The sequence below is a fragment of the Mytilus edulis genome, chromosome 13 (genome assembly GCF_963676685.1).
Source record: "Mytilus edulis chromosome 13, xbMytEdul2.2, whole genome shotgun sequence".
Lineage (NCBI taxonomy): Eukaryota > Metazoa > Mollusca > Bivalvia > Mytilida > Mytilidae > Mytilus > Mytilus edulis.
In genome coordinates, this window is record NC_092356.1 from 3,367,654 (window position 1) to 3,439,742 (window position 72,089).

Genomic DNA, 72,089 nt, shown 5'->3' on the forward strand with positions numbered 1-72,089 from the left:
GGAAAAATTCTTTTCCTTGTTCAAAGAGAAGTTATGAAAGGCTCAAGTTAACAACTTTCTGTTATAATAAAAAAAAAACATTTTGACATTTCAAATTGAGTTATTTTCCTTAGTCCATAATGTTACCTTAAAATCTCTTCTGTGTAAACATGCCAACCAGGCTGTAAATCAGTAATAAATCGAAAAGAATAATGTATTCCACTTGAAATTGAATTAAATTAATTTTGTTAAATTATCAGAGTTCTGATAAGAGTGATTTTATGGCTACTGGTAATCTGTACTGCAATAGTGTGCATAAAACTACAAAATAACTAACAAAGAACATTTTAACTGTCAATAACAATTTCAGAAATTATACAAAATACAAAAGCCTTGAAAAAAATCTAATGTTCAACAATGGAAACTTCTGAATTACCAGTCATCAATTTTGTGCATCAATGACAATTGTGCCAACTTTTCCCTCCAATGCTCGTAACAATTTAACACCATTTTCTGCAACTAACTGTCCCTCAGGGTGTGTCAGAATGATACTGGCACTAAGTGATTCCTGTATGACTATATTATATACATAGATAAGTAATTTGTTCAGTTTGAGAAGTAAGGGCTTGACCTCAAAGGGATTCGATCCCATGCATCACGCAACCCTTCAATGAACATCAATGCCAATATACATTTAAAAATGAAGATAAAGGCACCAATATGAGGAGAATCTTTTTCACTTTTGAGTATTTAATATTTCTTAAATAATACAGTAATAAATGTGAAAACTTTCTTAGTTTCTCAGACAGTTGATTTGTCATTAATCAAGTTAATGTTTCATTTCGGCAGAAAAAGATAAACCTCAATTATAATAAAGAGGTCTTTCCCATACTGAACTTATTACAGAAAATAAACTCAAATTATTAAAGTTATTTTAACATTCACATTCAGAATTGCTAATAATGAAAACATTATAAAATAATTCCTTCTTATTCAGAATCAGGTATTGTTTAGAAACAAATGCAAAAAAGTATATGTTGCCTTCTTGGTGTTATTGTTTTATGCTACATTTTGTATACTGTTTGGTTGCTATTCATCATGTACATATTGATAATACCATGAATACATACCATTTTCACAGCTGTCTTTGTTGTTCTCAATGATCTGGCACTTCTGCACTTATCAATATCATTGACAAATGGTTGCAAGAAATGAATGATGGTAATTTAAATCTAGCAATTTTATTAGATTTTAAAAAAGCTTTTGATTTGGTAGATCATGATATTCTTTGTTTAAAGCTTGAAATTTATGGATTTAGTGAGGCTACTGTTAGTTTTTTTAAGTCATACCTCAATAACAGAAAACAGCAGGTAAACATTTGTAATGTTTATTCTGAACAACAACATATAAAATTTGGTGTCCCCCAAGGTTCTATACTTGGTCCCCTATTGTTTGTACTATTTATAAACGACCTTCCCTTATGTATTGAAAATTGTGAAACAGACCTATATGCTGATGACACCACTCTTCATAAATCTGGGAAAAACATAGAAAACATACATGATGATGTTCAAGAAGATTTATACAGGGTTGAAGAGTGGTGTAAAATGAACAACATGTTCATTAATGCAAATAAAACAAAATGTTTGGTTACTGGAACAAAACAGAAACTATCAATTCAGACTTATCAACCAAACTTGATAATAAATTCAAAAGTCTTACAAAATTCTTCATGTGAAAAATTATTAGGTGTTAAAATTGACAGCACACTTAACTGGAAAAATCAAATTGACCAAGTTTGTGCTAATATATCATCCAGAATATACCTTCTTTCTAAAATAAAGAAGTTTTTAGATATAAATGCAAGGAAAACATATTACAATGGGTATATTCTTCCCTTAATTGACTACTGCTGTATTATTTGGGGTGAATGTAAAAATGAAGGGAAAACAAGAATTTTAAAACTCCAAAAAAGAGCAGCAAGATTAATTCTAGATGCAGATCCTTTATCCCCCTCAGCCCCCTTATTTAAAAAACTTGGGTGGATGACAGTTGACAATAGAATAAATTACCACAAATATTTACTTCTATATAAATGTATGCGTATGGAAGCACCAATGTACCTAGTTCAAAAGTTTAAACTGAAATCAGATAATAATCCTTACTCCTTAAGAGGTGTCACTCAAGGTAATCTGATAGTTCCTAAGCCAAAAGCTGAACTATTTAAGAAATCCTTTGCTTATTCTGGATCAGTATTATGGAATGGACTACCACACAAAATGCGTAAGGCTCAAAACACTTTTACTTTTAAGCAAAGTATCAAGAAGTACCTAACACAATCCTGATAAGAAATATTTGCTACAATCATGACAATGCATTTGTAATGTATATTTTTTTTTATTTTCATTTGATTTTTTTGACTACATGTATACTTCTTAAACAGCATTATATCTTATGTTAATAACAATACATTGAACTACATGACTGTAAATTAACTATTGTGTAAATATCTGTTTTGATTGTATTGTAATTTGTATGTGAGGGCCTCAGGGAAGATTAGTTGATTGTAACTGACTGAGTTTACCCTCTTTAAATAAAGAATTTATTATTATTATTATATTACTTCTGGCTAAGCTGAACAACCTTAACATTAATCTTGTTCAATTTTTTACACAGAACACCAGTCTAACAAAAACTGGGTGATCTAAGGTGCCCAGGAAAGGTAAGCAAATCCTGCTCCACAAATGGCATCCAATGTGGTTATACTTGGATACAAACAAAAATATGGAAACAATTATTCAGTATATCTATCAAATCGTGTTACAGGAAGCACTCTTACAGTTAGGTGTGTACATGTATTTTCCCATTTTGGCACCTGTGGATTTTTGAAATAAGAGAGCAAGTGTGCAATAAAATTCTTGTTTGGATAGCTGAGGATTAATTTATATGAACATCAAGATTATGTAATGTATGTATTAAATAGAGGCTGTTTTCTGTATGTCAGTCAGTATTTGATATATCCATACCAAACATTGGTCCAGCATATATTGTAACGTTCTTTTCAATTTTTTGGGGGGAACAAACCTTGTGATTATACATGTATATTAAGAAAAAAAAAGTAGGCGAAATAGACCCATTTTTTATTTGATCATGTCATAAGGTAGATTACTGTCAACAGTTTCTGATAAGGAAACACTCAAAGGCATTGAAATTCTAGTTCATTTTAAAATTGAAATTTATATGGGGGATATGTGACATTTTCACCCCCTTTTCGCAATATTCCATGGTAAATAAATGCAGAATGTTGCCATGAATACACATAGAGGAATTATTTTTCACCATTTTAACTTTTGAAAATCTATGGAAGATACTCATTACATACATATGCACATGTATAAGCTTTCGGGTCGATCCGGCCCCAAGTCAATCCGTCCCATGTCGATCTGGCCCCCCCCGTCGATCCGGCCTCTCAAAAAAAAATTTTATAAGGATAAGGAATAAAAATAAAGATATAAATTAATTGTAATTCATAAATGTTTATGATTTTTATTATATACAACCCCCAGGATTTGATTGAATTAAGTGATTACGAGTGGCATTACCTTAGTTCACAATCATCAGACAATTGTTGAATAAACAGACCAATTATAGACTAATGATTTCGTTTATATATACTGTTCAAATTTGTCACAAATTCCTCCATATAGTGAATATAGTTTATTCATATTTTATTTTGGGGCCGGATCGACGTAGGCTGGATCGACTTGGGCCGGATCGACTTTGGGCCAGATTGACTTGAGACCGGATTGGTTTGGGGTTGGAACGACCGGATACCCATGTATAACACAAACAGCTAGGTTAATGTATTAGAAAGCCAGGAATAGAGAATGATAAAACATTTTGTGGTTCAATTTTAATTTTATTTTCTTACGGTGAATTGTGGAGTGCTACCATTATATAACTAAACCACAAATCAAAAACAAAGTTAGGAACAACCCTTCATATATATACTTCTTATATCTAGGGGTACATTTCAATTTTGTTGTAAAAACCCATTTTTGTTACAAAAGGGCACACGTCTGTATTTTTGAAGATAAAATAGCCTTGCCAGACCTCACAATTATTTGAACTCATCTACAAATGATCTACAATGAATGTTTCCACATTTAAGTTATGTTTTTCTTTTTAATATATTATAAATGATCACTTGCAGACTTGGCCCTTGTCTGAGCCCAGGGACAGTTACTGATTTCAGGCCTGAGTGATTCTTTTTGTTAGGTGGTGTTCCGAACCCAATTTAGGAGTGGACAAATATTTAAAAGAGCCGTCAAGATCGAATTATAATAAAAGTTAGAGTGTACAAAAATATATATTTTTACGATGTTTCATGTTTTGATTAGTTGATGGAATTAATATACTCACTGGGCAGTGGGCAACAAATGGAATATTATATTATATTATACTCTTTCCAAACCCAACAGGCAGATTTACTATAATATTATTTCCCTGGAGAATGTTTTCTATGGAGGAAATTTGTTCATGTTTCAGTGTCAACTGTGGATACAGCTGACACTGTATGTTCCGTATCGTCTCTGTAACATCCATGTTGGATTTGACAAGGGCAAATGAGAAGGGTCAAATAAGTATACATACACCAAAATATATCTCCAGTTTAAAATATCATTTTCTAAAAATTACCGGTAGCTTATATTGTAGTCTTTAAAACCTGTATTCATTTATTAATATAATAGCCACTAGATTGACAACAACACTTAAGTTATCTGCAATTTTTATTAAGTCGACATGTTTCACCGATTAGATCGGCGTCATCAGGACATAGTATACATAAAAATAAGCTCTGAAGTACTAAAATGCGGCATCAAATATTGACGTCATAGTGTTCTATTATTGTCCATGTTGTTATTGGTTACATGTATTGAATGTATTTAGTGAAAGAGAATGAAATATGTTAATAAAGTCATACAGTTTTTGAGAATAAAATAAAATAAAATATAATAAAATGTTTTAAAATTTGAAATGTTCTTATCTAATGTTTGTCACTGGTAAAAATGTTGTATATTCCTCCCCCGGCGAGAAGAAATTCATGACTTCATGAACTATCATGAATGGTTCGTGAATGTTCATGAATGGTACATGAAAATTCATAAATGATTCATAAATGAAGGTTCATGAATTTAATTCATGAACTGTTCATTAAAAGTATTTTATGAATGTTCATGAAGTTTTGATGAATCACTAGCTGCTCATAAAAATTCATGAAATGTTCATTAAAAGTATTTATGAATGTTCATGAAGTTTTGATGAATCACTAGCTGCTCATAAAAATTCATGAAATGTTCATTAAAAGTATTTATGAATGTTCATGAAGTTTTGATGAATCACTAGGTGTAACATTTATAACTGATACATCACACGTATAAATGAGTATCATAGGTACCGTTTCGACTGTTTAGAGTAGAACATTTTACCTAATTATTCGTGAAATATCATAAATGTATGGTGTTTTTATTTTTTTATTCCTGCAAAATAAAAAAATAAAATAAGATGAAATAGAAGTTGTAGCTGTATTTTAAGATAGATATTATATACAAAACTAAAATTTTTAAAGGAAAACGTATATTTTAATGAAAGTGAAATACATTTTCAAAACATTCTCAAACACCCATATTAAGGGGAAGTAACTCTTGTGATTTTAAATTTCTACAAACCGGTAAACCCCGCAAATCGGCTGTTTCCGTAGTCCAACGGTCGACCGATTTTGAGAAGTTCACTGAAATACCATAACAGGGACGAATCAACTTCGGGCCGATATTATATGGGACGAGATTGACACCTTGACTTAAACGCACTTGCAAATATGACGTAATATGATTACGCTGGATAACAAAAATGGAGAATCCAAACGCAGATGTTTTCAGATAAGTATTTGATTTAACATATAATGATTATGAAATACAATTTGTTGAGGCAATATAAAACATTTAGGATTTTAATCTGAGCAAAACATCAGAAAGTTTAGGCAGACAATAAATTAATGAAGAATGATAAATTGATATATTGTTGTCACATTCATAACAGACATATCGTAATCTGACATGTAAATGGTACATGGGTATATATGATAATCTGATATGTAGAAATTAAATTGTGTGAATAATATTCATCGTAAATTAACTTGGTGAAACGTTAATAATAATTTAAGTCGCCAGTTTCATCTTCAAGGGTTAAAGAGGGGGGGGGTACTAAATTTGAGTTTAACTTAAACTTCCAATGCAATTTAAGATGCATAATGCTGTTTCTATTGAATGTATTGCTTCATACAATCATTACCTCTTGAACAATTGATTCTTTGTGGATATTTTTGTACTTTTAGGGGATTAAATATGAGCTGCCAGCAATGATATGAAACAGATTTTATGCAGACTCCATTTTAATACCTTTATTCAGCAATTATTGTTGGAAATACAGAGACAGCAAGTTTTGAATTACAGAAAGGAAGAGAAGTTTATATATCACACATAATTTTTATATTAGTTAATCAGTTTGTGGATTTACCAGTGATAATTCCAGTGGAATCTACTGGAACAATTCATGAACAAGAAAGGTTCATGAACATTTAAGTGTTCATGAACTTCAATGTTCATGAACAATTTATGAACAAAGTTCATGAACAATTCATGAACAAGAAAGGGTTCATGATCATTGTTGTTCATGAACATTTAAATGCTCATGAACCTTTCTTGTTCATGAATTGTTCATGAACATTAAAGTTCATGAACATTACTGTCGATTTTCAGTTCATGAATTGCTCATCAAATGTTCATGAAGATATGATGAACTGTTCATGAAATCTGTTCATGAACAGTTCATGAAATGTTCATGCATATTCATGAATTATTCATTATCATCTCACAGGGGACGGACTTTCACTTGGTTCATCCAGTTGTTTTCTGTGGGTTCATCATTACATACAGTTTGTTGGCTTGAACTCTGAGTTGGTCCCTTGTATGTTTTGTAACAATTTGTACTTTGGTAAGTTGGTATTTCTTCAACTAGATATCTAACATATTTCATTCTCTTTCACTAAATACATTCAATACATGTAACCAATAACAACATGGACAATAATAGAACACTATGACGTCAAATATTTGATGCCGCATTTTAGTACTTCAGAGCTTATTTTTATGTATACTATGTCCTGATGACGCCGATCTAATCGGTGAAACATGTCGACTTAATAAAAATTGCAGATAACTTAAGTGTTGTTGTCAATCTAGTGGCTATTAGATTTTTTCTTTCTTTTGACAACCCTGCATACCGTCGGTATCCACTTAAGGAATCTCTACCTTCACGAAACTTCAGAGGCGTTGGTTCAGCAATCCGCTATTCACCCTTGATATCCTGAACCCCTGCATCTACGGATCCGCCTATACCACACTGCGCCAACAATATGGCCAACCCTACACAGAACGAAAACGAAGAATTCCAAGAAGCCAGCAATGTACCCATTCCGTCAATTTCCGCCGAAACACAATCAAATAAAAGAAAAAGAATACACGAAGGAGAAAAAGGAGATGAACCCACGCACACGGATGAACCACAAAGGATTCAAGAAAAGAATGTACCGTCGTTCCGTGCCTTCAGAAAATTAAACGTAAAATTAGTTAGGTGCCAACAACATCATATGTATTTAAATAAATGTAAGAATAAAGATACCATCCCCAAAACCTTAAGAGTAAACATTAAACCACAAGTACCAGATACCACACCAAGATTTTTAATAAAATGGGAAACGGCACATATAGAATTCAGCCGTACATTAATAGGATTATTACAGGAATACTGGAAAGAACGATGCGAAAACATAAAAACCCAAATTTCGGATATGGCAGAAGACTTAAATACAAACACCGAACCAGCAGAAATGGAACTCATTACTAACCTCATCGAAAGAACTAAAATATCAGTACAAGAGGAAATACAAAATCCGAAAAGGAACACCTAAACCACAGCCTCAAGAACAACGACAAACCCACCACATACATAAACCACCTAAAAACAATACAAAACCAAAACAGTATACTCACCATGCCGCTATTTAGTACTTCAGGGAAAGAAAAATCAACAAACTTAAGTTATGATGACTAGAAACAGAAAATTCATCAAACGCAAGATATACAGAAAAATTAAGAAAAACTCCGCTAATTTAAATGAATCAAAACACGCCATCGTCAACCTGTCAAACAAAGTTCTCAATACAAACCATATTGCACTGTTAAGTAAAGGTTTAAATTTCAGCCCTACACGCGAGTCTCAAAACGAAATTGAACAATTAAGGGATGTTCTCCTATTTTCCCGGAGAATTAGATTAAAACATCATTACGAAAATAAAAATAAGGATAATGATGAAACCACACCAAACGTAGAGTATACCCCGAACCCTTTCAAACTGTCTTCGGGGTGGACACCACCACCCGGAAGGAATAAAGATTTGGACTCTTTCATCAACTGTATAGTGGAAGATATTTGCCAGGAACCGCAAAAACGCAAAAAGTATAGTAACCTCTCAAGAAACGAACTTGTGGCATTAAGGGAATTAAAAAATGACGAAGATATTATAATAAAGCCAGCAGACAAAGGAGGAGCAATCGTATTAATGAACCGGGCAGATTACATAAATGAAGCAAACAGACAATTAAATAATCAAATGTTTTACGAACAAGTACGATCCAACCAAAATGAAAAAATATCAAAGAAAATTAAAGAGTTTGTCAATTCAGTAAAACACCTACTGCCGGTAAATCTAGCACAATACCTACTACAAAAACATTGGCGCACTCCGATATTTTACACTCTACCGAAAATACACAAACCAGGTAACCCAGGTAGACCAATCATTTCTCAAATCGAGTCCCCAACAGCAAAAATGTCAAAAGTAGTAGACGTTTACCTAAAACCATTCATATTAAAGATACCCTCGTATCTAAAAGATACCACAGACTTCCTACAGAAATTGAAAGCTCTAAACAAAGTACCACCACAAAGTATACTAGTCACAGCAGATGTCACCTCACTATATACCAATATACCGCATCGAGAAGGAATACTTGCATCAAAAGAAATGTTAGACAAAAGAGAAAATAAGAACCCGCCCACTTGGATTTTACTCCGATTTATTCACTTCATCCTTACAGAGAACTGTTTTAAATTTAATGACAAATATTATATGCAAAAAATGGGTACCTCTATGGGGACTATCATGGCGCCGGAATATGCCATCATCTTTATGGACAAAATTGAAAGGGAATTCTTGAATACACAACACAAAAAACCATTAGTATGGTGGAGATTTATAGATGACATTTTTATAATATGGCCCCACTCGAGCGAGGAACTAAAATCCTTCACTACGGCCCTAAACGATTATCACCATACCATTAAATTCACACGGGGGGGTCTCAACATGGGATTTTGGGTACAGGTGTGCAGCTGGGATTTTAAAAACACCCCCCATTCATATATTGAATAATTGTGAAATCCCTACCTATACATATATTTCACAGCGAAATCATAACCCATTCATATATTTATCAGCTCAAATAGTACCTATATGCACATACTGATATATCACAATCGGTCAATTACTACCTATTGATATATTTCCTTGGTAAAATTGCACCCCATTGATATATTTGACGGATCAAAAAAGGGACCCATTCCAGCGGCACATATGTATATACCTTTATATAGGAAGAGACCCCCCTGTGTAAATTCACCTTCACCATAAACAAGAGGAGTGTAAACTTTTTAGACACAATTGTAAATTTGGATGACAACGGAAACCTAACAACTACCCTTTATAAAAAACCTACGGATGCAAATCTTTACCTACACTATTCATCCCACCACCCAAAACACCAAAAAGATAGTATACCGTATAGCCAAGCCTTACGAATAAGACGAATCTGCAGCAAGAAGGAAGAATTTACGGCACATGCGGAAAATTTACAAAGGAACTTCATAGTACGGGGATATCCCCCGAACTTAGTTAATCAAGCAATCGAAAAGGCCCGACAGAAAAATAGAACCACCTTATTAGAACCAGTAGAAAAAAACACTGACCCGAACATACCTTTAGTGACTTCCTTTAGTAATCGCACCAAAAATATCAATAGGATCTTGAATCACAGAAAAGACATACTTACAAGAACACCAGATACGCAAAATTTAGCACAGACAAAATTTGTAACCACTTACCGCCGATCAACAACACTAAGAAGTATTTTAGTACATACCGATATCACAAACAAAAACAAAATTCCGGGAACCCGCCCATGCGGGAAAAAGTGTTATTTATGTAGATTCATGAAACCTACAAACAGCATAAAAAGCGCGTCAAATCAGTACACTATAAAAATTAGGGATGAAATTACATGTGAAACCATTAACGTGGTTTACGTTATAGAATGTACAAAATGTAAAAAACAATACGTTGGACAAACAGGCAACAGTTTAAAAGAGAGATTTAGGGGCCATTTCAATGACATTAATGTTCAAAACCAACACAAACCAGTATCACAACACTTCACATCAGAACATCACAGTAGGGATAACGTCACAATTAAGGGCATAGTAATAACGAAAAACGATGTAAACATTAGACTACGCACAGAAGAAAGCTTGATACACAAACTAGGAACTGCCGAACCTTGGGGTTTAAATAGAAGAAGATAATATGGCCAAAACGAAAACAACTCCGAGAAAAGTTGAATGCTTTGGAAATTCAGGAGGAAAAAATTTAAAGACACGAATCCAATGTTTAAAATGTGATAAAAAATTCGCCAGCATCAGTACACTCCGCAGACACCACAAGACTTTTCATGAACCGACTGTTACAATTTTTGAATGCCTTCATTGCCCAGCTACATTCACTAGGAAACATGGAGCGAAGAAACACATCACAACCAAGCACCAGGAGAAACCAACTACAGACTTTAATGAGAAAACAGCAACACCAAAAGCCGCAGCTGACCCAATTGCCAAATGGGTTCCACCCGTAGAAGCCCAAACCAAATATGACATAACACCAAAATTTAGGATCGTGGCAGCGCCACCAAAATATACAGCTCCAACTCCACTCAAAATTCAAGAGACATCAGAGATGCCATCTATGGACATACTTAAAGAAGATCTACAACTCAGTGATTCAGAAGATTCAGATGATGATGTTATATACGTTAAAACAACAAAACCGCGAAAATATACCACCAACAGCTACGGATATCTAGTTGAAGAAATACCAACTTACCAAAGTACAAATTGTTACAAAACATACAAGGGACCAACTCAGAGTTCAAGCCAACAAACTGTATGTAATGATGAACCCACAGAAAACAACTGGATGAACCAAGTGAAAGTCCGAGGAATATACAACATTTTTACCAGTGACAAACATTAGATAAGAACATTTCAAATTTTAAAACATTTTATTATATTTTATTTTATTTTATTCTCAAAAACTGTATGACTTTATTAACATATTTCATTCTCTTTCACTAAATACATTCAATACATGTAACCAATAACAACATGGACAATAATAGAACACTATGACGTCAAATATTTGATGCCGCATTTTAGTACTTCAGAGCTTATTTTTATGTATACTATGTCCTGATGACGCCGATCTAATCGGTGAAACATGTCGACTTAATAAAAATTGCAGATAACTTAAGTGTTGTTGTCAATCTAGTGGCTATTAGATTTTTTCTTTCTTTTGACAACCCTGCATACCGTCGGTATCCACTTAAGGAATCTCTACCTTCACGAAACTTCAGAGGCGTTGGTTCAGCAATCCGCTATTTATTAATATAGTACAAAATTCCATACAAACAAAAATAATTTTGACATATTTAATTTTTTTTCAAGAATGTTGAAAAAAACCTACGCTAGCATTAGGAGTTGGTGGCAGTGGTAAAGTCAACGTAGCGTAGTAAAGAGGACTCAATCAAATATTCATTCTTAATAAAAGTACAGAAAAAATGTTTCATCTTGAAGAATTTAGGACTTTTTTTTTTTTTTACATATATTGCCACTAAATGGAAGTAGTCTGTTTTCTGGTGTTTATTCTTCTCACGGGTAATCTTGAAAACATAATATATATAAAAATAAGATGTGGTATGATTCCTAATAAGAGATCAAAATGACACAGAACTTTTCTTTTATATGTATTCAATTATATTTTATATGTTAAAAAGAATGTGTTCATAGAACACCCATGCAGCATTCACAGTATCATTTTCGATGTTCAGTGAAACATGAAATTGTGGTCAAAACTGTAATTTGGCATTAACGCTAGAAAGATCATATGATAGGGAACATGTGTACTAAGTTTCAACTTGATTGGACTTCAACTTCATTTAAAATAAACCTACCTTAACTAATAACTGAAACCCAAAGAGGGACAGACAGACGAAGGAAATTTTTAATCCACAGACCCAAATGTAATGCTCCTACAACAATTATATAGCTTTTTCAAAATAGAATATATTTATTCTTATTCTAAATCTATATCTATATCTATTTTTTTACCCAAAATCATGGCATATTTCTGGAGAAAAGTTGGTCATTCTCTTCTTCTGTGTCTTTTGATACAAAAAAGTGGAAAAACAATGTTTGCTAGATGAAATAAAACCAAATAAACGAGAAAATGAGGAAAACCAATTTCTACAAACTGAGGCTTCATTTTGAAATAATTCATCAATCAAATCAAAACTATCTGAACCAAAAACTAATTTTAATTTAGAACTAAAGTCATAATCAGAACATTTCTTTCCATTGAAATTAAATTTAACAGAAATTCCAGAACTAAGACAAAAACAGCAATCAATTGGGTTTTCTTTTGTTGGTGTGGTATCTGCATGATCTGTATTTTCCATTTAAAAGAGATGACAAAATTGTATATTTTTGGTAATTAGAATTATCTGATCATTTTAATGTAAATATTGAGCAATGAAAATGGTCTCCGAACAATTGGAAATAATCAACATGATCAATCAAATTTATATTTTTTCTCATTAAAATGTAAGAGTTCAGAATAAAATAAAATCTGAAATAACTCATAAACTGTTATAACTTGTACCAGATGGGATGATTAAATCCAATAGAATTTGTCTATGTATCTCATCATGTGATATATAGAACCAATGAAAAGAACTAAATTCAATAAGAAACATTTTACTTATGGCCTAGCCAAGATCAGATGTGCATTTCATATTGGGTCTATGTTATAGGCTTGTAAAGACCATGAAAGACAAGAAGATAAACTTTACACAAGTAATACATCTTTGAACTGAAGAAGAGAATGTAGGGCTTCACAATGAATATCAAATATCATGTATAGGTGTTACCGTTTTGAAAAAAACCCACTAAAATACACGCTGAAAATGGGCAAAATTTCACGTTATGTTGTTTCATTTAAAATTTCGCTGTTTTAATCAATTGGTCCGAGAACACAATTATTTCGTAGTGCATTTCTTTTAGAACATAAATGAAAATAAAAAAAATCCCACCTGCGCTTTCTCAAAGAAATTTTTACAGTGTGTTGTACTACTTTTGGGACAAATTATATCAAAATTATAGAAAACTTCATCGGCTCTAACTCAAAATATGGACAATTCTATGTTTAGGGCGTCTTGAAATCTTTTGACAGCTTCCGAAGTGCTAATTTTTAACCTTTTTCAGCTGGACCAAATCACTACTTTCCTTTAAAATTCTGGACCCAAATATTTTTACAGTGTAATTTCACTCCCCTACTTGCAATTTGAGGCATTAAACATGGAGAAATAAATTTGGAAGGGGTATAAAAATTAATGGCAAGTAACCCACTGTCAACACTAGGGACTATATATATATTCGTGAACAACGAAAATCAAGGGACGACAATTGTGGTCTCGGACCAATTGATAGTTAATAAGTTAACTTAATTTGAACTACATTACTGGTTCATTGCTATAAACAATTAATTCATCTTTCTTTTACTGTTTGTTGCAACAAAAAATCTTCACTGGTTACAAAGTTATGATAAAAAGTTGAATACTATGCGCTTGTTATGAAATTTTGTACTTTTGTTTTTAGCTTGCTCAGTGTAGTGATAAAAGAGAAAAATAAATCAAATTTATGCTATTATGTGTTTTGTTTTCTCTTCTAGTATATATATTATCAAAAACTAACTCATTTATCAAAATTGAAGTACCCTAGCTGGAGATATATATGCCATCAAAGTTGAATATACAAATAAAGTGAAAAAATGTCTTGTCCGTAGACATGCATTCCCTAGTAAACTGGAAGCATTATTACATTAATGTTGCATTGCTAAGTTCCTGTTCTTTTGTAGATATGAAAACACTACTAACATTTTTTTCTACCATCTATTAATAGAGGGAAAAATTCAAAAATATGTCAGAATGTCTTGTCCGTAGACACATGTCTTGTCCGTAGACATGTCTTTTTATCAATATTGCTTGGCTTTATGGGTCTTAATTAGTCCTATGTGTTGTTTAAACTTAGAAATATCTTATTTCTAATAAATAAATGGTAATTTAAGTGTTCTCAATTTTTGTAAAATTACTTTACAGGAGTGGATTTTAAAAAGTGTCAGATTATCAGTCATAAAAAGCATACCTTATTTTACTTCAATATTGTTTATTCCAGTTGCTGCATACCTTAAAAGATTAACTAAATCAAATGAAGAAAAAGTATTTTTCTCTCTCTAACTTTATCTTTTGCATTTCAGTATTAACAGCAGATGAGGAAGTGTCTACAGACAAGACACTTGTACATAACAAGTATTAAATTCAATTATTTGTCTGCTATGGAACTTAAATCTTATTTATAGGTGATGAAAGTTATCTATTCAAATTAAAACTCAGTATTTTCAACATAAATATAGTCACAATTGATTCTAACAGATTTTTTTGACTGAAATTGTCTTGTCCATAGACATTACCACAATATATTTGTATCCAATTTCCTTGAGTTCAGCCTAATATGATAGGTAAAATGTATGTTATTTTTTCAAGAGAACACATTTAACTATGTCAAAATTGAGTTTTAATAATAGTTTGATTGTTTTAAACAGTCAGAGATATGGATTTCAGTTAAAAGAATGTGTCTTCATTTTGGCTTAATCAATAAATTATTGAGCATGTTGAGATATGTAAAGAATTATGGGTACATTTTTATATTTTTCAAACTTAAAAAACACCGCTTAAAACTTAATTAGTAACTTTAAATCTTAACTTTAACAATCATCTTTGAAAGCATTTAATTGAATATCAATAAAATGTCTTGTCCGTAGACATTAACAAAATGTATTTGTTTCCATTTTCCTCGAAGTTAAGCATCATTTGATAGATAAACCTGATAAAATGTATGGTTTTTTTCAAGATAACACTTTCAGCTATATCAAAATTAGGTTTTAATAATGCATTTCATTAAATATGAATACAATGTCTTGTCCGTAGACAAAACATATAAATTGTATTGCTAAGTTTGATTGTTTATTGTAAGAATATGCATCAAGTTATTTTAATGTTCTATACACCAAAAGAAAGGGTTCTTTTGGAAGTTTTGTTATTTATAGATAATTTTAGATACAGTTTTATCAGATAAGATTAATGATCAAAGAAAGCTACTGTTGTTTGAAATAACTGTGAGTCAAACATGTTCTTGTTAATTTTTTTTCAATTAAAATGTTTGATATTCAATAGTTCTAAACATATTTTGTTGTCTTTGTCATTGACCAAAAATCTGTCACTGGTGACCATGTCTTGAAGGCAACCATTAAAGAAAATTATACAGTTTTTAAACAAAAACTGCATGTAATTATATAAATGCTTCCAGTGTTAGCCTAACGATGGCAATTTTTCATAATTTAAACCATTTTTGAACCAAAATATCAAAAGAGTTTTTCAATGAGGTGATACTCATTTTTGACTTCATGTGAAACACAAAATGCACATATCTGATCATGCTGATTGTGGCTAGGCCGAAATAAAACTGATAAATATTATTACTTTAGAAACATTTTTGCAAATAACAGTGAAATGAAAACTGAGACATTTCTGGATTATCCAAGAACTTGAATTATTTTCACAGAAATAAAGAAATGTACAATTATGTAATTCCCAAAGCCGTTATACAATGATTTTCAAGTTTTTCATATAACATTTTGGAAGCAAACTTTACAAACAACTGACATTGGCAATTTTGTAATATGCCTTATTTCAAACGTTTTGATTGGTCTAACTGTTTGCTATTTTGTAATACCAAAGATTTTCTCCCGCCCATTTACAACATTTTAGAAGCCCAGCGACGATATAATAGCATTTCAAGATGTCATAATTATTTGGACTAAATTACACAGTGCTTTAATATGCAAAATACGCATAAGTGCACATCCTTTAATGATTGAAAGGGGAAGACATCTTAATATTCCTAGAGAGGAAAGATACTGTCCTGTCTACATGTAAAAATGGGGAAATTGAGGATGAACAACATTTCTTATTTAAATGTAATAGATATACCTCAAAGCGAGAAATATTAGAAAATAAAATAAATGTTATATTTCAAATACAGCGGAACATTACCGCTGATGAAAAAATATCTCTATTGGTCAATAATAGCTCAGCATTATTACTTGGACTGTCTTCCTCTTTCATATCAGAATGTCTAAATATAAGAAATAGTGAACTTATATAATACATCATTTTGTAACTTTTCATAATTTAGCATGATATGTTATCATGGAACCTTTCATTCTACCATGTCAATTATTATAGTTGTATGTAACGCCATAGGTCTTAACCATTTATTGTTATAAATGAGTTTGTGCCAATAAAAATATTTGTATTTGTATTTGTAATAGAATATTACTTTCTGTTTGGTGGAATTATGAAATAGAAGTCAAAGGGGGGCGTACGTCCTCTACGCCCTCCTCTGGATCCGCCACTGACTAAGTAAGGTTGTCTATCAATAATATCACTAACCTGATGACATTGTCCCTTTTGAAATGAAAATGAAAGTAGATTCCCGCGGAATCTCGTTTTGAAAATTCTTAATATAGTACACCGGAAGCACATGCTGGAAAATGGTAAACATGTTTCTTATCCTTATCTGAGGCTATAGATGATTTATATAAAAGGGGATTGAAAGCTTTATTTAAATATAATTTTTTTTAACTTATATATAAACCTAAAATTAACACACTTTCACATATATTTGATCATACTGTGAAACGTGTGTTGTTATATATCCTAGGTGTCAGACCACCCAAATTTTGCAATTTTCACAGCTTTCTAAATATTTTACCTCAAGTTTAACTTCATAGACCTTAATGGGAAACCAGGTATATCCTTAATTGTACATGAATCAGCTTTCTACATGCCAATTTTCACCATACCTTTAAAGCCTTCTAACAAAATAACTGACCTTCAAACATAGGTACTCCAAAACAAAAACCTGGTTTTCTGGAAATCTAAAATTAGTATACTATGCATACCCGTAGCCAGGGGTGGTTTCGGGGGATTCGGACAAACCCCCCCTTGAAAACAAATAATGACTGTTAAAGTCAACGTTCTGTTCGAATTGTGACTGTTAAAGTCAAGTTTTTGAGGCTAACGAACTCCCCCTTTGGAAATTCCTGGCTACGGGCCTGCTATGGAGCGCATTAATCCTCAATTTTAAATGCAAACTCATAGACAAGTAAATTTTGGCTCAAAAAATGATCTAGATATATTTCTCTTTCACCAAAAGTTTCATTTCTGCAAATTTGTTGGATAGTTTAAGTAAACAAGGACATCAAAAGCACTATTTTGTGTTAGAGTAGGGCTACTTTTACATACTTTCTAAATTGGAGGGAGTAATTGGTGGTCTGACACCTAAAAAGCAAAAAAAGTTGATCAGAAATCTTTTGTTCTGTTTATTCTTAATCCTTAGTCAATTTGAAGTTAAAAACATCCTTTCTGAGCATAATGCGCGACTCATATTACAAATTTCACAGCTCAATTTAAACTGACTGTAATGTAAGCCTATATATATTTTAATTTTAACCCCGCCGCATTTTTGCGCCTGTCCCAAGTCAGGAGCCTCTGGCCTTTGTTAGTCTTGTATTATTTTAATTTTAGTTTCTTGTGTACAATTTGGAAATTAGTATGGCGTTCATTATCACTGGACTAGTATATATTTGTTTAGGGGCCAGCTGAAGGACGCCTCCGGGTGCGGGAATTTCTCGCTACATTGAAGACCTGTTGGTGACCCTCTGCTGTTTTTTTATTTGGGCGGGTTGTTGTCTCTTTGACACATACCCCATTTCCATTCTCAATTTTATACTTTGATAGAAAATACTTGAAAATCTCATTTTGGACTAGAGAAACATAAACTTTCAATATTAAGATCAGCTTTTGTTGATTTTTCCTTGTTTGTTCTACTGCTTTAAAGACTTTTCACAATTTTTACAATGAGTTTAATAAAAAAATCTAAGGTATTGAAGAGTCAAGAAATATTGACCCCCCTTTTTAGCTCACCTGGCCCGAAGGGCCAAGTGAGCTTTTCCCATCACTTGGCGTCCGGCGTCCGGCGTCGTCCTGCGTCCGTCGTCCGGCGTTAACTTTTACAAAAAATCTTCTCCTCTGAAACTACTGGGCCAAATTTAACCAAACTTGGCCACAATCATCATTGGGGTATCTAGTTTAAAAAATGTGTCCGGTGACCCAGCCAACCAACCAAGATGGCCGCCATGGCTAAAAATAGAACATAGGGGTCAAATGCAGTTTTTGGCTTATAACTCAAAAACCAAAGCATTTAGAGCAAATCTGACGTGGGGTAATATTGTTCATCAGGTCAAGATCTATCTGCCCTGAAATTTTCAGATGAATCGGACATTTCGTTGTTGGGTTGCTGCCTCTGAAATGGTAATTTTAAGGAAATTTTGCTGTTTTTGGTTATTATCTTGAATATTATTATAGATAGAGATAAACTGTGAACAGCAATAATGTTCAGCAAAGTAAGATCTACAAATAAGTCAACATGACCAAAATGGTCAGTTGACCACTTTAGGAGTTATTGCCCTTTATTGTCAATTTTTAACCATTTTTCGTAAATCTTAGTACCGGTAATCTTTTAGAAAAATCTTCTCCTCTTAAACTACTGGGCCAAATTCAACCAAACTTGGCCATAATCATCATAGGGGTATCTAGTTTAAAAAATGTGTCCGGTGACCCGGCCAACCAACCAAGATGGCTGCATGGCTAAAAATAGAATATAGGGGTAAAATGCAGTTTTTGGCTAATAACTTAAAAACCAAAGCATTTAGAGCAAATCTGACAGGAAGTAAAATTGTTGATCAGGTCACGATCTATCTGCCCTGGAATTTTCAGATGAATCGGATAATTGGTTGTTATGTTGCTGCCCCTGAATTGGTAATTTTGAGGAAATTTTGCTGTTTTTTTGTTATTATCTTGAATATTATTATAGATAGAGATAAACTGTAAACAGCAATAATGTACAGCAAATTAAGAACTAAAAATAAGTCAGAATGACCAAAATAGTCAATTGACCCCCTAAGGAGTTATTGCCCTTCCTAGTCAATTTTTAACAATTTTCTTAAAATTTGAAGATTTTCAATAACATTTTCCACAGAAAGTACTGTTATAGATAGAGATAATTGTAACCAGCAAGAATGTTTAGTAAAGTAAGATCTACAAACACATCACCATCACCAAAACACAATTTTGTCATGAATCCATCTGTGTCCATTGTTTAATTTCACATAGACCAAGGTGAGCGACACAGGCTCTTTAGAGCCTCTAGTTTACACCTGGTGTCAGTAATGGGGAATATTAACTGATCAAAAGTGCAGTCATGGTCATTTAACTGTTTTATTTAGTATAAAACTTTCAATTGGGATAATAATTGCATTATTAATTATTGTGTTTAAAAACTTTTTATGATGAAATAATTGACTTAATCAGTCTGAACAAAGTTTTTGCATTCATCATGTTCATATTTAAAAAAAAAAAAATGAACTCCATGCATAAAAAATGAATCATGTTAATTTAAGGCCATGTACTACGATCAGCCGATAAACAGTTTTCTCTTCATGAATGAAAAATAAATGTTTAAATAATGTTAATTATCACTGAACTAGTATATAATATTTACATTTGTATTTAGGGGCCAGCTGAAGGAGGCCTCCCTGTGAGGGAATTTCTGGCTGCATTGAAGACCTTTTGGTGACCTTCTGCTGTTGTATGTTCTATGGTCAGGTTGTTGTCTCTTTGACACATTCCCCATTTCAATTCTCAATTTTAATGTTGTATTTATTGATATGTAATGATACGATTGAAATGCTTTAAATTAAGGATGTATTCTTTTGACATTTCAGTCTCAGTGAAGATATAAGGGGAAAAGATTGTGTATTTACAATGAGTAGTTTTTGAGTAATCAATTTTTAAAATTTTATTACCAATCAACATGATCCAGTCAGACTTTTTTGGCAAAATTTTTAGAAAATGGGTGAGGGGTACAAAAATGATTTTACCAGAAGCATGTACATCCCATATCTTTTTTTTTCTTTTCAAATTTCTTAGATATAGATATGTATTTTCTCAATCATTTATAACAAAGAAGTTGAAAAAATATGCATTTTGTTCTTCAAATACACAAATTTATAAAATCGACAGCATGGTGAATTTGACACAAAAAGCATCAAAATATGATTAAACTTTCTTATATTAACAATTTAACACCTACCTATAGTAATTTTAATTTAAACTTATTCAGATTGGTCCACTTCATCTTAATTGAAAGTATGAAAAAAAGTTTAATTGTGGATTTGGGTGTTTTTTTTCATGATAATAGCCCAAAAATAGGTAAAAATTTATGAAGAATGGGAAAATCATGAAAATTTGGTACTTTTAAAAGGCTGTAGCTAAACATTGCTAAAAAAGAAGTGCACCTGTCACTGCACCACCATATGATTTTTTCTTCACCCATTATTCTTTTACAATCTTATAAAACCAAATATCAGGTTAAGAAAGAAAGTTTAAATAAATTATTCTAGTTTTTTTTTTTGCTCCTCAGAGGTGTGCATCCTTAATTCAATTTAAATATTTTCATAATTTTATTTTATTTCAGCACAATTACACTATAAGTGGTCAAGTAACATCAAGCCAAGTAAACATGTGCAATAATCCAAATTTAATTGTACGACAGCCTCCTGATACATACAGCACACTTGCAGGATCAAATGTATCTACTTTGAAGCAACTCACAGAGTCCCATTACATAACAACTGAAGAATGTGAGGTCAATTATCCTATGGTAAGTTATCAGAAAGTTTTGGCAGTTTCTTTAAAACATTGGAGATTTGTTTGCCTCACCTACTCTAGTAGAGGGAATTATGTTTTCTGGATATTTGTTAATTTGTAATCTTTTTATCTATTTATAGTAGAACTTGTGAACATGAAATTGTATTGAAAGCAAATATCAAAATTAATGATCGTCTTATATTTGTAGGTCAGACCCAGACGTGAATTTCTTGACCTACTTAAACAAGTAGGAGCATCATGGGAAGTGTTATCCAGAAAAGAGGTAAAAATTTCTCTGAATTCAGAAATTATTTCCATGATTGTATTAATGCCAAAAATGCACAGCACCAGGTTTCGCAATAATTAAAGCTTTCATTCATATTTTCAGTAGTGATTTTATATTTATTGCAATCAGCATATTTAAGATGGTACCTAACACTACAGGGAGATAACTCTGTAAAGTCAGCTAAACGTTTTAATTACGTTGTGTTGTAAAGGGAATAATAAGCTTCTCAAAGATCAAAATTGGTCTTTGTCAAACTGCTATATAACCAGTGCAATTTTTCTGACAAAACGGTTGGTTCAAAATTTTTAGAATTTACATATTTTTGTTAAAGGGTCAAAGTAAATACTTTGTCAAAATTCTATCAAAATAAAACGAGCCAAATTAATTTTAGTGAAATGGTTAGGTACCACCTTAAATACTGTAAACATAACAATAAATGAAGAAATTTTTTATTATTGTGAAAAATGCTACCATATCAATTTTGACACTATAAAAACTTGCGTTCTTAATTTCAACTTAATTATCTGTAAATTGAAGGTCTGTAGTTATCTGAAGGATTACATTGGTAGCAGACAGTTGTATAATCCAAATGACCCTAGTATCGTGTTCTGTAAAAAAGATCCTCTGGGAAAAGTATTTGGAGTTGATAAGTTTACCTTCACAGAAGCAACGTAAGTATTTATCTATAATTGTATACATTATCACTGAACTAGTATACATATTTGTTTAGGGGACAGCTGAATGACTCCTCAGGGTGCCGGAGTTTCTCTTTGCATTGAAGACCCATTGGTGGCGTTCCACTGTTGTTGGCTCTATGGTCAAGTTGTTGTCTCTTTGACACATTCCCCATTTCCATTCTCAGTTTTATGTATATGTATATAATACGCATGTTCTGTACCATTGAGTTGACTGCAATGCCTAATTTTGTGATCGCTTATTTATTGTTTAATCAACTGTATGTTTTGATAGAAACATTATAATTTGCTATTTATTATTTGTATATCTATTGGATATGTCTGAAGGAATAAACATTAACTAATTATAAAGCTGTACTTTTTGATTGATTTGTATTTAGGAGAGAAAGGGCAAAAATTGAAATGACAGCAAGTTTATATAAAAATAATCCTATAAATTGGGTGTTTCAAGTCTTGCAGCAAGGATAAACATGATAAACAGATCTAAAAGACTAAAGTGAAAGACCTCATTTATATAAAAATGCATTGCAAGGAATTGTGTGCAACTTCTTGTTTCTTCAGTATTTAAATACGAAGATAAACAAGAAGTAATTGTAACAGGATGCTGTTAAGAAGTCTCCCAAACAAAGCTCCCATATTCATTTGATTTGTTTAATTGTCCAATACAAGAATAAATATGGTTAAGGGGTGGGGATCTTGACCGTTTACAAGTTTTCAAACAAGAGGGGGTGGGGTGACCCCCTAAGGACTTCCTTTTTTTCCCATTTAATTTGTTTTATTGTCCCCTACAAGAATATATATGGTTTAGGAGTTGGGATCTGGACAGTTTACAAGTAAATAGCACATTCTCAAATTTAATGGGGTGGGGGTGACCCCCAGGGACTTCCCTTAAATTTCATTTGATTTGTTTTATTGTCCCCTACAAGAATTTATATGGTTTTGGGGTGGGGATCTGGAACGTTTACAAGATAATAGCACATTCTCAAATTGAACGGGGTGGGGGTGACCCCCCAGGAATTCCCTTTTACAACATTAAATTTGTTTTATCGTCCCATTCAAGAATATATATGGTTTAGGGGTGGGGATTTGGACCATTTACAAGATAATAGTATATTCTCAAATTTAAGGGGGTGGGATGACCCCCCAGGGATTCCCTTTATTTCATGTGATTTGTTTTATTGTCCTATGATCATTTCTGAAGACTGTGTGTGTTTATCACTTAAAGTTTTCAAGTTATATTCATTTGAAAATTTTCGAAAATAAAATCCCATAGGGTTCTATAGTAAACCCCTCCCTTCTTTTGGCCCCCCAAAATACCCCTTAATAGACCCCAATGCACACATTTTATGAAACCCTAAGTAAATCTGACAAGTGGTTTTTGAGAAACGCTGCGGACAAGTTCATTTTTTTTAAAGTGGCGGAAGAAAAAGAAAAAGAAAAAGAAGAAGAATAATAAAAATCATAAGAACTGAGCAAAAACAATAAGTCTCCAAACTTTGTTTGGGAGACTTAATAATGAATGGTAACAAGACGTAACTGCTAATAAATGGAAGACCAAAGGATGTGAATAAGAATTATTGATTGATTGGTTTTTAAATTGCTGTAATATTGTCAAAATGATATATTCCCCTATCAACTTGTACAACGGAAGTAACTATAAACTTATCTAAACGGGGAGGTCTGGGTCGATAATCTTTATCTGAAATTATGAATCTCTATAATGTTTTACATCTGTCTTTTATTTTCAGGAAATTGATAGATGCCAACTGCTACCAGTTACCTGACTCATGTATGGTTAAGAAAGAACAATTAGTCGCTATACCAAAGAAAAGAAGTAATTCATCAAATCAAGTAAATCAGGTAATTATTAATTTAAATTGATTCAGGGATCTTCAGATTGTTTTGAAAATGCTATGGCTGTGGCATCCAAAAATCTTTTCATTTTTTTATGACCGCTGCTGTGGACAATGATGACATCCAGTATTAACCCTGACCGCCCTTCCGTCCAGGGCATTTTCATTTCTTCACTCAAATTTAAGTTTTCCATGTCTAAATTTTTGAAACTTATACACAGATACATAGATTTGGCCAGTGAATCAATACTTTTCTAGAGTAATGCCCCTTTAAAACTTGGAAAATTGCTCACTTTTTAGCTCACCTGTCCCGAAGGGACAAGTGAGCTTATGCCATCACTTGGCGTCCGTCGTCGTCCGTCGTCTGTCGTCCGTCATCTGTCGTCGTAAACTATTTCAAGAATCTTCTCCTCTGTAACTACTGGGCCAAATACTTTCAAACTTTAACTGAATGTTCCTTAGGGTATCTATTTTATAAATTGTATCCGAAGTTTTGATCTATCAACAAACATGGTCGCCATTGCTAAAAATAGAACATAGGGGTCAAATGCAGTTTTTGGCTTATAACTCAAAAACCAAAGCATTTAGAGCAAATCTGACATGGGGTATTATTGTTTAACAGGTCAAGATCTATCTGCCCTGAAATTTTCAGATGAATCAGACAACCCGTTGTTGGGTTGCTGCCCCTGAATTGGTAATTTTAAGGAAATTTTGCTGTTTTTGGTTATTATCTTGAATATTATTATAGATAGAGATAAACTGTAAACAGGAATAATGTTCAGCAGAGTAAGATTTACAAATAAGTCAACATGACGGAAATGGTCAGTTGACCCCTTTAGGAGTTATTGCCCTTTATAGTCAATTTTTAACCATTTTTCGTAAATCTTAGTAATCTTTTACAAAAATCTTCTCCTCTGAAACTACTGGGCCAAATACTTCCAAACTTTAATTGAATGTTCCTTAGGGTATCTAGTTTGTAAATTGTATCAGAAGTTATGATCTATCAACAAACATGGTCGCCATTGCTAAAAATAGAACATAGGGGTCAAATGCAGTTTTTGGCTTATAACTCAAAAACCAAAACATTTAGAGCAAATCTGACATGGGGTAATATTGTTTATCAGGTCAAGATCTATCTGCCCTGAAATTTTCAGATGAATCAGACAACCTGTTGTTGGGTTGCTGCCCCTGAATTGGTAATTTTAAGGAAATTTTGCTGTTTTTGGTTATTATCTTGAATATTATTATAGATAGAGATAAACTGTAAACAGGAATAATGTTCAGCAAAGTAAGATTTACAAATAAGTCAACATGACGGAAATGGTCAGTTGACCCCTTTAGGAGTTATTGCCCTTTATAGTCAATTTTTAACCATTTTTCGTAAATCTTAGTAATCTTTTACAAAAATCTTCTCCTCTGAAACTACTGGGCCAAATACTTCCAAACTTTAACTGAATGTTCCTTATGGTATCTAGTTTGTAAATTGTATCCGAAGTTGTGATTTATCAACAAACATGGTCGCCATTGCTAAAAATAGAACATAGGGGTCAAATGCAGTTTTTGGCTTATAACTCAAAAACCAAAACATTTAGAGCAAATCTGACATGGGGTAATATTGTTTATCAGGTCAAGATCTATCTGCCCTGAAATTTTCAGATGAATCAGACAACCTGTTATTGGGTTGCTGCCCCTGAATTGGTAATTTTAAGGAAATTTTGCTGTTTTTGGTTATTATCTTGAATATTATTATAGATAGAGATAAACTGTAAACAGGAATAATGTTCAGCAAAGTAAGATTTACAAATAAGTCAACATGACGGAAATGGTCAGTTGACCCCTTTAGGAGTTATTGCCCTTTATAGTCAATTTTTAACCATTTTTCGTAAATCTTAGTAATCTTTTACAAAAATCTTCTCCTCTGAAACTACTAAGCCAAATACTTCCAAACTTTAACTGAATGTTCCTTATGGTATCTAGTTTGTAAATTGTATCCGAAGTTGTGATTTATCAACAAACATGGTCGCCATTGCTAAAAATAGAACATAGGGGTCAAATGCAGTTTTTGGCTTATAACTCAAAAACCAAAGCATTTAGAGCAAATCTGACATGGGATAATATTGTTTATCAGGTCAAGATCTATCTGCCCTGAAATTTTCAGATGAATCAGACAACCTGTTGTTGGGTTACTGCCCCTGAATTGGTAATTTTAAAGAAATTTTGCTGTTTTTGGTTATTATCTTGAATATTATTATAGATAGAGATAAACTGTAAACCGGAATAATGTTCAGCAAAGTAAGATTTACAAATAAGTCAACATGACGGAAATGGTCAGTTGACCCCTTTAGGAGTTATTGCCCTTTATAGTCAATTTTTAACCATTTTTCGTAAATCTTAGTAATCTTTTACAAAAATCTTCTCCTCTGAAACTACTGGGCCAAATACTTCCAAACTTTAACTGAATGTTCCTTAGGGTATCTAGTATGTAAATTGTATCCGAAGTTATGATCTATCAACAAACATGGTCGCCATTGCTAAAAATAGAACATAGGGGTCAAATGCAGTTTTGGCTTATAACTCAAAAACCAAAGCATTTAGAGCAAATCTGACATGGGGTAATATTGTTAATCAGGTCAAGATCTATCTGCCCTGAAATTTTCAGATGAATCAGACAACCTGTTGTTGGGTTGCTGCCCCTGAATTGGTAATTTTAAGGAAATTTTGCTGTTTTTGGTTATTATCTTGAATATTATTATAGATAGAGATAAACTGTAAACAGGAATAATGTTCAGCAAAGTAAGATTTACAAATAAGTCTGCATGACGGAAATGGTCAGTTGACCCCTTTAGGAGTTATTGCCCTTTATAGTCAATTTTTAACCATTTTTCGTAAATCTTAATAATCTTTTACAAAAATCTTCTCCTCTGAAACTACTGGGTCAAATACTTCCAAACTTTAACTGAATGTTCCTTAGGGTATCTAGTTTGTAAATTGTATCCGAAGTTATGATCTATCAACAAACATGGTCGCCATTGCTAAAAATAGAACATAGGGGTCAAATGCAGTTTTTGGCTTATAACTCAAAAACCAAAGCATTTAGAGCAAATCTGACATGGGGTAATATTGTTTATCAGGTCAAGATCTATCTGCCCTGAAATTTTCAGATGAATCAGACAACCTGTTGTTGGGTTGCTGCCCCTGAATTGATAATTTTAAGGAAATTTTGCTGTTTTTGTTTATTATCTTGAATATAATTATAGATAGAAATAAACTGTAAACAGCAATAATGTTCAGCAAAGTAAGATCTTCAATTAAGTCAATTTGACCAAAATTGTCAATTGACCCCTTAAGAAGTTATTGCCCTTTAAAGACTTTTTTCACAATTTGTTCATCATGTTGACATACTTTAAAAAATCTTCTCCTTTGAAACTGCTGTATCAATTTCAGCTTAACTTAGGCTAAATGAGTTTCAGAGTATCTAGTATAAATTTTATATTTTATTTCCTTGTATGTCAAGAAACATAGCTCCTAAAGCTAAAATAGAACATAGGAGAAAATGATTATTTTTTTTGGCTTTTGAAGAAAATAGGACGATCCAAAAAACATTTAAATAAATTGAAAAGCCAAAATAATCATTGATGAGAGATTTAACCAAAAGAATTAATGTGAGCGATTCAGGCTCTTGAGAGCCTCTTGTTTAGTTTCCACACTCTTAATTTATATAATTAGTTATCATGGTTATTCTCGTCAGTATTTTATGAAAAAAAGTTGTTTATTTTCAGATAGTGACTGTTTCTTGTCCAAAGTTGATTGACATACTCGTACATAGTCCCAGTACACAGACAGGGGAACAGCAGAAAAAACAAAATAGTTTCGAAGGTCAAACATCAGACACGAGTTCTAACAGAGGTAAACATGGAAAGTATATAATTATTACAGTTTTGTATGTTAAAATTAAATGGGCAACAACTCTAAATAACATGTTGGTACAAATTCGATAAGCTTTTGACATGTTTCAGCATTGGCAAGATGTTGTGTACATTGAGTTTGGTTTGTTTAGCATGACAGCATGTGCATCCTTGTTTTAGAGTTGACTTAATATTTTTATGAGTATTTCTATTCATTTTAGCACAAAACTTGTCAGCTGCATCTACTGGTAGGAGAAGACATAGATGGGTTTCTGTAAGTAAAAATCACAAATTTACATGTTGTTGTTTTGAACATGATATGTAGATAAATCAGTGGCGTAGCCAGGGTTAAAATGATGTGGATGCGAAACTGTTTTAAAAAAATTTTAGGACCTTTTATGCACTTTTTTTTTCTGACGTTTTTCCTGTATACATGTGTACTTCCCCTACAATCCAACAATGGCTATATTTTTGTTTAATTTCAAAATACCCCTCAATATATAAGTTTCTATCAGAATTTTGTTGTTTTCTCGTAACTACCATCATTAGATACAGTAATATGTGAGGTTAAAGTTTCACATCCAATTGAAATATGAAATCTCAAAATGGATCCATTACAAAGGCCCTTTTGCATATGGAACTTCGAAATATAGGCTCTGAAGTGATACCCCCCCTTTCCCGCAATTTGAGCCTCCACATGGGATTTTTTTATTACTTGTCTTAACGCGTTGCAGGGGACAGAAATGCCGGGTGTCCGTCATGTGTTGCCAGATTTTTGTGAAATTTATATCATCACCAATGTCTTTGAAACTCGCGAAAATAAGTCCTGATCAAATAATTTAACCAACTATGCCCCCTTTGAAATATAAATCATAATTGATATACCATTGCATTTGGCCTGAAGCTTTTATTTCTCTTAGATATTAAATGAAAAAAAAAAAGGCTTTTTTTTTAGTAACTGCCCTTGTATACATATTAGAATAGATATATATGTGCACTACAGGGACTTTTGAACTCTTTATTTGAAAATAAAATTAATATTGTACCAAGTTTGTAACCGGTATTTATTAGCCCAGAAATGATCACACTCCATAATAAATACTAGTCGTATTTAATGTCACAGGAAACGATATCAGGCAATGATGTGTTCGTTGTTAACTAGTAACGTTGCTATGTCATCCCTCCGCTTGGTTCAATCTCAGACCAAACATGTCTGCAGGTCTACGTGTTATCATCCTCTGCGCTTGTCGTTTCCGACGATGCGCTAAGACGTAGACTTTTTACGAAAAAGTTAACAGCACTTTTCTGCGATTTATCCATCTTGTTTACATAAACTATAAATGATCTTAAAGGAAAGACCATGTATACTACTTTGGAAATGTTTTTATGTCCTGCTGTAGCAGAGAGAGTCATTAAGTTTTCCCTAGTCCATCAGTCTGTACTTTCAATAATTAATTTGAAACAACCAAATGTTATGAAACTTATTCATAATGCTTATTACCACAACACAAAGATCAACTTTGAATTTTGGTGAAGTCACTTATACCGTTTTAGAGTTATGCCCCTTTACAAATGAAATAACTGCTCATATACAAAAGGGGGCATCATCATATTTTACTGAAAAAGTCATAACCTTGTGTATATTGTGAGACCTGCAATGTTATTGTCATTCACTACCAATAGTCCCAATACCAAACTTTTACAGTAGGTCTTTCGAGGCATAAACATTATATAGAGTTGGTGGGGAAACCATTAATACCAGCATTTTCCATTTTGGCTGAAAGTTCACATTCCTATATATGTTCATCCACTAAGAAAAAAGAAGTGCTTTGAAAACACACTGTATAGCAATAAACCTCATTAAAACATATTAAGCTAAGAAAGCATAGTAAACTAGTGTATATCAATTATAGGAAAGGGGAGATTCTGAACCAGATATAATAGCCATCGAGCTAGATGCTGACAATGATGATGATGCTATAGGTGTAGAGGTTGGAACCAATGGTACTGAGGATGTTATGTCTGTAGAGGTTGATGCTGACAGAATCTCATTCGAGTATGAAGTCTGTTCAGATGAGGATGATATTATATCCAGCACAGCCAGTGTATCAGGAATCTCAGATACTGTGAGTTTTATAGGGATATCATACATCACTCAACCTTAAGGTCATATGCAGTTATTTAAGAATGGTTATCTATATGCTACCCTTTTTTGTTGATTTTACAGTACTCCTGTATACTGGATCTTAAGGGGGTCCTTTTGACTAGAGATCAGTAGTGTGCTTGTAACAGTTTATATCAAATTGGTTTTCAGCAGAATAGAAATAATTTGTGTTATAAAGAAGTCTAGGAAATATCTGATTATTACCAACACAAACAATTAGTCATTTTAAGAGCAGTGTTTTCTCCAGGCCAATTTTAGTGTTGTGGTATTAAAAGTATTATTATTAATTTTATGGAACCCACCACAGCTTGAAAGTTCAAACTAACAGATTTAGCTTTCAAAGGGACAATTAAAGTTCATTTTCAGAGATCATACAAATACAACCAATATAGTGTACAGTCGTCCGCCATAAGTATTCGTAAAAACAAAATGGCTGCCATTCAATGTAAATCTGCACATGAAAAAACTTGGAACTATTGAACAAGTAACAAAATAAAAAAATCCTACCTTAAAATGTCATGAATTTCACGTTCCAGGTCTTTGGTGTTATTTATGTTCTGAGTTCGTTTTTGCAGTTCCCTTTTTAATACCCACCAACAATTCTCAATAATATTGAGGTCGGGACTCTGAGCTGGCCAGTTTATGCTATTTAGTTCCGTTACCCTAATAAAAATCTTGAACAGATCGGGCTCGATGGACGGGGGCATTATCATCTTGAAAAACATAGTTATTATCTGGAAAATGACGAACAACCACTGGCCACAAGTTATTGTCAATAATGTCAATGTATTTTAAGGCATTTATGTTCCCTTCAACAATGGTAATAGTTAAGACACCATGGTAAGTGATGCATCCCCAGATCATTAAACTATACTTGCGCTGAGATGGAGGGCAAATACAATCTGTCAGCCACTCTTCTCCGACCTTTCTCCAAACACTGACACGAGAATCTTGCCTAATGACTACCTTGCACTCATCGCTGAAGATTACTTTACTCCAGTGTGCAATAACAGTTTTATGTAAAATTCCCCCTGCAATATCTCCCTCATTTTTAGCTCACCTGTCCCGAAGGGACAAGTGAGCTTATGCCATCACTTGGCGTCCGTCGTCGTCCGTCGTCTGTCGTCGTAAACTATTTCAAGAATCTTCTCCTCTGAAACTACTGGGCCAAATACTTTCAAACTTTAACTGAATGTTCCTTAGGGTATCTAATTTGTAAATTGTATCCGAAGTTTTGATCAACAAACATGGTCGCCATTGCTAAAAATAGAACAAAGGGGTCAAATGCAGTTTTTGGCTTATAACTCAAAAACCAAAGCATTTAGAGCAAATCTGACATGGGGTATTATTGTTTGTCAGGTCAAGATCTATCTGCCCTGAAATTTTCAGATGAATCAGACAACCCGTTGTTGGGTTGCTGCCCCTGAATTTGTAATTTTAAGGAAATTTTGCTGTTTTTGGTTATTATCTTGAATATTATTATAGATAGAGATAAACTGTAAACAGGAATAATGTTCAGCAAAGTAAGATTTACAAATAAGTCAACATGACGGAAATGGTCAGTTGACCCCTTTAGGAGTTATTGCCCTTTATAGTCAATTTTTAACCATTTTTCGTAAATCTTAGTAATCTTTTACAAAAATCTTCTCCTCTGAAACTACTGGGCCAAATATTTCCAAACTTTAACTGAATGTTCCTTAGGGTATCTAGTTTGTAAATTGTATCCGAAGTTGTGATCTATCAACAAACATGGTCGCCATTGCTAAAAATAGAACATAGGGGTCAAATGCAGTTTTTGGCTTATAACTCAAAAACCAAAGCATTTAGAGCAAATCTGACATGGGGATAATATTGTTTATCAGGTCAAGATCTATCTGCCCTGAAATTTTCAGATGAATCAGACATCTTGTTGTTGGGTTACTGCCCCTGAATTGGTAATTTTAAAGAAATTTTGCTGTTTTTGGTTATTATCTTGAATATTATTATAGATAGAGATAAACTGTAAACCGGAATAATGTTCAGCAAAGTAAGATTTACAAATAAGTCAACATGACGAAAATGGTCAGTTGACCCCTTTAGGAGTTATTGCCCTTTATAGTCAATTTTTAACCATTTTTCGTAAATCTTAGTAATCTTTTACAAAAATCTTCTCCTCTGAAACTACTGGGCCAAATATTTCCAAACTTTAACTGAATGTTCCTTAGGGTATCTAGTTTGTAAATTGTATCCGAAGTTGTGATCTATCAACAAACATGGTCGCCATTGCTAAAAATAGAACATAGGGGTCAAATGCAGTTTTTGGCTTATAACTCAAAAACCAAAGCATTTAGAGCAAATCTGACGTTGGGTAATATTGTTTATCAGGTCAAGATCTATCTGCCCTGAAATTTTCAGATGAATCAGACAACCTGTTGTTGGGTTGCTGCTCCTGAATTGATAATTTTAAGGAAATTTTGCTGTTTTTGGTTATTATCTTGAATATTATTATAGATAGAGATAAACTGTAAACAGGAATAATGTTCAGCAAAGTAAGATTTACAAATAAGTCAACATGACGGAAATGGTCAGTTGACCCCTTTAGGAGTTATTGCCCTTTATAGTCAATTTTTAACCATTTTTCGTAAATCTTAGTAATCTTTTACAAAAATCTTCTCCTCTGAAACTACTGGGCCAAATATTTCCAAACTTTAACTGAATGTTCATTAGGGTATCTAGTTTGTAAATTGTATCCGAAGTTGTGATCAATCAACAAACATGGTCGCCATTGCTAAAAATAGAACATAGGGGTCAAATGCAGTTTTTGGCTTATAACTCAAAAACCAAAGCATTTAGAGCAAATCTGACATGGGATAATATTGTTTATCAGGTCAAGATCTATCTGCCCTGAAATTTTCAGATGAATCAGACAACTTGTTGTTGGGTTACTGCCCCTGAATTGGTAATTTAAAAGAAATTTTGCTGTTTTTGGTTATTATCTTGAATATTATTATAGATAGAGATAAACTGTAAACAGGAATAATGTTCAGCAAAGTAAGATTTACAAATAAGTCAACATGACGAAAATGGTCAGTTGACCCCTTTAGGAGTTATTGCCCTTTATAGTCAATTTTTAACCATTTTTCGTAAATCTTAGTAATCTTTTACAAAAATCTTCTCCTCTGAAACTACTGGGCCAAATATTTCCAAACTTTAATTGAATGTTCCTTAGGGTATCTAGTTTGTAAATTGTATCCGAAGTTGTGATCTATCAACAAACATGGTCGCCATTGCTAAAAATAGAACATAGGGGTCAAATGCAGTTTTTGGCTTATAACTCAAAAACCAAAGCATTTAGAGCAAATCTGACGTTGGGTAATATTGTTTATCAGGTCAAGATCTATCTGCCCTGAAATTTTCAGATGAATCAGACAACCTGTTGTTGGGTTGCTGCCCCTGAATTGATAATTTTAAGGAAATTTTGCTGGGTTTTTTTTATTATCTTGAACATAATTATAGATAGAAATAAACTGTAAACAGCAATAATGTTCAGCAAAGTAAGATCTTTAATTAAGTCAAATTGACCAAAATTGTCAATTGACCACTTAAGGAGTTATTGCCCTTTAAAGACTTTTTTCACAATTTGTTCATCATGTTGACTTACTTTAAAAAATCTTCTCCTTTGAAACTGCTGTATCAATTTCAGCCAAACTTAGGCTAAATGAGTTTCAGAGTATCTAGTATAAATTTTATATTTTATTTCCTTGTATGTCAAGAAACATAGCTCCTATGGCTAAAATAGAACATAGGAGAAAATGATTATTTTTTTTGGCTTTTGAAGAAAATAGGACGATCCAAAAAACATTTAAATAAATTGAAAAGCCAAAATAATCATTGATGAGAGATTTAACCAAAAGAATTAAGGTGAGCGATTCAGGCTCTTGAGAGCCTCTTGTTTCTTGTTGACTACACGGATACAAATTTTTTTCTTTACTGACCGCTTGTGGAACCCATCAGAATGTAGTTTATGTTCAACAATTTGTTTAGAGAAAGGTTGATCAATGCTCTCATTAAAAATATTAGTAATTTCAGAAAAAGATTTATGGCGATGTTTTTTTACGCAACGGGAAAGTTTCTCATGTCCCGGTCATGAAAGGATTTTGGTCTGCCTGTTCTCTTAATGTTTTCCATATCACCCCGGTGCTCATCCCTCTTCAAAAAACTGTAAACAGTACTCTGTTTAATACCTGTCAATATGAAGATATCACTTTTTCTGTAACCTGCATCATTTAATGCAGAGAGACAACTTTTCTGATCAGATGTCAGTTCTTTTCCCTTGTGTCCCATTTTGTTTACATTAGCTACAATGTAAGTGCAGACGCCTCTGAAGTCATCACGCATGTGTCACATGGCAACCACATGTTTTTTCACATGATCATCTATATATAGATTCATTGCCATCCCGATTGTGACATGGAAATGATAGTCAAATCTTGTTTACCCTTCCATGACGTGACCGCCATTGTTGTTTTACGAGAACTTATGGTGGAGTACTGCAATTTTGTTATAGAATTTAGAAAATTAAGTTGAAAAAAAGAATAATGATATAGTGTGTCTTTAAACATGTTAAAAGACCAAAGAACTCTAAAGCCATCATATGAAAATAAATTGTACCTTGACAAAATTTGAGTGGTGTAAAATTTGTATTGAATTATCTCCCTTTGAAAGTATTTCTTTCATAAAAATGGGAATTAGTTTTAGAAATCTTTAACAAAGCTTGCTGGAAATTCCAATGTTTGAACGGTTAAACACTTACCAGACATGAAAAAAGCAGTATAAAGTCAGGTACCAAAGATGATTTGAGTGAGGGTTTAAATTGAATTTTGAGGGCTTTAGTCAATTTTGCAGGATCAAAATTATTTTTGTAAATGGTTAAAATTACAAGTCTCTAGCAAAATCATTGAATTAGGAATATATTACATATGTATTTTCCTAAATATTTAAGTGAATTTGTTTTCATACTTTTCAGAATGTAGTGATAATATGTGGTGATAGTGATATGGAATTCTGGGGTGATTCTGATTCAAGTGATTCAGAATTATCAGATGGGGTAAGTTAATGTTGGATATTGGATTAACAATATTTCTCCACTGGAGACAGTTAAATTTTTATATTAAAAGCATAAGGCTTGCTGAGCTTTTTAAATAGTTAAATTTAATTTTTGAGAGTAGAGAAATATGATTATACAAGGGTTATAGAGGTGGGCTCTTTTTTCTAATTGTTTTTTTTTCCTTCCTTTTTAAACATTTTTATAGATATTAACGTCACATCATCAGGCATGGTCGCATTTTTTCAGGACTTCACAATAGGAAATTACAAAGAAATCAAGATTATACTCATTTATAATTAAATTTCAACCTGTCATTTGCTGAAAACAGATATTTCACCAGTGAGGAGAAATATCTTTCTCGCAGCACTCAAAAAATGTAAATATGTTTTTCAATCTTTTATTTGTTTTTCAGTAGTCAGGATTTAACATACATGTACCCTACAATACCACCTGACAATGGTATCAAGGAGTTACATATAGAAAATAATTCAGTATATAATTATATCACTGACAAATTGATTTTTACAATAATAGTATTTAAGGTTACATATAAGTTTTATTTGGTAATATTCTCTTGCTCTCTGACTTGCTCTCATACAATACAAGTACTCTCCACTCATTTGTTTTGCTACAATATGTATCTTGACTTACATTTAAAAAAAAAATATTTTTAAAGACTGAACAAACAAAAAAATCAAAAGCTCAAGGATAAATTTTTGCTCATAATACATTGTAATATATATAAAAGAAAAAGAAAATATCTCATTTATATCAATTAATAATTAATTAAATATTACATGTAAAGGAGACCAAAATTTTTCACAAACTTGGACTCTATCATTTTTCTCTGCAATATAATATTCGAGAAATTGGTATTTCTTTATTCTATTTTAATTTACATTTGTATATATAATTCTTTGTAATTATGACTAGCAGATTCAGTAATAAACTTTCATGTTTGCAAGCAAGAAACACATTTTCTTTGTTAAGAACAAAGTTTACAAAAAAAAGATTTACTACATTTGAAAAAGACTACCACAATTGAAAAGTTATTGGGCATTCAAAAAATAGGTGTTCAATGGTTTCTTCACCAAGTTTACAAAAAGTACACATCTTGGAGTCTTTTAATTCAATTTTGTATAAAAAGGTATCAGTTGCTATGATTCTATGCAAAAATTTGTATTGAAAGGTTCTTAAATAAACATCTTTACAGGATTTTTTGATTATCCTGAAATATTCTGACCATTCTGTTGTATCAATAATCAATAGTTCTTCCCATTTCGAAAATTTAACTGTTGGTAGTAGTTCAATAACTTTATTTACTAAATTTTTATATACAAATTTAGCTTTCACATTATCTATAAATCCAAATCATGCTTTAAGCAGTTCTCTTTAAGGCATTTTTTCATAGTCTGAGGGATTCTTCAAATCAGACCATGATATTTGATAAAATTGTTGATGTAAATATACATTGTAGCTAAAAACTATGATTTATCCCTTCATCTCCAAAAATGATACATATTAGATATTTGAATTTTATATTGTATATTGATCATGTTGATATGAAACTTTAGTGAAAACAAATATATTCAGTTATTATTTAAACATTTAAAAGGTATATGGATGGATTAGAAATAAAAACTGGTGGCATAAAATGTTACGATTGTCTGTTGTAGGTCCTTTCATTTGTCAGTATTTCCAAAATAAGTACTGTGAATTCATTTAATTTTGTGGATACCAATTTTCGTGAATGAAGGAAAACATGCGTGTTCGTGGACATTTCGTTTAGTGGTTTTGATGAAGTCTTCTTGCAAGCCTTATGAAAATTTGTCATTCATTGAGCATTTAATTTCGTGGTTCACCTATAACCACCATATCCATGAAAATTAGTATCCAATGAATAATAATGAATCTACAGTATTAATTAATATCCCAAAGATTTCATGTTAAATATTTAAAGTATATGATTACGGTACGTAAAATTGAGAATGGAAATGGGGAATGTGTCAAAGAGACAACAACCCGACCATAGAGCAGACAACAGCCAAAGGCCACCAATGGGTCTTCAATGCAGCGAGAAACTCCAACACCCGGAAGAGTACTTAAGCTGGCCCCTTAACAAATATGTATACTAGTTCAGTGATAATGACATCATACTAAACTCCAAATTATACACAAGAAACTAAAATTAAAAATGATACAAGACTAGCAAAGGCCAGAGGCTCCTAACTTGAGTAAAATCACAAAAATACTGAACTCTGAGGAAAATAAATGGTAAATTTGGGGGAAATACTATTGAACATATCATGACAAATCTTCTAATTACATGAATTACAGGATAAATGGACGTGTACAGAATGTGATACAAAAAATTCTCCTTTAAATGGTCACTGCGGACATTGTAAAAAAGTACGTCCAAACTGGTTACCAGAGACTACAAGAAAGAGACGTTTGGAAAAAATGAACTCGAAAGATAAGGCACTTTTATCTTCTTCTGAATGTAGTGACATATCGCACATCTCTTCAAAAATTCAACGTCGTTCTTCAAGAGACCGTCTTACGTCGATAGAATTGGAATCGGACAAGGATTTAATAGCTGAGGAAGAGGACTCAGGAATTAGTACTCTGTCCAGACAGCAATCTAGTCAAGAAAATTTAGCCGAAAATAAACTGAAATCATATTCGTCACTGATAGAAAATTCTTCCACGTTAGGATCGTTTAGAACTTTGTTAAACTTTCAAACAACAGCATCGGCAAAAAATAAAGATGAAATGACAATATCAAATAAAATAGATAAATTGGACAAACCACAAAAAGATTTGAAGCTTGAGAAAAGTTCAAACATTAAGGAATTCGAAAATTCTCAATCACAACTCGGTCAGTGCTGTATCTGTTTCAGCCGGCCTAAAACTGCCAGCATTATTCATGGCTGCACTGGACATCAAGTATGTTGTTATAGATGTGCCAAGCGACTGAAAAGACTTGCAAAACCATGCCCCCTTTGTAGACGACCTATTCAAAAGGTCATTAAAAACTATTCTGCCTAAATATTTATATACTTTTTACTGGCCATATTTACATTTTCCCGCGTTGCAACGAATAGGGGGAAAAATTTGTATTAACGATACGTATGAATTTTCTAATTTAGTCACATGAAAATTTTCATGTGTGGGAAAATATTTTGAAAGCCTTCACTTTCTACCCAACAGTCGTAGTGTCAAGTTTATTTTTACATATTTCAGATATGTAACATTTTTAGCTTAATTCATGTTCCTGGTCATGGTGAGTGGTGTTTTGTTACGAATAATTATATTTCATTTTTTTTTTAGCTCACATGGCCCACAGGGCCAAGTGAGCTTATGCCATCACTTGGCGTCCGTCGTCGTCTGTCGTCGTCTGTCGTCGTAAACTATTTCAAGAATCTTCTCCTCTGAAACTGCTAGGCCAAATACTTCCAAACTTTAACTGAATGTTCCTTAGGGTATTTAGTTTATAAATTGTATCTGAAGTTTTGATCTATCAACAAACATGGTCGCCATTGCTAAAAATAGAACATAGGGGTCAAATGCAGTTTTTGGCTTATAACTCAAAAACTGAAGCATTTAGAGCAAATCTGACATGGGGGTAAAATTGATTATCAGGTCAAGATCTATCTGCCCTGAAATTTTCAGATGAATCGAACAACCTGTTGTTGGGTTGCTGTCCCTGAATTGGAAATTTTAAGGAAATTTTGCTGTTTTTGGTTATTATCATGAATATTATTATAGGTAGAGATAAACTGTAAACAGCAAAAATGTTCAGCAAAGTAAGACCTAAAAATTAGTAAACATGACTGAAATGGTCAGTTGACCCCTTTAGGAGTTATTGCCCTTTATAGTCAATTTTTAACCATTTTTCATAAATCTTAGTTATCTTTTACAAAAATCTTCTCCTCTGAAACTACTGGGCCTAAACTTGGCCACAACCATCATTGGGGAATCTAGTTTTAAAATTGTGTCTGGTGACCCGGCCAACCAACCAAAATGGCCGCCATGGGTAAAAATAAAACATAGGGGTAAAATGCAGTTTTTGGCTTATAACTCAAAAACCAAAGCATTTAGAGCAAATCTGACATAGGGGTTAATTTGTTTATCAGGTCAAGATCTATCTGCCCTGAAATTTTCAGATAAATTGGACAACCCATTGTTGGGTTGCTGCCCCTGAATTGGTAATTTTAAGGAAATTTTGCTGTTTTGGTTATTATCTTGAATATTAATTTGTTATAGATAGAGATAAACTGTAAACAGGAATAATGTTCAGCAAAGTTAGATTTACAAATAAGTCAACATGACCGAAATGGTCAGTTGACCAGAGATGGGTCCGATTACTTTCAATGTAATTGATTAAATTACAATTACTTTGTCATTTGTACGATTAAATTAAATTAATGATTACATCGTTTCTGAAAGTATCTGATTAAATTAATGATTACATTGGCAAAGTAATCATGATTACATCTGATTACAATGAATTTAAAAACAAAACATTTTGAATGATGTGAATGAATAAACGTTCATAACTATAGCATTTTTGAGAAAGTATTTTATTTGGTTCAATTATAAAATGATAACTTCAAATTAAACTTCATTTATTTAAATAAACACCAAATTTCACTACTTATATATACATTACACTAGTACTTTATCACCAATGATCTCTGAATTATTTTGAATTAAATTTAATAACGATATATCATAATCAAGAGTTTTTTTGTTCGTCTTCTGACCTCTTTCATAATTTATATGTATTCCAAGTTGCAGTTTATGGAAGTTTAAATGTGGATGAAATAAAGTTACCAGTTAAAACTATGTTAAATTTTAAAAGAAATGTTTAATCAAATTGTAAACAATATGTAAGTACTAAAAATCATTGCATTTTACATGTCCAGTCCAAATACAAAAAAAATTTAAACAACATATTTGTCCAACTTTTAATTTAGTTTGTGCTAATTAGATAAATTTTCATGTCTGATTTATCTTTTATCATATATATTTCCCTACAGCTATTTCTTTCATTTGCGCCGATTTTTTTACAGGTAAATTACAGGTGAAATGATATAAGAAGATGTGGTATGAGTGCCAATGAGACAACTCTCCATACCAGTAATGTTATTTTCATTTATCGTTAAAGACCTCTTCCGTTAGCGAGTTGTACATATGTTATGAATTGTCAATCATGACATGTATATAACTGTTGTCTCCTGCTTAAAATCAAGAAGTAAAAACCTAAGATAAAAGCACTTTGTTTATACTAAAATGACGAATCAAAAATATATGTACAGCATTCAAATCCATAAAAACGGAATACATTCAAATCATAAATCTGTTCTTGCCGAGTATGTAGAGGCAACACATCTAATATATTCCTTTTTTATGATTTCGTCTCTTCTATATTTGGCGTAATTGTCGATAACGAAGGCCATCTTTTCTTTGTCTGGCATACGTACTGGTGGGGGCATTTCTAGAATTCGCATTTTCTCACAAGGAAGCTATTTAACAAGGAGTTCCAAATGGTGCAGTTAAAATCATCCCTTCGTTAATTTTATGGGCGCCATCACGAATTGGTTGACCGTTATGGAATGTGTACTGGTACGTTGTCTAAGAATGTATGACGTTTGTCATCAGAAGTAGCGGAGCGTCAGACAATGTCAAACGTGAGCAGTCATAGATTTTATTTAGGGAAAGGAATGGTAACCCGAAACATTGGGATAGCCATTTACCAATTGCAATGTCACTTGATTTGTCTTTATACTCTGTGCTCACCCCATGTAAAAGTATTAACTTACCTGTAACTTACCTGTAAATCCAATTAGGCAAAAATATAAAATCGGCGCAAATGAAAAAATTAAATCGGCGCAAATGAAGGAATGAAAATTTTCAAAATCGGCGCAAATGTCATACGCCCATTCAAAGTTGACAAAAATCACAAAAGATTAAAATTCAGGGTTAAAAAAAAGTATTACTTGAATATATAACAGTTATTATCAAATATTAATATGAAGATCATTATAAAACAATGAATATACATGTATGTACAATATCTTTTACCAAAAAGGTATATAATTGTATTATATGTCTCTACTTAGGCTAATGATGATTTTTCAATACTGTAACTTTATTTTTTACTGAAGTAGACATGCTTGAAGTAACCAAACCATTTTAATATGTTTAAAATTTATCATATATGAATAAAAAAGAGGTTCATTTAATGACCAAAAACACAAATTTAGATTTTTTTTTCATTTTAATCAGAATGTAATCAAAAAGTAATCATGATTACAGGGTATTTTGAAAAGTAATTGATTAAATAAATTACATGTAAATCATATTTTTGGCTGATTAATGATTACACTGATTACATAAAAAATAGTAATCAATTACAGCTGATTAACGATTACAATTACAATTACCCCAAGTCTGCAGTTGACCCCTTTAGGAGTTATTGCCCTTTATAGTCAAATTTTAACCAATTTTCGTAAATCTTAGTAATCTTTTACAAAAATCTTCTCCTCTGAAACTACTGGGCCAAATTAATCCAAACTTGGCCACAATCATCTTTTGGGTATCTAGTTTAAAAAATGTGTCCGGTGACCCGGCCATCCAAACAAGATGGCTGCCACGGCTAAAAGTAGAACATAGGGGTAAAATGTCAAAAACCAAAGCATTAAGATCAAATCTGACTGTGGTTGAATTGTTTATCAGGTCAAAATCTATCTGCCCTGAAATATTCAGATGGATCGAACGACACGTTGCTAGGTTGCTGCCCCTGAATTGGTAATTTTAAGGAAATTTTGCAGTTTTTAGCTCACCTTTCCTAAAATGAAATGTGAGCAGCTTTTCTCATCACTTGGCGTCTGTTGTCCTCGTCTGTCATCGTTAACAATTTTTCAAACATCTTCTCCTCTGAAACTACTGAATGGATTTGGATGAAACTTGAGCATGATTGTTCCTTAGATTATCTTGCACAAAGTTGGTGCCTCGATTTTTGATCCGTCAAAAAACATGGCCGCCTTTACTTAAAATAGAACATAGGGGTCAAATGCAGTTTTTGGCTTATATCTCAAAAAATAAAGCATTTAAAGCAAATCTGACATGGGGTAAAAATGTTCATTAGGTCCAGATCTATCAGCCCCGAAATTTTCAGATGAATCAAACAACCCATTGTTGGGTTGCTGACACTTAATTGGTAATTTTAAGGAAATTTTGCAGTTTTTGGTCATTATCTTGAATATTATTATAGTTAAAGATAAACTGTAAACAGCAAAAATGATCAGCAAAGTAAGATCTACAAATAAGTTTAATATATAAATACAAATAATATGACCAAAATTGTCAATTGACCCCTTAAGGGGTTATTGTCCTTTTATGACAATTTTTCACAATTTGTTCATCATATTTGCTAACTTTAAAAAATCTTCTCCTCTAAAACTACTCAACCAAATTCAACCAAACTTCATTTGAATGATCAGTAGGGTGTATAAGATAAAGTGTGTGTTTTATTTTCTATTTCGTCAAAAAAACATGGCCGAAGGCATTGTTTACCAGGTGAGCGATTCAGGCTCTTGAGAGCCTCTTTTTTTTTAACAAGTATACCTCTGGAGAGGGTCTTCTGAGCATAGGATTGGACACAGGTTTCCAACTTTTTTCCACTACATATTTGGTATTTAATGTAGTTTGACCCGAGTTAACTCGTTTTAGTTGGTTGTTCCTGGCCGGCGGGATCGTCGATGAAAGAACCTTTGTTATTATTTGGTATTTATTTGCTCCCATAGCCTTTGATCTTCCAAGATCTAACCACAAGGCAGTGGTACTATAATTTACCATAGTTGGGGCAGTATTGATGAGTGTAAGGGGGTGTCCACACGACGATGGGCCTACACACTGCATCACCAGGGTCCTTGTTGCTCTGAGATCCTTTACAATAATGCCTAGGATGCAAGGTTCTAGTTACAATGTGCTGTCACTGGGAAGTATTGTAGAAGTCTTGAATACTGAAGAGGCTATGTACTGGCAGAAATACTTACACACTCAGCTGTCTTTTCAACTACAAAGCAGGCTAGTGATAAAGAACCTATGACTCTTACCACAAGAGACACTTACAAAATCCTGTGGTACAAACCACCAGCAAACAAAAAAAAAGAGTATAATATACTATACATGTTTCTCTCCCTATGTGCATTGATGATTCGATTTCACTATTTTTTGTAAAATTCATTTTTCTTTTGTCGAGGCATGAGTTACAGTCTTTTCTTTAGCATGATTTAAGATTCTCTTTCTCTCTTTTCCAATAGTTGTCAACATCTTATATTAATCACAGAATGCTTGCCTCAGAGGTGAATGTCTGTCTATGGATTTGCAGGTTTAGATAAAATGTTAAGCTTGTTTTAAGTTACCAAATAGATGGTTTTCAAGAGAATAAACTTCTGCCAATTTTCTAGGTTGTACTGAAAAAGGGGTCGTCCCGATAGTCCGACACACACTAGTCCGACACTCATTGGTCCGACACTCATTAGTCCGACACTCATTGGTCCGACACTCATTAGTCCGACACTCGATAGTCCGACACTCAATAGTCCGACACTCAATAGTTCGACACTCGATCATTTTCCACTACCTTGAAAAACAAGTGTGGACACACTGACATGTCTTACCTGTATAACGTTAAATTTAATTGATCAATGTCAGGGGCGGATCCAGCCATTTAAAAAAGGGGGTGTCTGTGTTCCCAACCCAAGGTACATGTCCCGATACAAATGCATTGATCGGCCAAAAAAAGGGGGTCCAAACCCACGACCCCCCCCCCCCACCCCCCCCCCCCCCACACACACACACACACATGAGGTCGAGGTGAGATATACCCTTTCAGACAAACGTGTATATATAAAAAAGGAGATTTGGTGTACTTGCCAATGAGACAACTCTAAACAAGAGACCAATGACACAGAAATTAACTATAGGTCACCGTACGGCCTTCAACAATGAGCAAAGCCCATGAAGCATAGTCAGCTATAAAAGGCCCCGAAATAACAAATGTAAAAAAATTCAAACGAGAAAACTAACGGCCAAATAAATGTACAAATAAATGAAAGACAAAGGCCAGATATACAAGCATTCCATACTCCAAATATAGTTAACATATTACTTATAATAAAAGTGAAATTAACATTGCAAAAATCTGAACTATCCCAGTCTCTCTTTCTGTTACAGAAGTCGCAAGTGAGACACTAAATACAAAAAGATGTGATGTAATTTCCAATGAGACAACTCTTCACAGGAGACCAAATAACACAGTAATTAACAATTATAGGCCATCTTACGGCCTTAACTAACTTTAACCTTGCAATGTACTTTTTAAAAATTATGCCAATTCTATTTTAAGTGAACAATAAGACTGAGATAAAAACCAATTTATCATACAATTAATAAAAACCTCACCAAAGGAACATGTGTACTAAGTTTCAAGTTGATACGAGTACTGCTTCATAATAAACCACATTGACTAAAAATCTGTTCGCATGAACAGACGAACGAACTTACGGACAAACGAACATCTGGACAATCGGTCGCACGAATGAACGGACAGACGAACGAACTAGACAATATAATGCCCATGTACAATCGTAAAAAAGGAGGATGGTTGTAATAGATGAAAGCCACAGTAAACTCAGATTTGAAATAAATGTAGATGCGTATATGACTGGTCTTAAGGTCAATTAAGAATGTCACGTTCTGCTGGACTTTTTAGAACTACGAACACAAACTTGTAAGATATGTTTTATTTCAATTTTTATTACACCACCGACAAACGGCTAAACGTCTCAGTCATTTCAGTTAAATTGGGCAACAGTGTACACCATGGCGTCCCAGTACTGATTAAGTGTTGTCTGTCCATTTCTGTAGGAATTCGTTAAACGATCTATCCTTTCTTGAAGAAGGCGGTACTTCCTCTTTCGAACGGGTGGTCGATCGCCTCGTCTAACGGCTGCAACGGACAAGGCTCCCCTTCTCTCTTCTGTTTTTCACTTCTTCAAAAAGTACCACAAGTTTGGATGACGTCTGCCAACTACTGCGTTCCATCTCTTGTTGAAAGCTGAAAAATATTTATAACGAATTTTCAAAGGAAAAACAGAAAGTTTTTTTTGTGACCCAATTCTGATTTAGTAGTTAGCAAGGATTAAATAACACATTTCATTTTTATATTCAGTGAAATACAAAAGTAAAACTCTTACAATCATGAGATACTGAATTTAAGCATTTTTGCTTTCTGAATTTCGGGTATGATTGTTACACGGAAGCTTTTATGAAAAACAACGGCTGATCATAAGCGACAGAATCGCTTTCCATTTTTTTTTATTGGGGCCATTAATACTGATAAATCAAATTATTAATACTACATAGAATGGGGATACATACCGTAACGGAGTGTCATTAAAGCATATGCTTTTATGATTTAATTTGTCATACATGTATATACTTACATTCGACATGATTGTTTGTCCTATTGTCCATATTTCTTTGGTAGACATTCCAAATAACTGGGCTAAACTGTCCATTTAGGTAATTTCGTTGGAAATAAGTTAATAGCTCCCTTAAACCTGGACAATTGTGACATAGTCATGGAGTAGTTGCATCTTGACGAAACAACTGGAAATTTTGTCGAACCACCGCCAATGGAAGATACGCTATGGCCATCATTTTTCTCACACAGTCTCCTCAGTGCAAGACGTCTGTTAAAGGCATTTCGAAGTCCCTCTTTCTGAAGTCGCCTCCAAATACTTCTGCAGAAATGAAAGAAACAGCCACACATCCTAGCTTGGGGAATTTCTGTTTCCGCTGCAGTTATCATTCCGGTCTCGAAATCTGAAACAATGTTTTGTGGCGATAAATCATTGTCGGTTAACCTTCTGTAACACCGTTTAATGTGTCTCGTAATCTGTCGATAGCTGCCAATATGCTTATCTGTTATTAAAGCATAAACAAATGGTTTTACCCTGTCACGGTAGAACCCGTGTATTGTCAAAAATTGCATATATGGACGCGGGACAGACTTAAAAGTAGCATCTTTATATGTGTCATTACAATCTCCCAAACACATAAGTGCCTCCCTAGTGCAGAAAACAGCAATTCCCCAACCATTATCTAGTTTACTTAGGAATTGATCACCATCTTTGGTAAGACACCAGCGCCCGTTGATAGCCACATCATTTATTGTGGCTGGGATTGGGGGAATGTGTTTCCTTCTTGTCCTGTCAAGTGATGATCTTAGGCAATCGTATGTTGGGATACTATCCCGTTCATTCCGTGGGACTTGCTGAACAACATTGTCATAAGCCTGTCTTCCGGAGACCTCTGGATTTGCAGATACATGATTTACCATTCTTTGTCTTATTGATACAGAGTCAATTGTTTCCTGGTCTTCTTGGTGATCATGCTCGGAAACCTAAAAGATAGTCAGTCGCAAGTTATGTAGTCTGTATAAGTACTTATCTTCAAAAACCTAAGAAATTAACATCATAGTATTATCTAACTACACAATAAAAACCAATTATACCAAGGATGTTTCAATAGATAGACAATATAACATCATAGTATTATCTCACTACACAATAAAAACCAATTATACCAAGGATGTTTCAATAGATACACCATCTAACATCATAGAACTATCTTACTACACCATAAAAAACAATCATATAAAGAATGTTTCAATAGATATACCATCTAACATTATAGTACTATCTTACTACACCATAAAGCCCATATATACCAAGCATGTTTCAATAGATACACCATCTAACATCATAGTACTATCTTACCACACCATAAAAAACAATTATACCAAGCATGTTTCAATAGATAGACCATATAGTATCATAGTACTATCTTACTACACCATAGAAACCATGTTTGAAGAGACCAAGCAGTTTATATGCTTATAAAAAAAACTGATATTAAAATGAATTCCTGTATAATAAATTCCAGGAATGAGACTATTTTATATAAAACAGATGAGATATTAGTGGTAAAGGTTTAAACAGAAGCAGGAGATGTCAAGGGGCAATACAAAAGGTACAAGGTCCTGTAACACAGAGTAAAAAATAACAAATGAAAAGAAAATAACAGCCCCCATAGCACTGCACCGAAAATTACCTTGAACAACATAAACCCACAAAAGATCAGATAATTGTGCACAATTTTAATCTTTCTAATTTCAAACTCAAGTTTCACTACCCGATAGGAATGGGTAAAGATAAGAATGATGCAGTACTCCGGTGGTCTATGAAACAAAACATTAAAATTCTACAGTTCAGCAGAGCATTTTACTGTACTTATGATACAAATTGTTTTTAATCAAAGTCCGTGATATTAAGTCTTAAAAAAACTACAAATAATGACAGATTCATATTCAATATTTCATGGCAGCAAAAATAGTGATTTCGACAGCACTATAATGTACGTTCATTTAGGAAATTTATGCAAAGGTTCTATAAATAATTTTATTCTAGGTCAATCAACAATTAAACATTATAATTAAATTAAAACAGATTTAAAATCAGTTTTTCACGAGACAAAATTCTACTGGCTACATATTTTTTATATATATATGAAAAAGTTGCTTCATTTCTTCTCTTGACATGTTTAGTTTAAACATTTATTTGTAGTGGATTGGGAAACAAGTTTTTCAACTTATATTAACCCCTTTCCACTTTGCGGGTGCGAGTGCTGCCTTTTAGTGGCATTAGCCTGCTCTTTTTCGAAATCTACAAGGGTGTCTTTAGCGTGCAAGAGATATGGCTCTCTCTTAACACGGGTCAGCCATTTATCGTCCCCTTCTAGACATGTTAAATCACTATTTTTGTTTTCCTGATTGAATACTATATGATTGCCCAGTGCTTCTGTTAAAATAAAGTTCTGGTCATGGTTAAAATAATATGTCAGAATTTGTTTAGTTTTAAAAACAATTACCAAGTAATATTTCATTTAGAACTTCACCTCCGGCAAAATTCATGTGATCGGAGGGCAACAAATTGCGTAAACGTCCACATATTTAAGTATAAATAAAGATTCAGGCATGTAGACTAGTAGATACCCTAAGCATTAGTTTGAGCTAGAATATACCCCAATGGCATGACTGGGGGAAGATTTAAGGCCTTTACGATGAAAATGACACCTAGAATAGACCAATAATATGCTCAGTTTGGTCCCTAGGGTGAAAAGATCTGGGGTTAGTATGGTCAATATTGGCGTCTGGATATTAAAATTGGTGGGTAGGGTTCGAATAAATATTTTTGTTGGCTTACATTGACATATTTTATTATAAGTAAATATTCAGGCATGTAGTAGACACCCTTAGCATTCGTTTGAGCTATAATATACTCCAATGGCATGCCTGGGCGGTGCTGGGGGAGATTTTCACTGGTCGTATAAAGCTGCACCCTGCGGAGCATCTGGTTTAAAATGTTTATTAAAAGCTATGATTAAATGATTTTTAATTTCACTCTTAATCAGAGCTGCAGCAGCAAGATGTCGTATGAAGAGGAATAACTGGATAATGAATTTAGAGAAAAGGGGTTCAGATTTACAACAAAACAACAACATATTACAGGTTGGTGTAGATCATATTCTTTTAAAATATTATTATTTTTATTCCAAAAAATCTTGTAGCTCATTTTTTTTAGACACATTGTTCTCGAAAATACGAAATCAAAATTTAATATAATTAATATTTAATCATTAATTTAAAAAAACAACTTATGATCCTTATCAAAATAATTAATGCATTTTTATTTAAAAAAAAAAGAAATCTAAAAAAAACAGGTTCTTAAAAACAAGGCATTTAGAGTTTGTTTTACTTTCGATGACTTTTTACTTAAAAAGATCTTAAAAATATGTTAAATTATCAATTTGTGTTTCCTGTGGTTAACATACATGGCAATTTCCTCCAAGATTGTATTGTATTTACATTATATTAAAACTTAGATTTTTCTCCTAAATTGAATGTATAATGTCCTATTCCATTATGGATGCATAGGTCTGCTTTACTTCCTTGAAAATGGTCTAAATTGTGTATTCCGATCAGCTTTTGGACCCTTTGATGTTTCTAGTGGTCAGGTAAGAGTAACACAAATTCTAAATTCATGTACTTTAAATGCTTTGAGTACACACCTGTTGCGTAATACAAATACATTGCATATCAGCTGATTGTCAACAGAATGATTTGTTTTGGCTGTTCTAATCATACCCCCAAGTATTATATTTGTTATGATTGTTATGAATGAGTTACCCATTTGAAGTTAACAGAATATTGCCCTAGTAGAGTCCTGTTAAGTACCTGTCTTTGTAAAAATCATGGAGAAGGTGATTCCTGACATGTCACAGAAGTATTTTTTTTTGCCCTATAACATAAGAACTTTGGTAGATGAGTAAAATTCTGTCTTTATTTCCCCTGTATTATGCCCGTTGCCATGGTAACCATCAAATCAACATTTTGCTTGAATATGTGAAAAAAGACCCTTTTTGAAAATATAAAATAAGGGAATTTAAAGTCCCATAGAAATATTGTTAATCAATACAAACAATATGTATATTTACAGTATTGACAAAAAAAAAACCAAACTATACAAAAACATTAAAATTGTGAATTTACTAAATAGTTTGTATTCATAGCAACCATTTAAAAATTTCGAAAATGAAAAATTTCAAAAACTCCTAAATTTTAAATCTGTTTATCTCCCAAGACCAACAATACCATGAAATGTCATTGACAAATTTTGAAAGACCACATTCTATATATTCATAAAATAAAAAGAAAGTCGTGCGTTTTTTTTTTTTGCTTTAAAAAAAGAATTTTAGTCAAAAATTGTCAATTTTCACCAAAATTCAGATTAACAATCAGATGAATAATCAAACATTTAGTAACTTAAAAAGCTAAAATATTCCATTTATATGTGCAATTCTGACACGCATTTGTTAATTTTAAACAAAAATATATAGTAAATGAAGATAGACTTGTACAAAATGAAAAATCATCACTCTGGGTATGGTCCACCCCCCTTTTTTCGATTTTTTTTTTTTTTTTTTCAAAATTATAAAATTTGTTGAAAAAAAACGTGGTATCTCATTTAGTTTACTTGTGAACTAAGTATTTTAAGAATTTAAGCATAACACAACTTCTAAAGTTGAGGGCAGCATATGTACCCCCTCCCTTCAATCTTATATATGTAAGATTTCTCAGAAGTTTAAAAAAAAAATTGGTAATACGCATAACCCGTTGTCGTATCAAAGACTGATGCTGTCAGTGAAAAAGATTAATGTTGAATCCAAAACTTAATTACTAGTAAGTCTATGTATAAAAATAAGACGATGTGTTGTAATTGTCAATGAGACAATTAACTCTCCGCCAGAGAGCAAAGACATAGAAATAAACAACCACAGGTCACCGTATATCCTTCAACAATGAGCATAACATGATTATCTAGAAAAACAAATCTTAATGAACATTTTAAAAAAAATAGCTCAGGATACTTTGTCTTTCAAAATGGCTATAAAAAGTTACAGGAACAATTTAATGCAACTCATTGTTGGTTTTTGAAACAGATTGATGCTTTAAAAACTTTAAACCTAGACTAAGATCTGCTAAGCAAGAAGGTTCACCCTGAAATGTCTGGTTGGTTTTATTTATCATTGAATTACTTTTGAAACTCTGTAAGTGTTATGTAAAGATTTTAATACAAGTATCACATTAACTTAACATTATCAATGTTCTAAGAAAATGAGGTCAGTGTAAGATGAACTATGTCAGACAGACGAAAAAGAGAGAACGGAAACGGAAAATTCAGCATTTTTTCCAATTTATAAGGGGCATAACTAATTGACAGTACATGTTAAACCAATAACATTCTAACTGTTCTGAATTTTATGGAAATAAGCATTGTGTATAAGTTTCAAAACAGTTGGTTGTGGCAAACTTCATGAACTTAAGTTAGAGAACGGAAACAAAAAAGTCAGCACTTTTTATGGTATAACTCTGGAACGGACGTACTTACGGACAAGGGTACAACTTAATGCCCTCTTTGCTACGGTGGGGGCATACAAATTCTACATGTTCTATCTCAGGAAAAATATACCAACGATCTACATTAAATTGTGCAAGAATTTGTCAATGTTTCTATTGCATATGGTGGAAAAGGACAGCTTGTCTATTATTATTATTTTTAAAAACCTAACTGATTATTATTTGTATACGGCAGAATAATCGATTTTTTTTATGGTTCTCAAAACATATTTTACTTGTGGCCTTGAGGACAATTTGCTGGTCCTAACTATTATATACTGTTTTGATTCTCAAACCTTTATGACAACCATGTGCAATGACCATTCATTGAATTTTGCCTAATTTAATCAATTGCTATATTTACACATTGTTATGCCCCCGCAGTGGCGGAGGCGGCATTAAGGTTTACCCTTGTCCGTCCTTCAGTACGTCCCAAAGTTGGTTTCTGTTCTCTATCTTTAGTTTGCCTCAACCAAATGTTATGAAACTTAATCACATTGCTTATTACCATAAAACACAGACTTAGTTTGAATTTTGGTGGTGTCACTTAAACCGTCCAAGAGTTATGCCCCTTTACAGATAGAAAAATTGCTGAATTTTCCGTTTATGTTCTCTAACTTTAGTTTGTCTTTACCAGATGTTATTAAAATTATACACAATGCTTAAAACCACCAAATACAGATCAACTTTGAATTTTGGTGGTGTCACTTTCACTGTTCTATGCAATGCCTCTTTATAGAGGAAAAAAGTTGCTGAATTTTTTGTTTTGTATTTCTTTCTTTAGTTTGCCTCAACAAAATGTTATGAAACTTTTACACAATACTTATCACCATAAAAGTTAGTACACAATTGGTATCGTCCTGAATATGCATGAAATATTTGCCACTGGACGTTAAGCAACGACAGAATGTTAATTGAACTTAAATGTAAAACATACAATTTGCAAGGTTTGTCTGCAACTATGCACACTACCCAAACGTTTACATTATATACAGAGAATATACTACATTAAAACATGTATTATTTTATCTTTCACTTTTACAACTGATGGGATGTTTTTTGTTACCTTTTTGATGGCTGCATTAGATCTATAAATGTGTGGGTTTTTTTTACACAATAATTTCAAAATGTATTGTATGGTCCTGAACATGCCTGAAATATTTGCCACCGGACATTTTGCAACCTCAAATCAATCAATTCAAATTGTACTTGAAAATCAATGTTCACCCAATGAAATTTTGAAAGCTGAATCTCAGATCCACCCTGTTAGTTGGAAATAAAACTAAATCAGTTAGAATTGATAGGAAATTTACGAAACCAGACAGGGGAAATAAAAAAAACGTTACTCTATATTAAGTAATGTCATCCGTGTTCTGCCAAATTCTATGCATATCGGTCAACTTTGAAGCAATTTATCTAAAAAATATATAAGGATGGTGACATGTGTCGCCATACATGCACAGGCTCACAATAAAATCCTGGAATTGTTAGGTTTTTTTTTATTCTTTCTCCATATATAAGAGATCATAATGAATTAGTGAAAAGATTCTGAATATTTTATGATTTGTATAGTTTGTTCTTATGCTGTGCTGTAACAAAACTGTCCCAGCTGTTTACAAGCATGTTAAACGCCACAATATATTGCATGTATGTGCCTGCTCCAACTCAGGAGCATGTAGTTCAGTGGTTGTCGTTTGTTGATGTCTTTTATATGTGTTTTTCGTAATTCATGTTGTTTTAAAATAGGCCGTTATTTTTCTCAATTGAACTGTTTCATATTTTTCAATTCATGAACTATTGTAGCCGACAATACCGTATGTTTTTTTCATTGTTAAAGATTATATGGTTGCCTTTATATAACTGCTCACATCCTCTACATTTGAACTTTGTGGGATAGTTCACAGGGGCTTGTTTAGTGGGTCAGACGAGATTTTACTGTCAATGGCGATTGCTATCCTATACTAAACAAGCCCCTATGGATAGTTGACTCATTTGCATTAATACCAAATCTCCTTATTAAAAGTTGAGGGGTGTGTGTATTTCTTTGGAAAATTTCAATGTTTTTCTCACAGGTCACCCAGTTTGAATAGAATATTTTGACATTTTGTTGTGCTCTTGGATTTGAGTTAAGAGCCAACCAAAGTTCACGGCCTGTTGGTGGGTAGTTGATGACTATATGGTAAGCTCTGGATGCCTTTTTGAGTATTGCATACGGTGATTTGGTGATGTCTTCATGCCATGCATTGTCCCATTACTTTATATAGACAGCTTATCAGTCAACCTGATCTATCAAAGTAACTCTCCTCGCCTTTTGTATAGTCAGACGAAAAACAATATATAAACTGACTTAGCTTGGTATAAACATGTTTATTTAATATACTCATATAAATATAAAAAAGAAGATGTGTTATGATTGTCAATGAGACAACTCTGCACAAGAGACCAAAATAACACAAAAATTATCAACTATAGGTCATCGTACGGCCTTCAACAATGAGCAAAGCCCATACCGCATAGTCAGTTATAAAAGGCCCAGAAATGACAATGTAAAACAATTCAAACAAGAAAACTAACGGCCTTCTTTATGCACAAAAATTGAACGAAAAACAAAAATGTAACACATAAAAAAATGTAAAAAAAAAATATTTTAATAAATGTTGAAAATATTATTGTGTTTGTGAGTTGAAAACTACTTAAAATTGTAGAAATATTCATGGCAAATAGAAATATGGCAAGTTTGGTTTTGTTATAGGTGTAACAACACTAATTCGGGCCCGGCCGGAAAGCACATACCATTGCCAGAAAGTAGTACGTATTTAACACAAAATAGTTCCTACGCATGGGTGTAACTTTCAAAATATGTAGAATATTTAGGCAATTTTGATATCAAATGAAAGCTGAATGACTGGTGATCATTGTTGAACACTTTTTGACTTATAATTTTTAATAATAAAAAAAATTGCATGAAATTTAAAAAAGAGGGTACATTTTGCCTGTTTGTCAGATCTGAAGTACCTATTTTGGTACATCCGAAGTTTTGGGAACCAGTTCTTTCTTATATGCCATTAAAGGTATGCTGATTTTTTGTCAGTACAAGACACCATGAAGTGTTGCTTTGACATGCAATGATTGTCATTTTATTTGAACTTAAAACAAAAGAGCTGTGCCTGAGTGCTTGAAATTGAGGAATTTAACATAGAAAGCAATGGGGCCATATGAATTAGTGGTGTACTTCCATCATGACATCTATAGTTGTGCACCTTGCCATTTTAATTATTTATCTGGTCAAAATTGTGGTCAACATCCTGAGGATTTAATACCAATGTGGGAAAGTAGTTTTGTCATGGTCTTTACTGTTGTGAATTAAAGTAGTAGAGATAACAAGAAAAATAGTGTTTGGGGAGATAACTCTTACGAAGAAAGGCGTTCAGTTAAACTGGGTCAGTTTCAATAATGTATAATCTGCTTGATATCATATATAAAATAACTTGGAAACATCTTTTTAAAACAAGAAAACCTTGCAATTTAAAGAATAAGACGGGGGAAATTTTTTTTTTAAAAATTGTTCAGAGAATAATTGACTGAGGTCTAATTCCACCAAAATTCACTTAAGATAAAAAAAATAATTGATAAAGTATGACTGGTAGCAGAAGATACCTTATCTCATATTGATTTTAAAAATACAATGTTTAAAGGGTTTTAGCTACAAGAAATATAATAAAGCAAGATATAGTTATTTTTGGCCAAGTTCATTCATAGTCAAACAGTGAAATAATAATACGCTTTTAGTGGCAAGTTTGCTTCAATTTTGACAAAATAAGCTCAGAAACATTGCTGATGAACTATATTCACTTGCAAGTTTAGATACTCTTCATTACAGATTCTTGTGTTATTTGGAGGAAGGTTCAAACCCATTTTTCGGTGATTCAGTGTTGAACTAGTAAATTGGATACGTCTACAAAAAACCCAGAATGAACATTTTTGTCTGTTCTTTGAATAAATGTAGGTGAAAAACTGTTGAAATGGGTGCAATTTGACGTATTTACACTTGTATGCAAATTTGTCCGCCATTACGTAGAATCACACAGGTTCCCGTAAACTTTGACATAACAATTCACAATAAAAAAGTGATTATTGCTTGACGTCAAAGGGTTATTTGGAGGCGATCTAAGGTCATTTGGAGACAACATCCAGCCAAATACCAAAAGTGTAAAAACGTTTAAGATAAAGTACTGATAGTTAATTTCAAATAAAATAATACTTATTTCGTTTATCATACTTTTATCTTTTAGCAGTCCGAGTTTGTGATAGGCTGAGTCTGTTATAGACCAAGTTTGTGAAGCCGACTTTGTAATAGGCCGAGTTTGTTTTGGGCCGAGATATCTGGTAGTCCGAGTTGAGAACAATTATACTCGGCACAACCCACAACATGGCGTCATCCTCGAAACCTAAACGCAAACGGCACCGCTCAAATTCAAAAATTTCTAAACATGACAAGCAGACATCCTTAAAAAGATATATTTGATAAACCGATATATACGCCTCGTTAAAAGTTTTTTTTTCTAGCAATGAATCTCACGTGATGAAATACATCACATGTAATGTGAAGGACATTTGATTTTATGTACAATCTGTAGAAAATGAAAGTTATATATATTTTGAGATTTACACTATATATAATATTACGAGTTTATCAAGGTATGAGACTTCCAAATAGAATTTGGTTTGTCTGGACATCGGTGGACATGCAACTTTGCCAAACCACTCATTTACAAATGAAAATCAACATGTGTTGATGTGTGACGTCAGCGACGTAAGCTTTGTTAATGTAGCAAATCAAGTCACCGTCCCGCAAACCAGCTTTTCCAGCAACGCTCTTGGGAGATACCTATAATTAAAGATCTAATAATATAACGTATACAAGTATTAAACTATAATAGACTTTTGATATTAATACCATTAATACTCATCGTTGAAATTAAAGGGCGTCTCCGTATGGATGAATACATATAGATCAAATAATTTTTTTATTGATTACTGGGTACTTTTTACATAAGAGAAATATTCAGCTACAATAATTATGGGATATGACTATAACAACTATAATATAGGTCACAATTTATTTAAAAAAAGGAGCGACAAACACCTCGTTATCATTTAATCAGACCAAGGAGGTTATATGTCTCATATAACCTCCTTAATCACTGAGACAAACAAACGAAACTGATAATTATAATCTAAGACTACTGTGATTACAATATATATATATAATATATTATATTATGTTGTGTTTATTTGTGGTCATTCAGGTCACAATTGTTTGTCGGTATTTAGCTAACAAGTGCTGCGCATGACTTTTAAATGGTTCTGGGGACGTATTCCGGTGCTGCATTCGAACGGTTCTGTGACCGTACCGGCTGCCGTATACTGATGAGTTGAGAACAATTATCCTCGGCACAACATGGCGTCATCCTCGAAACCTAAACGCAAACGCCAACGGCACAGCTCAAATTCAGAAGATGATCCACTGTGGACAAATAGATTAGATGGCGATTATTATTCCGCATCAAGCGATAAGAAGAAGAAATTAACTGCACTGAGTAGTTACATTCCGCGTGAAACAAGTGATTGGACGATGAGCGAACTAGAAAATCTTCAGATTAATTGGAACTGGATCGACCCATCCACGAAGAGCATTGATGAATTTTTCGACATGTTTTCAAATATAAATGCAGGTTTGCCACCCCTCGATGCAGATTTAATCAAGATGATGGATTATTTGAATGCTAACTTGACATTTGACACAAGTGTCAAAGAACTTGAACAGGAAAATTATGTTAAAGTTAGAGAATATCTTGTTAAAAACTTTCTTCCCAAAGTTGATGCTGATTCAGATGAACACCATGATGATGAAGAGTTGATGAAAACTGTGGGTAGTAGTTCCAGGTAAAATTAAAATTACCATCTTTTCATTCACTACTGCAATGTCAGTCAGGTACTTCTCAAGTTCTTGTAGCTTTCATGTCAATCGGGCCCTTAGTCGATCCGCCCCAATATAAAAAAATATTTATAGGGAATAAAAATTAAGATACGATGCAGTCTTGTAACTCCGCCCATCTAAGGCTTTGATCGTGTATATTTCTTCTTTATTATATAAAAATTGCATCAAATTTGATTTGAATCTATTCACTGAAAACTCAATGTTACGTACATTTTTTACTATCTTATTTCCGCAATCATATATCTGAAAAGATTTGAAAATCAATCAGACAAATGGGTCACCTCTGTTTTCACAGAAGTGTGGTTGTCCGGTAAGTCCGTCCATGCGTAGTAAACATGTATGGATGACAGGTTTATCATCATGATCATATATTAACGAACTAGAACTTAAGGAAATGATGTTTTATCATGTTTATAAATGGACCACTAAGAAAGGAACTTTAGATGAACAAAATAAAAAAATTCAAGCCAATATGATAAAGAAATTGTTGAAATAGAAAAATAAACCAAAAATATAAAAAAAAACAGAAAATAAAGAAAAGTAAAAAATATGATTATAGATAAAGATAAGAATGTCAATAGCATGGTTAAAAGTATTTTCTTTAAAAAAATGCCCTCATTCAACATGTTCGGTATTCTGAATTGCAGTTACTTAGACACCATCATCCTTGTCAATGGGTTTAAAGTCTGTGCAGTATCATGAGTATATAGTGGTTTTAATATATAACCCAAAATTTTAATTTCAGAGTCAATATATTTTATTTTCAGTCTTTAAAATCGAAAAAAAAACCACCAAAAAAACAGAAAGCTTGTGTCAAACTTTTCCATACATCATTGTACATATTTATTAAAGATAATGGATCTTTAAGATTTTTTTTATTATTTTGCCTTATATTAAATGGCATTGTCTCCCTTTTTAGATCACCGGAGCCCAAAGGGCCCCATGTGAGCTTATGCCATCACTTGGCGTCCTTCGTCGTCTGTTGTCATAAAATATTTCAAAAATCTTCTTCTCTGAAACTCCGAAGATTTGATCCATGGTCAAACATGGCCACCATGGCTACAAATAGAACATAGGGGTCAAATGCAGTTTTTAGCTTATATCTTAAAAACTAAAGCTTTTAGAGCAAATCTGACATGGAGTTAAATTGTTCAATTTGTCAAGATCTATCGGCCCTGAAATTATCAGACAAATCGAGCAACCCATTGTTGGGTTTCTGCCACCAAATTGGTAGTTTTAACAAAATTTTGCAGTTTTTTGTTATTATCTTGAATATTATTATAGATAGATATAAGAAGAAGTCTTAAAAGCTGTACATGTATTTCATGCTTATCTTCGAAAAGCAGCAGGAAGAGTTGATATTCCTGCTGAGGTCCTGACAAACGTTATTAGAACTTCTAATAAAAGATCCAACTATAAAGACCTTGAATCAGGGCCGTAACTACAATGAGGCAGACGAGGCAATTGCTGGCAAAAAAAAATAATAAGGGAAAAAAAGAAAATGGAGAAAGTTAGGCATGCATGCAGAGGGTAGAACACATCCTTGCATTTTAACATCAAGAATTAAGTAATGCATACTTCGAATAGTAATTTATGTTGACGTGCAGCTTCTGTACTTTTATTTCAACGTAATATCTCTGTATCTGATTACCATCGCCAGTAAACCGGCATTTGGTTCTGTAATTATTTATTTCCCGTTAAAATGAATTATTGATAATGGATATTTCCAACATTATCAGTTCGCAAAGTAAATCAAAATTAAAATAGTTTGAATTCTTCACCTTGCTCAGTTAATATTATTAAAGAAGCATTCACAGATCACACATGAATACCTAAACACCCCACAATTTGTATGTAGTTCTCTTTCAAATAAAATGAAGATTTGAGGCATTTTCAAATGTTTTGCTACAAACCTGGCTGCTATTCGAAAACAAAACATTTATTTTGGATGGATGGAGGATTTGTTTGGTTTAACGGCAAATACATGAAGTAGGCTTTCTTTTAGCTATATATAGAGAGCAAGTTACAAAATGTATGTGATTATTCCATTCAAATGTTAAAAGGACAGGACAAGACCTTGGCAGAATGACAATTTGATTGCTTGATACTTTGAATTTCCATGGAGTATTGTGGGAATACTTTGGGCTTGTGAAATAAAGACGGTCGCACAATTAACCATGGTAAAGGTGACTATTAGGGGCCAAAGTGGTGCTTTTTAGTACTAATGTAATTTCTGTGTCCAGCAAATTACTGTGTCAAGCATATTATTGTGTCCACTTTAGAAGTGTGTCAACACTTGCCCAAATGAACACTTGTCGACCATTGCGGTCGTATCATGGTGCACTCGGCCAAGCTCTTTATTCTTGTATGTCGTTCATGAATTCAAAAATGCTTCATCCAATTGAACTGAAATTTTAAAATTAGGCTGGAATTGGTAATGTCTGGTTACCTTTTGTTTTTTTCCAATTTTGCGATGTGTCCAGAGTATGGGACTTTGATTTTTATAAAAAATGCCATTTTTCTTGAATGTCGTACAGTAACTCAAAAATGCTTCATCCAATTAATCAGAAATTTTATAATTAGGCTAGAATAGGTAATGCCTGGTTCTCTTTCGTTTTTTTTCTGATTTTTCTATATGTTGTTCTAGAGTTGTGGGACTTTGGTGTTAAAAAAATGCGTTTTTCTTGTATGTTGTACACTAATTCAAAAATGCTTCATCCGATTGAATTAAAATTTTAAAATTAGGCTGGAATTTGTAATGCCTGGTTCCCTTTCACTTTTTATTAGCTCACCTGACCTGAAAGATCAACTGAGCTATTCCCATCACTTGGCGTCCGTCGTCGTCGTCCGTTAACTTTTAACAAAAATCTTCTCCTCTGCAACTGCCAGGCCAAATGGAACGAAACCTAGCCACAATCATCCTTAGGGTATGATGTCCATGTCAGTCAACCAAGATGGCCGCCAGGGCTAAAAATAGAACATAGGGGTAAAATGCAAATATTGACTAATTTCTTGAAAACCATTGCAGATAGAGAAAATCTGACATAGGCAAAAATGTTCAGAATGTCAAAATCTACCTAAGTTCCATTTATGCCAAAATTGTCGGATGCCCTCGCAAAGGGGTTATTGCCCATAAATGATGATTTTTGGCCAATTTTAACGTTTTTGACTATTTAAGAAATAATTCATGGCAGCCATGGTTTATCAGAGATTTTAACATGGGTTGCATTGTTTGTGTAAAATTTTAATCCCGAGTGTTAGTGAGGGTTAAAATTTCGCAAATAATAATTTTCTCCTCTGAAACTACCAGGTCAAATGGAACCAATCTTGGCCACAATCATCCTTATGGTATCTATTTTTAAAATTATATCCGTAGTCCTTGACGGGCACCAACATGGCTGCCAAGGCCAAAATTTAATAGATGTATATCATGCTAAAATTGTCATATTTCTTGCATTTTATATATAAAAAACCTGTACTCAATTTCCTTTTGTTTTCACAATTCCCTTTATTATCCAATGCTACATACTATTATGCTGCGATTGGTAAGCACCTATGTTTCCATGAAGTGCCAGCGCTGCAGGTCCAGAGCCAACTTTGCTCTTGTTCTTTCCCATTTTCATACTTAACAAGTTTTCTTTTCATGGTCTGTATGTTTATATTATTGGCAAGTGTTAACTAGAGATCAAAAGAGGTCAGGGCATCAACTTAATCGGAATAAAAATTAGCATGGTTATAAATGCCACTTGGCTAAGTACATGTAATTAAGACAATATAAAAGAAAAAACACACCTGTCATATTTTAAATTTCTCTTTAATTACCGTTATCAGTGCCAGCTAAGTAAATTAACAGTAATAATTATACCCCCGCTCCGAAGGAGAGGGGGGGTATAGTGTTTTACCTCTGTCCGTCCGTCCGTCAGTCAGTCCGTTGTTATGATATTGTAATTATTATGTTTATTTATGTTGGCCTAATTTGTGTTGTATGGCCTGATAGTTGTTTACCAAATAATCTTATAACTGTGCAGTTTAGGAATCACTGGAACAATCACAGAATGATTGGAACTTTCTAGAATGATCCTTATAAAAGATGCGTAATTTAAACTTCTACGTTATTCCAGAAACTTCCGTTGTAACTTTCCAGGATTTTCCACAATGTTCCATTATAGAGTGTTCTAGAATTTTCCATGACAACACTATATATACAGACACTAAAGTTAAACTCTCATAATTAAACTTGGACATAGACATTGATAGACATTAGTATTCATAGCATTTGGATTGACACTTTTATTCTAAAGACAACATCATACTGGATTGTGACATTAGTAGTGAACGTAATATTCAAATTGGATTCCGAAAGATTTCCGGATACAGATAAAGATAACAGATTGGACTCATATTTTGACAGTTAAGTTAACAGTAATATTTGTTTAATACCTTTTGTAAACTTTTGTATATTAAATGTTATTAAATTTTACTATTGATTTGTGTCTTTTGTTGGCTACAATTTAAAGGCGATTTCTGGCCGTAACAGAAATTGGGGGCTCGTCCGGGAGAACGAAAATATCTTATTCAAAATTTATTCAATATTTTTATTATAACTAGCCAACAAAATTCTACAAAATGGCATTTGATGCCGGTAATTTTTTGAAAACGCCAGACCTGGAGAGTTTTGATAATTTAAAGAAAGAGGAATTAGTGTTGCTTGCTAAAGAACTGAAATTAGTTTTTAAAGTATCTATGAGAAAACAAATTATAAAAAATTTGGTTATAGACAAATTAGTTGACGCAGAAATTTTAGGTAAAGAGGCTCTTGAACTTAAGGTCGAAAATATTGACGCCTTTAAATTAAAACAGCTTGAATTAGAACATGAACGCAAACTAAAAGAACTGGAAATGAATTTGAAGGAGATGGAGAAAAGAAAAGAAGATGAATTTAAATTAAAACAGGCAGAACTGAAAATGAAGGAAAGATTGGAAATGGATAAAAAGGAAAAAGAAGATGAATTTAAATTAAAAGAACTTGAAATGAGGGAAAGGCTAGAGATGGAGAAAATGAAAATTGAAATGGTCAAAGAAGAAAGCAACACTAAAGTCCAGTCGAAATCAGAATATTTTGATGCAGCAATATTTTGTGAAAAAAACAGTCGATAAATATTTTCCACAGTTTGAGAAAATTGCTCATAGTTCATTTGTAGTTTGAATTGGCCAAAGCCATATTGGACTACAATGCTACAGAGTGTTTTTGAGGGTAAGGCCGCTGAAATATACTCCGCACTTCCATCAGAAAAAAGTTCCGATTATGACACGGTGAAACAGGAAGTTTTGAAAGCTTATGAGCTAGTACCAGAAGCATATAGACAGAAATTTAGATCTTATAAAAAGTTTGATTCACAAACCTATGTGGAATTTGCTCGGGAAAAAGAAGATCTATTTGATAAATGGCTTACGTCAAAGAAAACAGATAACAATTTTGATAACCTAAGACAATTGATGTTATTAGAAGAGTTCAAACAATGTGTTCATTTAGACTTAAAAACACATTTAGACGACAAAACTGTTGAGACAATACATGATGCAGCTGTTATTTCAGATAATTATACTCTTTCACATAAAAGAAGTTTCAAGGGTCAAAATGTTAATACTTCAAGTGGAAATTACAAAAATCAAAGCACTGAGCGTACTGATAGTAAGCCTGTTGCACAGAATAAGAGTCAGTCCAGTTATAATATGTCTAGTCCAAAATTTGATACTTTTGAGAAGAAGTCACTGACTTGTGCTTATTGTAAGAAGATTGGTCACCTGATGGCTGATTGTTTTAGACTTCAGAAGAAGAATGAACGAGATAATAAGCCGAAGACCAGTGCTTGTACGACACCTTATATTACCAGTACATTGGAATGCCCTGCGCGTCAGGCTTTTAAGTCCAGTTTTTGTGATTACATGGAGGAATATAAACCCTTTATGTCTGATGGGTTTATTTCTATTGTTGATGATACCACTCTTCAGCCTATTAAGATTTTACGAGACACTGGAGCTTCTCAGTCTTTATTGTTAGAAGGTGTGTTGCCTTTGTCCGAGAAGACTTCTGTTGGTGCCTCCGTTTTGTTACAAGGTGTAGAGTTGGGTTGTATAGATGTTCCTCTCCATCGTATTTATCTGAAGTCAGATTTGATAACTGGACCAGTTATTGTGGGTGTTCGTCCTAATCTCCCTGTTGAGGGTGTTACATTATTGCTAGGAAATGATCTAGCTAGGAACAAAGTGGTTGCAGAACCAATTGTTACCAGTGAACCGGTGGTGGATGTTAAATCACCTGAAGATGATGCTGAATTGTATCCAGCTTGTGTTGTTACTAGGGCGATGGCTAGAAAACAACAAAATGAGAATTTGCAAGAAGACAAGTTTGATTACATGGACCTTTCTGACACTTTTATAGCTGATATTGAAGATCCTGGTAACTCAGAAAAGGCTATTATAAAACCACCTAGTGTTAACAAAAATGTTATTATGCCATGGCCAGATGTGAACAGCCATTCATTAGACCGAAATAATTTACTCGAAGAACAACATAAAGACCCTGAGGTTCTTCAGCTCAGCCAGAGGGCTCAACCACAGGAGGAAGCAGACAAAGTGGCCGAATGCTATTACCATCAGGACAGTATTTTAATGAGGAAGTGGAGGCCTCCTGATGCTACCCCAGAGGAGGAATGGAGAGTGATATACCAAGTGGTGGTGCCTAAAGTTTATAGACAAGAAATTATTGGTCTTGCCCATGACACCCCCTTGGCTGGACACTTAGGTATAAGGAAGACTTGCCTTAAGATCTTGCAGCATTTTTACTGGCCTAAACTTAGAAATGATGTTGCAGAATACTGCAAATCATGTCATATATGCCAGGTTGTTGGTAAACCTAACCAGAAAATACCACCAGCACCTCTTCTGCCTATTCCAGCCTTTGACGAACCTTTCAGCAGAGTTCTAATTGACTGTGTTGGACCTTTACCAAAGACCAAGACTGGAATTGCATATTTATTGACAATCATGTGTACATCTACCCGCTTTCCTGAGGCTATTCCGCTAAGAAATATCAAGACACCTACTATTGTCAAAGCACTTATCAAATTTTTCACATTAGTAGGACTTCCTAAGTCTATACAGTCCGACCAGGGATCAAATTTCATGTCAGGTCTATTTCAGCAAGTAGTGTACCAGTTAGGGATTGCTCAGTATAGATCAAGTGCGTACCATCCAGAATCTCAAGGTGCCTTAGAACGTTTTCATCAGACATTGAAGAACATGATTAGAACTTTTTGTCTTCAATTTGACAGAGACTGGGATGATGGAGTTCACTTTCTACTTTTTGCAGTCCGAGAGGCTGTTCAAGAATCCATTGGTTTTAGTCCCTTTGAGTTGGTATTTGGCCATACTGTAAGGGGACCGTTAAAATTGATTAAGGAAAAGTGGCTTACTGAACATACTGACTTGAATCTTTTAGACTATGTATCTAGATTTAAAGAAAAATTGTATACTGCTTGTCAAATTGCTCAGAAAAACTTAAAAAATGTACAGAACAAGATGAAAATATGGTATGATAAAGATGCCAGGGACAGAGTTTTTGAGCCTGGTGATAGGGTACTTGTATTTTTGCCAGTCCCTGGACATCCTTTACAGGCTAAATATTGTGGTCCTTATACAATAGAGAGTAAAATTAATGATTTGAATTATATTGTAAAAACTCCAGGTCGGCGCAAACAAAATAGAGTGTGTCATATTAATATGTTAAAACCATATTTTGAGCGTACTAATGTTCTATGTGATAGTAAACCAGTTGCCACTTTAGGCATGGTTAAATTTGAGAACAATCATGACAAACCAGATGTAATTGAACCAATTTTTAGTTGTAAAACTATGGAAGAGACAGTTAGATTGAAAAATTCAGAAATTTTGTCAAATTTAGATTCAAAACTTGCACATCTGTCTTTTGATCGTAGAGAAGAAATAAAAACTTTGGTATTTTCTTTTAAAAATCTTTTTCCAGATGTGCCAAACAAAACCACTGCTGTTTGTCATGATGTTGATGTCGGAGATGCTTGTCCAATTAAGCAACATCCTTACAGGCTCAATCCACTCAAACTTGAAGTTATGAGAAAAGAAATTAAATATATGCTTGACAATGATATTATTGAGCCGAGTAACAGTGAATGGAGCTCTCCTTGTCTCCTTGTGCCAAAACCAGATAAAACTTTTCGTTTCGTGACTGATTTCAGAAAAGTAAATTCAGTCTCAAAATCTGATTCCTATCCGATTCCAAGGATAGACGATTGTATTGACAATATTGGTCAAGCAAAATTTGTGAGCAAATTTGATTTATTGAAAGGTTATTGGCAAGTTCCATTGACACAGAGAGCTCGTGAAATATCAGCTTTTGTTACACCAAATGGCTTATTTCAATATACTGTAATGCCATTTGGCATGAAAAGTGCTCCAGCTACATTTCAAAGAATGATCAATAATGTTATAAAAGATTTAGACCGTTGTTATGCTTATATTGATGATCTTATTGTATGTAGTGATAGCTGGGAACAGCATTTAACACATTTATATGATACCTTTGATAGATTGTCAAAATCAAATTTGACTGTTAATCTTGGTAAAAGTGAATTTTGTCAGGCCACTGTTGATTATTTAGGGCATACAGTTGGCCAAGGTCAAGTAAAACCTATTATGGCTAAAGTGGAAGCTATTTCCAAATTTCCACCTCCTACAAATAGAAAACAACTTATGAGATATTTAGGCATGATTGGATTTTACAGAAAATTTTGTTCAAATTTTGCTACTGTTGTTCAACCATTGACTCATCTTTTACGGAAATATTCTAAATTTATCTGGAGCGGAAATTGTCAAAAAGCTTTTGAAAATAGCAAATCACTTTTAATTGATAGTCCAGTTCTGATTACTCCAGACTTTGAAAAACAATTTAAACTTGCCGTTGATGCAAGCGATGTAGGAATAGGAGCTGTTTTATATCAAGAGACAGATGATAATGTTGAAAAACCTATATCATATTTTTCTAAGAAATTAAATAAACATCAGAAAAATTATTCAACTATTGAAAAAGAGTGTTTTGCAATGTTGTCAGCACTTCAACATTTTGATGTATATTTGAATCCCACTGTATATCCTATTCTTGTTTATACTGATCATAATCCTCTCACCTTCATGCATAAAATGAGAAACAAGAATCAGAGGTTGACTAGGTGGAGTTTATTGTTACAGGAATATGATGTAATTGTAAAACATATTAAGGGTAAAGATAATGTAATAGCTGATGCTTTATCTAGAGCTTATTAAATCACTTTGTATATATTATGTATTTTTGTTCATATTATTCATGATAAGTTTTTGTTACACTAAAACTTCTTTTAAGGGGGGAGGTGTTATGATATTGTAATTATTATGTTTATTTATGTTGGCCTAATTTGTGTTGTATGGCCTGATAGTTGTTTACCAAATAATCTTATAACTGTGCAGTTTAGGAATCACTGGAACAATCACAGAATGATTGGAACTTTCTAGAATGATCCTTAAACTTTCCAGGATTTTCCACAATGTTCCATTATAGAGTGTTCTAGAATTTTCCATGACAACACTATATATACAGACACTAAAGTTAAACTCTCATAATTAAACTTGGACATAGACATTGATAGACATTAGTATTCATAGCATTTGGATTGACACTTTTATTCTAAAGACAACATCATACTGGATTGTGACATTAGTAGTGAACGTAATATTCAAATTGGATTCCGAAAGATTTCCGGATACAGATAAAGATAACAGATTGGACTCATATTTTGACAGTTAAGTTAACAGTAATATTTGTTTAATACCTTTTGTAAACTTTTGTATATTAAATGTTGTTAAATTTTACTATTGATTTGTGTCTTTTGTTGGCTACAATTTAAAGGCGATTTCTGGCCGTAACACCGTCCTCTGTCAGTCCATCCGTAACACTTTTTTGTAACACTTTTCTCAGCTACTATGTATTACAGCTATTAGATATTTGGTATCAAGCATCAGGTTGGGGTGCTGTACCGTGTAAGTGGTTTTCAGGTCTGGTGCTCATCTACTTCCTGTTTACAGACTTAGTACATATATTAGACATAGGGGTATTAATGAAAAATTTTCATTACACTTTTCTCAACTACTATGTATCACAGCTATTAGATATTTGGTATCAAGCATCAGGTTGGGGTGCTGTACCATGTAAACGGTTTTCAGGTCTGTCGCTCTTCTACTTCCTGTTTACAGACTTAGTACATATATTAGACATAGGGGTATTAATGAAAAATTTTCGTAAGACTTTTCTCTGCTACTATGAATCACAGCTATTTGATATTTGATATCAAGCATCAGGTTTGGGTGCTGTACTGTGTAAGCGGTTTTCAGGTCTGTCGCTCTTCAACTTCCTGTTTACGGACTTAGTACATAAATTAGACAGGGATATTAATGAAAAATTTTCGTAACACTTTTCTCAACTACTATGTATTACAGCTATTTGATATTTGTTATCAAGTATCAGGTTGGGGTGCTGTATTGTTTAAGTGGTTTTCAGGTCTGCTGCTCTTCTACTTCCTGTTTACGAACTTGCAGATCCTATAATGATATGGTTAGCGGGGGTAGACTTTTGTGAGTAATAGCTCACAGTTCATCTTGTTTAATATTTAATTCCTATCTTGAACCTGTAATAATAATGAATTAATAGAAGTTGTATCACTCAAAACTGGCAAGAGAAAAAGGAAGGCTCCTTCAACTTTCACACCAAGTGATTGGTAAGTATCAAAAATGTAAGTACACATTGATTAACTTTGGTTAAAAGTTTACGTCCGAGTTCATTTCTCAGATACTATGTGGCCTAGGATCATGTAATTTGATGTGGGGATGTAACTTTGCAAGCCTGTCAGCATCAATACCAAAATAGGTCAATTTGACCTCCATTTCATGCTTGATTGACTTTGGTTAAAGTTTACGTCCGAGTTCATTTCTCAGATACTATGTGGCCTAGGATCATGTAACTTGATGTGGGGATGTAACTTTGCGAGCCTGTCAGCATCCATACCAAAATAGGTCAATTTGACCTACATTTCATGCTTGATTGACTTTGGTTAAAGTTTACGTCGAAGTTCATTTCTTAGATACTATGTGGCCTAGGATCATATAACTTGATGTGGGAGTGTAACTTTGGGAGCCTGCAACATCCATACCAAAATTGGTCAATTTGACCTACATTTCATGCTTTTATTGACTTTGGTTAAAGTTTACATCCGAGTTCATTTCTCGGATACTTTATGACCTAGGATCGTGTCACTTGATGTGGGGATGTAACTTTGGGAGCCTGTCAGCATGCATACCAAAATAGGTCAATTTGACCTACATTTCATGCTTGATTGACTTTGGTTAAAGTTTATGTCGAGTTCATTTCTCAGTCACTATATGGTCTAGGATCATGTAATTTGACCTACATTTCATGCATAGTTGACCCTCCTTAGGTAAAGCTCTTACTTTTATGAATTATTGTGTTTTATAGGTTTGTCTTAGGTACAAAGAATGTTGCAGATGAGGCGAACTTTGTAATCATGGATTACCCTATGTTTTAGCAAGGCACATTCACTGATCATACAAGGTTAGTGCCCTGAGGGGCATTTCTAGAATTATACAGGCCCTGGAGATAGTTTTTGATTTGAAGGAGAATTCAATTTGTGTTTCTTTGGACATCTATAACAGCATCCTGTTACAATTATATCTTCTTAGGTTTTGCTCTTTTGATATAAATTACATGAGTTAAAAAGTAGTCTTAGATTTAGAGTGCACTTATTGGCAGTTATATGCATGTATTACTTTTGCTTATATAAAGAGGTTTATAGCATTGTATATGAAAATCTCTGTTAATATCGACCTACAGGGGATGCATGATGCCTTGATTTATAAAGGTAAATCTAAATTTATAAAGGTTTGTTGTTATCTTGAATTGTGTCACATTTTCTTGTTTAGGGGCTTTTTACAGCTTACTTTATGTTGTGGATTCTTGTCCATTGTTGAAAGCCGTACGGTAACCTGTAGATAAATTTTTATTTGTACTTGGAACCTTTCCAGATGACTGTCTCATTGACAATCATACCACATCCTCTATTCTTATAACTAACTTGATAAGAAAATATAAAGTGCATCTTGAAAAAAAGCCATGGGATAAATATCAAAAAGGGATGTAGCTAGTCTATATTGTTATTGATATGCTTGTATTATACGCCTTAAATCATACTTTTCCTATAGAATATTCAAAATCTGCACTTCAAACTAATGAATTACACTATACAAAGGATGTATACGACAAAAGTTTAATCACATTATCAGCTGAAGTTCTGTTCACCCATAAAACATGGACAGTTGAAGATTTGGAAATTTTCTGAAAATACTGTGTAAAATTAATATAATAGTTAATACTTGTTTCATATGACATTTTACTTGCTTGTTTGTTGTGTATAAGGTATTGTTTTTTATTTCTTTGGTCAACTCACCTTTTTGTATATTATTTTATGTATATAATTTTGTTTTGAGGACTCCCAATAGATTAGCTAAATTGTATGGGGTAATCCTCAGTTGGTAGAGTATTTTGTCTTGCTTCTACAGTTTTCAGGCATCAAATTTTTATTGTATTTATGTTCATATATATATGTAAATACTTGCATGTCCTAATGCTTAACTGGCAGGTCGAAACTTTCCTGGTTCAGTTTAAATTAAACTTAGAATTATTTATTTTTATTTGTTGTCAAATATTAAATATCCTCTGAATACAATTTTTGAAATGAAAATAAAAATTGATGATTTTTAAAAAATTAAAAGCTCAAGTTTGGAATAGTTATGTACATTAACAATTATGTACTAACTTTTAGAACCAGGAAGGTCTCAGGGAAAGTCAGATGATATAGATATTTCTTGAAACCATGAATTTGATTCCTACCCTGACTGATGAGACCAAATGGAAGCAAATTTATAGGTATATAAATTTCTAGTTTTAAGCTCACCTGACCTAAAGGGCCAAGTGAGCTATTTCTATCACTTGGCGTCCGTCGTCGTCTGTCATCGTCAGTCCTTTAACTTTTTCAAAGATCTTCTTCTCTGAAACTGCCAAGCCAAAATGGAACCAAACTTGGCCACAATCATCCTTAGGGTAACTAGTTTAAATGTTGTGAACGACATTTCTGCCGGACAACCAACATGGCTGCCAAGGCTAAAAATAGAACATAGGGGTAAAATGCAAATATTAACTGCCATCTTGGAAACTGTAACAGATTGAGAAAATCTGACAGGGTGACAAATGTTCAGATTGACAAGATCTACCTTAGTTACTTTTGAGTTAAAATTGTCGGATGGCCCCCGCATAGGGGTTATTGCATATAAAAGACTATTTTTGGCCAATTTTAATGTTTTTGGCTATTATCTAATAAGTTTTAATAGATAAAAAAAAAATTAAAAATTGCAAAAATGATCAGCAATAAAAGCTCTACAAACAAGTCATTGATCACTTAATATTAGTGTTGTCAACGGTTAACCAGTCGAACGACCGAATACCGAATACCAAAAACGCTTACCGGTTAACCGGACCTTTTTAAAATTTTAATAAAATTGATGTAAATGTGTACTGAAATCATTAGTAAATAATGTGAAATGATTGTACGAATTGATTGGTACTTGATTAGACAGATCAATTGTTCAGTTTATTGATTAATCTTGTTAACCTTGAAAACATTTAAATTTTATTACTTAATTAGCACATAGACAACTTGTCTGTCAGCTCCGGGCAAGTATAATGTAAACATAATTAGCATATTAAGTTTATTTTGAACAGTTGTAAGCTGAACATGCTGAATAAATTTTACGATTTAGTTTATTTCTTCACTTTGACTTTATATTGTGTGTGCGTACATGTAAATATGCCACCTCCGTCATCTAAGGCTTGGTCTTTTTTTAAACGTAATGCCGACTCCAAAATAGTGAAATGCAAACTATGTGAAATGGAATTAGTCTATACTGGTGGTACAAGTAATATGCTGAATCATCTGAAGTTAAAGCATCCCAATGACTTTTCTGAAACGCCTGAGAAAGTTAAGCAGTCATCGGTTTTAGACTTTGTTCAGACACCCAAATCTAGAAGATTTTCGTCTACTCAATCTGAACTAATAACAAATTCAATAGTGGATATGATTATATTGGATAACCTACCCATTCGCATTGTTGAGGGAAAAGGATTTTCAAAACTTATGTCGATAATAGCTCCAGAATTTAAAATTCCGTCTAGAAATACTATAAAATCCAGAATAGAAAAGTCATATAGTGACAAAAAAGAGAGTTTGATTAAAGAGTTAAATCTCATTGACAGCGTATCCCTTACTTCTGATACATGGACATCGAATGCTACAAAAAGCTTTTTAACAGTCCAGAACATCACGTTGACAAAGACTGGAATTTACAGTCAAATGTGCTTGTTACTCGTGAAATGCCTGAACGCCATACAGGCGAAAATCTTGCTGAACGACTGAAATCTACAATTTCAGAGTTTGAATTGGAC

General features: G+C 33.1%; 2 protein-coding genes across 6 annotated transcripts in view; both read left to right on the forward strand.

The window, feature by feature from the left end:
- Positions 1-17,075: 17,075 nt before the first annotated feature.
- Positions 17,076-38,409, forward strand: LOC139502317 (E3 ubiquitin-protein ligase Mdm2-like). Of its 5 annotated transcripts, none has more exons than XM_071291754.1 (11): positions 17,132-17,155; positions 20,236-20,310; positions 21,199-21,384; positions 21,580-21,654; positions 22,195-22,328; positions 24,101-24,212; positions 27,985-28,111; positions 28,332-28,384; positions 30,024-30,236; positions 35,280-35,360; positions 37,698-38,409. In XM_071291754.1, exons 3-11 carry the CDS (start codon positions 21,244-21,246, stop codon positions 38,406-38,408), a joined length of 1,647 nt encoding a protein of 548 aa, XP_071147855.1. In that variant the 5' UTR covers positions 17,132-17,155; positions 20,236-20,310; positions 21,199-21,243; the 3' UTR covers position 38,409. The 5 variants fall into 5 exon arrangements, with proteins under 5 accessions (XP_071147854.1, XP_071147855.1, XP_071147853.1 ...); XM_071291752.1 differs by having other exon boundaries at positions 17,133-17,155; positions 20,236-20,322; XM_071291750.1 differs by having other exon boundaries at positions 17,135-17,155; positions 20,236-20,327.
- A 33,512-nt stretch (positions 38,410-71,921) lies between these two features.
- Positions 71,922-72,089, forward strand: part of LOC139501946 (E3 SUMO-protein ligase ZBED1-like) — a 942-nt gene continuing 774 nt past the window's right edge. Inside the window, exon 1 of the mRNA XM_071291252.1 lies at positions 71,922-72,089. This exon is cut by the window's right edge and continues 774 nt beyond it. Coding sequence (XP_071147353.1) covers positions 71,922-72,089 — 168 coding nt within the window.

Excerpts from the sequence above, each read along its gene's own strand:
- LOC139502317 (XM_071291750.1), top strand. Across the intron at positions 21,385-21,579 it reads GTGAGGTCAATTATCCTATG|GTCAGACCCAGACGTGAATT; the intron begins GTAAGTTATCAG and ends TTATATTTGTAG. Across the intron at positions 30,237-35,279 it reads TATCAGGAATCTCAGATACT|AATGTAGTGATAATATGTGG; the intron begins GTGAGTTTTATA and ends CATACTTTTCAG.